The sequence below is a fragment of the Gossypium arboreum genome, chromosome 3 (assembly GCF_025698485.1).
Source record: "Gossypium arboreum isolate Shixiya-1 chromosome 3, ASM2569848v2, whole genome shotgun sequence".
NCBI lineage: Eukaryota > Viridiplantae > Streptophyta > Magnoliopsida > Malvales > Malvaceae > Gossypium > Gossypium arboreum.
In genome coordinates, this window is record NC_069072.1 from 16,129,967 (window position 1) to 16,202,055 (window position 72,089).

Genomic DNA, 72,089 nt, shown 5'->3' on the forward strand with positions numbered 1-72,089 from the left:
AAGAAAATGAAAGTATAGGCATGCATTAGTTGCCAAAAGATTGTGGATAAGGATCCGCCAATAGCATCCGCTAGAGGGTGCTCAGAAAAACCCTCTAGGCTAGGGGTTTATCATGAGAATGCAAGTTAGTCTATAAAGAAATGAGGGGTTAAAGATAACCCACCAATAAAGAAGGATACACTAAATGACAGAAATGTATGTCAGGTTTTTTTCTCTTTAAAGGAAAAGAAAAACAAAACCATTGAGAAATATCAGCCTAACGGTTAGTTAGGTGGGGATGTCGAATGAAAGAGAAACCATGAACCTAGAAGGTCATTTAGTGATAATTGGCTGATCACTGAAGGCTAAAATGGTCCACAACAGACTTATATACCACACTTATGAGTATAGTACCTCGAACAAGGTGGATAACAAAGAGGAAATCCAATTGTTATTTGTTTCAAGTAGGACTTAGTCTACCAAATTGGTAAGAAACCTTTTAGGTATCCCAAAGGATGGGATGATAGCAACCCCATTAAGGCTAAGGTAATAGTAAGAGTCTGCCAAAGACTATTCAATTTTGGAATGACTGTAAAAAAGGTAAAATATCTAAGGGTTGTTAGAAGGGTAGACCATAAGATTACCTAATAGGGACATAGTGGGAAGAAGATTTCCACACTAGGAACAATTGGAAGAAGCAACGTAAGGTAAAGAAAGGGATAGAGTCTGTAGAGATAGGGAGACAATAGGAGGAACTATCAAGATTGATTGAAGGCTGATAGAATGGTCAGAAAGTAATCACTCAACTATCTACCCGCTAATAGATAAGACCAGGAATAAGATAAAGACCATTATGAAAGATTTAACAGAAATATTCTAGAATGATCAGGGAGTGTATTGTATTTAGTTCTATTTATTTAAACCCCTGTAAGACAGGGATTGATTACGTGTAAATTAGAAACTCAATAAGTTCATCCAAACTTACCAAAGTGTGGCCTGTGTTTTGCATGATCTGCGAAACAAGAAACTCAAGAAGGGACCAAGCCAGACAATGGTAGAATGAGGGGCAATCATTAATTTAGTGTTATGCACATAGGTGGGAGTACCTTTATTAACTTCACTAAGAGGGAGAATATATTGTAATTATGTAGTTCCCTTATAGAAGAGTAAAGAGAATGAACTTTAAATTAATTTTTTTCATTTGTTGTAAGATGTTTCAATTAGTTAGTATAGTCTTATTCAAAATTGATATTATTTAGATGTGTACAGGAACCCGATCTGACTATGACGCTCTGTACTTGGATTCAGCAAACGAGTCAGGTAGGGCTATTACATATATGCATTGAATAATCTTAAGGTTTGGCTTGGCATGAAATAGGTACCAAATGGACAAATTTCATAAAAAAAATGGGTCCTCGTCTTGACATGAAATACCCCTCGTCGCAATGTAAACAGTTTGTGATTTCTCGACATCAAGTGATCTGAAATCATGACTTGACTCAATATTTTGGAGACATCACGACGTGGAACCTAACTTTCAAAACAATGCAATTTGATCCTAATTCATTTAGGCCTACAAAAGAGCCTTCGTAAGCTTAAGTAAGGCTTGGACTGAATTGTGTATTATAATATTGGCATAATGCCAAAAATAGTCCCTAAAGTTTGGTTGTTTGGTCACTTTCGCCCTTTATGTTTTTTTTGGTACTTTAACACCTAACTTTTTTTTTGCCAAATTGGTTTATTTTTAACAGACATGCTGACATGGCTATTAGTTGACTAACGATCAACATAAACTGCTGGCATAGAGGTCCAAATGTATTTAAATGTTGACATGGCACTATTTTGTCTTATATGCCACATCAGCATATGATTTTAAAATTATTAATTTTTTAATTATTTTAAAATCATCATCATCTTTACCGTTTCATCTTCTCCATTGTTTTCCCAAAGAAACTCTTTGAAAACCTCAAAATCCATTCTTGAGCCTCGATCTTCCTTGTCTCTGAGTTTTTTCCATTCGTTAAACGACCTTCATTTTTTAGTATGTATTTCCTCTCGCTGAGCTATTACTTCTCACTGATCTTCTTTTCCATTTATCATTGCCCGTTGTTTATATATTTCCTGAAATCTCTCATTTTTTCCATTTTTAGTATGTATTTCCTCTAGATAGCCCTATTATTTATCCTTGTATGTCGTTTATATACTTCCCCAAATCTCTCCTTGTTTCCATGGTTCTTTTTCAAATTAATTTTTAATCAATTTTCTAAAACTTTAGGGTTTCATATCTCCCTTTTTCTGTCTCGTTCTAACAAATTCTTAAAGCTACAATGGGCCTACCGATGAAGCTATATAAGCTAGGGAAAATCAGAGGAATCCACAATGCCATCGAACAATTTGTGGGTCAAAAATCTGTCGAGCGAGACGGTTGATTTGGATATGATGGATTTCAAGAAATTCAGCATACTAGATAGTGTCACCCATACTTTGTGAGAAGCTACGCTTTTGTCTACTTTAAGCACATAGGGGATGCGAAGGCGATGAATGACGCTCTCCAAGGAGCCACCTTGCATAGTAACCAAATCAAGATTGAGTTCGCTTGACCAATTGTTTCGTTCTTCTTTTCTTTTCCATCTTATTAGGTTTTTCATCATTTTCACAATTTTTTTATAATTGTTCATGTTTATATTTTGAAGGAAATAGAAGAAAAATTGATGTTTTTCGTATTCCAAATTCGTATATTACTTTTTTGCACAATTCACAAACTATTCGTCCATTTCTCATAAAAACTCGAAATATATTTTGGAACTTAAATGTAACAAAAAAAACATGAAACTAATGCGAGCTCAATCTATTGTAATTTCTTTATCAATTAAAAATGAAACAATAGTTAATTTGGTTATAAATAATGGAAGCCAAATTAGGTCCAGAGATCGTGAAATTTTGATGATGATGATGATGATGATTTTTTTTAAAATAATTAAAAATTGAGAAGAAGAAATGGTGAGGAAGATGATGATTTTTAAATAATTTTTAAAAAATAATAATTATAAAATTATTTGCTGATGTAACACCCCTAACCCATATCCATCGTCGGAATAGGGTTACAGAGCATTACCAAACTTAAAAATTAAACAATCATACATTTCTCATATCCAAGCAAACATCATTCAAACACTATCATGTAGTCCCTAAAACGAGCCCTCGGGGATAAAAACAAGCATTAGAAGTGGTTCGAGACTAAACTAAAAACTCAGGAAATTTTTGGAAAAACATAGAAACTTTTCAAAATACAGGGGACATACGCCTGTGTGACCTGGTCATGTGGACATTCGAAATGGGATAAGATGGCTGTGTCCCAGCCCGTGTCTTACCTCGTGTAACTACCTGACTTGGGTCACATGGCCAACCACACGCCCGTGTGACTAGCTCGTGTACCCTTCAAAGTATGTCAAACTGTGTGCTAGGTCGTGCCAAAACTGTAGGGTATGCTGACTTATGCCACACGGCCAAGTCACACGCCTGTGTGCTGGGCCGTGTGGAGCATACTGACTTGGTTTCTAATAAACATCAGGGAACACATGGCCGTGTCACCTGACCATGTGTCACACACGGTTGAGACACACGCCTGTGTCTCTGCCCGTGCGGACAAAAATAAGCTATTTTCCAAGCCATCTTTCTCACTCAAATGTGCATCAACCTAAACAAGTCAAATGGCATATAACATAGCATCAATAGGCATTCAACCAATCTCAACCAAGCGTAAATTGTAACATCCTGAATTTGGGGCCTAGAAGAGTTGGGTTTTGAGTCTGGGATTCGAATAGAAGAAAACCCGAATAATTAGGAAGTTTTAAATATTATCGTTTGAGAAAAAAAATTTATTTTATTAAATTACCACTAGAAAATTTTTATGTATTTATTATTACGGATATTTTAAATTTTTATGAAATTTTAATTAGTATTATTATTATTAGAAAAATATTCTTGTATGTATGTTTGAAAATTTTATGAAAATTATTAATATTTACTGTATTATTGATATTTGAAATTTTTATTATTAGATATATTTATAAAATTATTATTATTATCGGAAAGGAAAAATATATATATATTAGTTGTAATGCCTTGATTTTGGATTTTTTTGGGTTTTGTGATTTTAGTAAATCTTGAAATTTTCATGTTCTAAATATTGGAATTATGTTTAAATGTGTTAGTAGACCTTTAGAAGGCCCAAGACTAAGCTAAACAAGGTAAAATATCAAGGTGGGATTTTTAAGTGAATAGGAGATTTGGTTAAGTGGGCTTTTAAGAAGAACTGCGTAAGTTATGACACAAATAAGGCCTTGGTAAAGTGGCAAGGTGACGCCACTAAGTTCCTAAAAAGTGGCGCTGGGAAGGATTTGGAGGTCCAGGTTCAAGTTGTAAGGTAGGCATATTGTTTTTCTTTTAATTTTAGGCATGTACTAGGCATGTGATCACACAAGTAAATTTCGACAAGGGCCTTAGAGATGGGCGATTGCTCTAATTTAATATTAGGGTTAGGTTCTTTTCTTTTCTATCTTGGAGAATTAGGGTTAGCCACTGAAAGCTTTCTTTCATCTTTTCGAATTCTCACAAAAGCCAAAACACAAGTCTATTTCTCATTGTGCGAATTTTCTTCTTCTCTTTTCCTCCATGTTTTCTCTTCCTTTATGCTTCTCCTTCTAGTGAAACCTTCGACCATCTTATTCACCTTCTTTGTCGATCCCATCTTCCATTAAACCTTCATCACCAATCGCCATTAAGAGGTCAAATCACGAAAACTCACTACTTGTGCCGATTTCTCCAAAGCCAAATCCTTCATATTTTTGTTCCTTGTGATCAACATTCATCTTCTCTAAACCCTTAATATCTGCTTTCGAACGCGTTACTCCAAGGTTATAGCCTCAAACCATCATCTTCTTCATCACCTAAAAAGCCGAAATACCATAGATTTAGGGACTTATAGCCGAAACTTCAGATCTTCTAGATTCGAGTTCTACCATCATTTAGAGGATAAATCTGCATCAAATCTGCGTAGAAATCAAAGAGGAACAAGTGGTAAGTGCTCATCACTTCAGATCTAGTCTTATTTTACAACTTCGAAAAAGCCGAAGTCCCTAAAATCTAGGGAGGCTGTAGATTTGGGCATATGGCCTTAAGGGATTGTAACTGATGTTTTCTTTCAATGATTAGTGTCTTCTTAAGTGTTGGATTGAAGGCTTGGGAGTTGGAGGAATCGGATTCGGAGATAGCTATCGACTTTGGTAAAAAGGTAAGGTTTCAAAGGCTTTTTTAGGGATATGGTTCGATCATGGATAAGTAAGTTTTGGGGGTTTAGTGATTATGGTTTGTAAATAAGAACTGTGCTAATAAATTGTAGGACATCGAAGGGATCTCAAAAGTAGTCGTCAAAATCGGTGTGTACCAACACCCTTCTTTAGTTCAATTAAAAAGCCGAAATGCCAAATTTCGGCATTTCATGGTCATGGGTATCTGAATGCTCTCAAGTCATAGAGTAATTGTTAGATCTGCACCGCAAGGTGGTAAGCACGTTCAGCGTGACGTTTTAGCGTATTTCGGAAAAAGGGCTCGATGGGCCAAAAGCGGGCCCAATGGGCTTACGGACCAATATGGGTAAGAGATGGGCAAATTAGCCTATTAGGTAGATGGTGGAATCAAATTGCATAAAAGCGATAAAAATTTCGAATTAGCTTGTGCGATGGCGTAGATCACGAAATTACCCCTAAAGAGCAAAATTACCAAACTACCCTAAAGAGCAAAATTACCGATATACCCCTAGGGTTTTAAATTGGTGAACCGCTTGATTGATTACTACTGTATTTTGCATGATATGCATTTATTAATATATGTTGCATGGGATTGGGGTATTAATGGAGGAAGTCTTGAATGTGGTTCATCCACGTCTTGGAGGCTTTGCCTCAATCGACCGAATTTGAGTGCGTTGTTTAACTGTGTGTGTGTAAATTTGGGTGGGTTGAGATATTCCCCACATGGTGTGTAGGGCTGGTGCGGGGTAGTGTAGCGGTTGGTGGGTTGAGTAGTCTCCCGGATGGGCTTGCATTCATTATTTCATTGATACTCATGTTCTTGAACCGGGCTTATGGGCCACACTTTGTTATGTAAAAGGGCTAAGGCCTTGCTCTTGTGATTCGAAAAGGGCTTGACCTCTGTACTATTATCTGAATAGGGCTTAGGCCCAATGGGCTCGAGTGAATTGGGCTTTGGATGGGTTTCTGTATACACTGAGTTTTCCCAAACTTACCCCATTCCTCTTCCATCCTTGCAGGTGAGCCCTAGTTGGTGGACTTGGAGCTGGGCGGGATTCAGAGTGGCCATGAAGATGGATTGCCAATTTTAAATAAGTTTAGCATTTAATTTGGATTATTTTATTTTTATTATGTTTAAAGTTGTAATAAGGCCGCTCTTTTTAATTATTTTTATTTTGGGGATTATTAAACTGGTTAGCACTAGGGTTCGTTTTATAAAAACTACTTGATTTTTTAAAAGATCACGATGACGCATAAAGTTTCCATAAAGTAAATGTTTTCCAAGGAAATAAATATTTTAAACAAACGTTTTCAACTTAAACATTTTCTTAAGACGAACATAATCAAACGATTTTCTCAAAATTATACGAGATGTTAGAGTGTGGCAATGGTGGTGTGCATGTCTAGGATTGGATCCGGAAGAGCTTGGTACTTAAGCGGTCAAGCGGACTCACCTCCTCTTTTTCGGTTTCCTACCGGTGCATGACTTCTATTCACTTTAACCTACCTTTAAAAGTGTCTTTTACAACACCAACTCAGCTTTTCCAAACTAAGTAATACGGAATGTTTTGAACGCATCAATGTGGCGCATCAGATCCGGTCATAACGTCCAGGCCGGGTTTGGGGTGTTACATTTAGTGGTATCAGAGCCTAGGTTGCAACAACTCGGCTGTGGATCGAGTCCGAAAATATTTTCAAAAAAAAAAATTAGGCCTAAGAAGGGTATTTTTGGAAAGGGCAGATTTTTCGAAGATGTTCAAGTTTTTCTATTTGTTAAACGGGGTTAAATCAATAGTTTTAAAATAAAAGTGTTTTCAAATCAAATCTTTTTTTCGATAAACAAAAACATGGGTTTTTATGGACTGATCAGGAAGTGGCACACTGAATCCCCGGCACCAAGTCTGTAAGTATTTACATTCCTCATATTACATTTGTATTAAGATATTATTGTAGATAGAACGAGACCATATCATGACATTATAACTAGGGCAACCCTAAAAACTCTAGAATCTGAGATCGTAGCTAGGCTATGATTACGTGAAAATAGAAACTTGAAAATACTATCTCTGCATAAGACATGTGAATAAATAGTAAAATTTTGAGATCTTTGTAGCTAATTGATATGTGTCTTGGTAATGTAGAGTATTGATATGGATTTTGAGGGTAAGAAAAGTCCGCCAACTTTGGGTAGCGGTAACTCGAGCTTGGTCTTGAGGCACTTGGTGAGTTAGTAAGGAAAGTGGTAGAGGAAGTATTGGATACAAAATTAAGGAAATTAGGGAAGCGCTTCAAGCGGGGTGCTTGGAGTGTAAGAAAGGAAGGATTCTAGTTCTCGAAAACCAAGCCTCGCTCGTGAAACATGTTAAGGCACGACCAAACTATCCAATCTGCAAAGACTGCAACGGACGTCATTCGGGTGAATGCCATAGGAAGACAGGAGCATGTCGCAGATATGGGTCCAAGGAGCATCGAGCTCGGGATTGCCAAGTTTATTTTATTTAAATATATGTTACGAGTTGTATGCGTGCCTGATAAACGTTTCTTTATTTCAGTAATTGGATGTTCTGGGTCGTATTAAAATTATTTAGATCGAGTCTTGAGTGAAAGCATAGTGGTTTGACTTGAGTAATACTGGTTAGTTGATAGTTTGAAATTTCGAGGACGAAATTTTTTAAGGAGGGTAGAGTTGTAACATCCTGAATTTGGGGCCTAGAAGAGTTGGGTTTTGAGTCCAGGATTGAATAGAAGAAAACCCGAATAATTAGGAAGTTTTAAATATTATCGTTTCGAAAAAAAAATTTATTTTATTAAATTACCACTAGAAAATTTTTTGTATTTATTATTACGGATATTTTAAATTTTTATGAAATTTTAATTAGTATTATTATTATTAGAAAAATATTATCTGTATGTATGTTTGAAAATTTTATGAAAATTATTAATATTTCTTGTATTATTGATATTTGAAATTTTATTATTAGATATATTTATAAAATTATTATTGTTATCGGAAAGGAAAAAATATATATATATTAGTTGTAATGCCTTGATTTTCGGATTTTTTGGGTTTTTGTGATTTTTAGTAAATCTTGAAATTTTCATGTTCTAAATATTGGAATTATGTTTAAATGTGTTAGTAGACCTTTAGAAGGCCCAAGACTAAGCTAAACAAGGTAAAATATCAAGGTGGGATTTTTAAGTGAATAGGAGATTTGGTTAAGTGGGCTTTTAAGAAGAACTGCGTAAGTTATGACACAAATAAGGCCTTGGTAAAGTGGCAAGGTGACGCCACTAAGTTCCTAAAAAGTGGCGCTGGGAAGGATTTGGAGGTCCAGGTTCAAGTTGTAAGGTAGGCATATTGTTTTTCTTTTAATTTTTAGGCATGTACTAGGCATGTGATCACACAAGTAAATTTCGACAAGGGCCTTAGAGATGGGCGATTGCTCTAATTTAATATTAGGGTTAGGTTCTTTTCTTTTCTATCTTGGAGAATTAGGGTTAGCCACTGAAAGCTTTCTTTCATCTTTTCTCAATTCTCACAAAGCCGAAAACACAAGTCTATTTCTCATTGTGCGAATTTTCTTCTTCTCTTTTCCTCCATGTTTTCTCTTCCTTTATGCTTCTCCTTCTAGTGAAACCTTCGACCATCTTATTCACCTTCTTTGTCGATCCCATCTTCCATTAAACCTTCATCACCAATCGCCATTAAAAGGCCGAAATCCTGAAAACTCACTACTTGTGCCGATTTCTCCAAAGCCAAATCCTTCAGTATTTTTGTTCCTTGTGATCAACATTCATCTTCTCTAAACCCTTAATATCTCGTAAACAACGTTACTCCAAGGTTATAGCCTCAAACCATCATCTTCTTCATCACCTAAAAAGCGAAATACCATAGATTTAGGGACTTATAGCGAAACTTCAGATCTTCTAGATTCGAGTTCTACCATCATTTAGAGGATAAATCTGCATCAAATCTGCGTAGAAATCAAAGAGGAACAAGTGGTAAGTGCTCATCACTTCAGATCTAGTCTTATTTTACAACTTCGAAAAAGCCGAAGTCCCTAAAATCTAGGGAGGCTGTAGATTTGGGCATATGGCCTTAAGGGATTGTAACTGATGTTTTCTTTCAATGATTAGTGTCTTCTTAAGTGTTGGATTGAAGGCGTGGGAGTTGGAGGAATCAGATTCGGAGATAGCTATCGACTTTGGTAAAAAGGTAAGGTTTCAAAGGCTTTTTTAGGGATATGGTTCGATCATGGATAAGTAAGTTTTGGGGGTTTAGTGATTATGTTTTGTAAATAAGAACTGTGCTAATAAATTGTAGGACATCGAAAGGGATCTCAAAAGCAGTCGTCGCAAATCAGGTGTGTACTGAACACCCTTCTTTAGTTCAATTCGGCAAAAGCCGAAATGCCGAAATTCCGGCATTTCATGGTCATGTGGGTATGCGAATGCTCTCAAGTCATAGAGTAATTGTTAGATCTGGCACCGCAAGGTGGTAAGTACGTTTGCGTGACGTTTTAGCGTATTTCGGAAAAAGGGCTCGATGGGCCAAAACGGGCCCAATGGGCTTACGGACCAATATGGGTAAGAGATGGGCAAATTAGTGCATTAGGTAGATGGTGGAATCAAATTGCATAAAACGATAAAAATTTCTGAATTAGCTTGTGCGATGGCGTGAGATCACGAAATTACCCTAAAGAGCAAAATTACCAAACTACCCTAAAGAGCAAAATTACCGATATACCCCTAGGGTTTTAAATTGGTGAATCGCTTGATTGATTACTCTGTATTTTGCATGATATGCATTTATTAATATCTGTTGCATGGGATTGGGGTATTAATGGAGGAAGTCTTGAAAGTGGTTCATCCACGTCTTGGAGGCTTTACCTCAATCGATCGAATTTGAGAGCGTTCTTTGCAAGCTGTGAATGTGTGTGGTGGGTGGGTTGAGATATTCCCACATGGTGTGTAGGGCTGGTGCAGGCGGTGTAGTGGTTGGTGGGTTGAGTAGTCTCCCAGGATGGGCTTGCATTCATTATTTCATTGATACTCATGTTCTTGAATCGGGCCTATGGGCCACACTGTTATGTAAAAGGGCTAAGGCCTTGCTCTCAGATTCGAAAAGGGCTTGACCTCTCGTGTCTTGTTATCTGAATAGGGCTTAGGCCCAATGGGCTCGAGTGAATTGGGCTTTGGATGGGTTTCTCATACACCGAGTTTTCCCAAACTCACCCCATTCCTCTTCCATCCTTGCGGTGAGCCCTAGTTGGTGGACTTGGGTCAAGGGATTCAGAGTGGCCATGAAGATGGATTGCCAATTTTAAATAAGTTTAGCATTTAATTTGGATTATTTTATTTTATTATGTTTAAAGTTGTAATAAGGCCGCTCTTTTTAATTATTTTTATTTTGGGGATTATTAAACTGGTTAGCACTAGGGTTCGTTTTATAAAAACTACTTGATTTTTAAAAGATCACGATGACGCATAAAGTTTCCATAAAGTAAATGTTTTTCCAAGGAAATAAATATTTTAAACAAACGTTTTCAACTTAAACATTTTCTTAAGACGGACATAATCAAACGATTTTCTCAAAATTATACGAGATGTTAGAGTGTGGCAATGGTGGTGTGCATGTCTAGGATTGGATCCGGAAGAGCTTGGTACTTAGCGGTCAAGCGGACTCACCTCCTCTTTTTACGGTTTCCTACCGGTGCATGCTTCTATTCACTTTAACCTACCTTTAAAAGTGTCTTTACAACACCAACTCAGCTTTTCCAAACTAAGTAATACGGAATGTTTTGAACGCATCAATGTGGCGCATCGATCCGGTCATAACGTCCGGCCGGGTTTGGGGTGTTACATAAATCATGCTAAATTAATATCAACAATCACAAGGTTCATAAGTATCACTATTAACCAATCAAAAACATACCATTACCATTATCAAAAGTTACCTAAATGGTCAAATGTATATATACACTTTTTGTGCCTAACACATAATCAATATACCATTTCATTACATACCATTCCACCTTCAAGCATTCACCTAAATGGTCATTTTCAAATATACATTATTTGCCTAATACTTAGTATGCTAATTCACTCTCAAATTCAATCATTTGCTACATTCATTATCAATTCTCCATTAGGCATTCACAAAGAAAATATAAACCACATATCAAAGACCATTTTCACATATATATACACAACCAAGTATGCCAAAACAAGCCAAATCACATGGCTATACACATAACCAAAACATTCACCATTTACAAGCCAAATCAATTGGCTAAATACATTACCAACATATAGGCTATATTAACCACAACTCTTATACATGCCATATAACCTATATATCCAAAGTTCAAAAGTACCAAAGTAATAGCTAGATAGTGTGATGAGATCTCCGACGACTCCCAATCTAAGCAAGCTTCGAAATCACTATAAAATATGGAAAAGTAAACAGAGTAAGCTATAAAGATTAGTAAGCTCGTATAGTTAATAAGTATCACTTACCAATCATTTACCATTTAAGTAATATAAATATAATATACTAGAAATCCATTTAATCACATGGCTTACATATATTCATTCACATAGTTAATCGTGAAGCTCACAAATTTCATGGATTCAATGCTTATATGATTTACGTACATACCTGTACTAATACATATCTATCTCTTACTTTTCATATTCTCGATATACCCATTGATCCATTTAGAATAATATGGATACTCGAGAATCTCGCACCCTAAGTGCCAATACATGGTCGAAACCATCTCAATCTCATATCTCATATGTAAATGCTCATCTCGAGCTATCACCGAGTCTACTCACACAAGCTGATGGTCAAGACGTAGCTACACAGTGCTGCTCACACAAGCTAATGATAATCTGCAACACATGCCAAAAAACTCAGCCACCTCTAGAACGTACGGACCAGCACCCAAACACAATAACCCCTAATGACATGTCATTTGTATTCTATCTATTCCTAAGGTTCAACTGGGATTTCACATTGCCGAATCTTCGTCGAACATTTCCATAAGATCATATTCATCAACAATACAATTATAAAGCATTTAAAACACAATTATGTTAATGCTTATTAACATACGAACTTACCTCGGATTTATACGAAGAGAATCGAGCTATCAATCCACTATTTTATTTTTCCCCCGATCTAATTCAGAACTTCACTTTTCTTGATCTATATATAATCAAATTTAAATTATTTAATTATCATTCTATTCAATTTAATCCAAATTTCGTATCATGGCAATTTTACACTTTTGCCCCTAAACTTTAGACTCTTTATAATTTTGTCCTTAGCTCATAAAAATGCAAATTCATGCAATTGAGTCCACATCCATGCTAGTCGAATTTCACCTATGCTCATAGCAACTCATATTTTTCATTATTTCACACATTTACCACACAATTTATCACATTTCTCAATTTAATCCCTAATTGACAATTTTATCAAAAATCACTTAACAAACGTTTTTTACCTAACAACAAACATTCATTTTCTATCATCAAACATCAAAATACATACATATTCATCAATGGTAGAACCTTATACTTTTAATAGTTTCACAAATTAGTCCCTGGGCTAGCTAGATTAAACTACGACGACTCCAAAAACTTAGAAATCATTAAAAACGGATTAAAAATCACTTAGCTATGAAAAATTAGGGTTGTTCGAAACAAGCTTCTTCCATGGCCGTTTTAATCTTCCAATTTCGGTTGAAGAAAGAAATAAGGAAGAAAGCTTTTAATTTGGTTTTATTTATTTTATGTTTATTAACTAATTTACTTAATTAACCTTTCAAAATAGTCCACTAACACACCAATGGTGTAATTACCACTTAAGGACCTCCACTTTAAAGTTCCTTAGCTATTAGACCCCTTTAGCTATTAGAACCTAACTTTTACATTTTACGCGATTTAGTCCTTTTTATCGAATTGAGCATCAAAACGATAAAATTTCTTAACGAAATTTTTACATAATCATACTATCATTCTATAGAAATTAAAATAATAATAAAATAATTATTTTTACTTTGGATTTATGGTCCCAAAACCACTGTTCCTATTTGACTAAAAATGGGCTGTTATAGCTGACGTTGCATATAAGACAAAATAGTGTCATGTCAGCATTTAAATACATGTTGACTGCCACATCAGTGGTTTATGTTAACCATTAGTCAGCTAATGGTCACGCCATCATGTTTGTTAAAAACAGACCAATTTGACTAGAAAAATGTTAGGTGTTGAAGTGCTCCAAAAAAAAACATAAAAGGCCAAAGTGACCAAACAACCAAATGTTAGGGGCTGTTTTTGGTATTATGCCTATAATATTTTAATGATTCATTTATAGTGTACTTGACCTGAAATTTTAAAAATGTTACAAAAGTTCCCTATTTGATATTAGGTTGACTTTAAAGCATTTGTATGCTCATATAAGACTCAAAAAGAACGTTCATGTTATTCCATGTTGTATTATTTATTGATTGCATGATTTATGAAGTCAAAATATGTTTTACTATGAATTTGTCAGTAGTTGCTCTGGCAACGAATATGGCACTCTATTCCTCGAACCTAACAATTGGGTTGGGTAAGGGTTGTGTGTTATAGTGTGGGACCAAAAAATGATTGTGTAACATATTATGTACATGAATGTTATTTATTTACATATTTGAATGATTAAATATTGCATAATGGTTTGAATTTACTCAGTCGGTTGTTGTAGTATCTCTAACTCAAACCAGACGACCAGGTTGAGTATGAGGTGTAACACTAGCGTCAAATCTAGTTATTTTTTATTTCTTCATAATTTTTATAATTTTCTTATTCTTTTTTCTTTCTTTCGTTTTCATTTTTTCCTTTCCATTCTCACTCATCTCATTTTTTTTTCCTTATTTTCTTCCTTAAACCCATCTCATCCTACATCTAAGTCATGAGCAATGGCAATTATCACAAATGGAATTCTAAAACACCGAGTGGGATTAGCATGTAACAACTTGTTTTTCAATGGTGTCAAAAAAGTGATTACGAGACCACAAATTTAATGAGCAAGTCCATAAATATTATTATTTAATATTTACAATTCAATTACAATGTGCTAGTGAATCTTGATCCGGAAAATTTTACTAATAGAATGATTAATTGTAGTAAAAGTGGTTTTTACCGAAAGTTAGTGATTTTGGAAAATGAGATATAGAGACATCATTTCAATAAACCAAGCGCGTAAAAATTCTACTGAATTTTTACGAAGCTAATATATAGGTTAATTGAAGTTTGGTCTAAAAGTTTTAGTGAATTGATAGTTAATTGGGGAAAAGGACTAAATCCTAAAAACTGTAAAACTTAATTGCTATTGAATTTTAGTTGATCAAAGGCTTAATTAAGATTTATTAAGGAATGTAAATGGTAATTTAGCCATATTCTTATCTATTGGACGGTTGGATAAGTTGTTTTAGTTAAACATATGTTAAAATTAATTAAACTTTATACTATAATATTTTAAAATATTAAACCACTATTTTCATCTTCATCATTTGCTTGTTTCCACCATTTGAAGTAAGAAAGAATATTAAGAAGCCATAGCCGAACCTTACCAAGCTTCTCTTGCTTGCTTGTAAGCTATTTTTAAACCTATTTTTAGTAAATTTGATGTTTTAGAGATCGTTATAGCTTAACCTAGCTAACCTAGAGACTATTTCATAAAAATCTTAAGGTTTTTAAAAGTTACCATTAGTGAATTATTGAATTTCTTGATGTTTAATGGTAGATTTGTAAGCTTGGTTGTCCAAAATAAGAATATGTCAATTTTAACATGAAATTTCTATAATTTTAAATGCTTGAGAACTATTTAAGAATGTTTACGTATGTGAGTTTAAATTTGAGGGTTTAATTGTTAAATTTATAAGGGTTTCGATTTAAGGACTAAATTGAATAAAATGTAAAAGTTAAGGAAAATTGTGTAAAATGAAATTCAAAGGCCATACGCATGTATTTGAGTGTTATAATGCATTTGGAATTGATAAGATGAATTTTAACTAATATATAGATCAAGTTGTTGATAATCGGGGAAAAGGAAAAACTACAGAATAATCCCTACGTTTCAGTTCGTTAGCTGATTATTTTAGATAAGTTCATAGAACTTATAACCATTTTAAATTTTGATTAATTTCTTCATAATACTTGTATATATTTAATGAATCTTGAATGAAATGACATTGATACAAAAGTTGAGTTTGGACTCAATTGAAAGGTAATTAGATGTATATGTGAGAATTAAACCATGAGTAGAGTATTGCACGACATTGAGGTGAATCTGATACATGTTTTAGTTGTTGGAAGTGTCATGATAAGATGAATGTCCTGAATCCTGAATACGTGCTCCTTATAGTACTTTCATACTCCTATTAGAACTACAGTGCTCTTAATATCATGTCATGCTCCTTTTAGCACTACGGTGCTCCTGATAGCATATTCATGCTCATGTTTGCATTCTGATGCCTTGACGTCACATATGTACCCTGTTATGCACTCTAGTGCCCTGATAAGCACTTCGATGCTCCTGTATGCATTTTCGTGCCCTGTTTAACACCTCAGTGTTTCTCGATATTGAAATCTGTGTAACCAGACTCTTTTACTATTGTTCATTGGGTTGTCTTGATTAAATAAAAGAAGTGAATGACTTAATGACTTGAATATGTATTGAATATTGGAATTAAGTTGATTGAAATGTATTATTGATTGTCCTGTTACATGAGTATATGACGACTCACTTGTTTCTTGTTAAATGAAATATCAGGATTGAAAATGCCATGAATACATATTTATATAATTGTATTTTTTATTGATAAAATAAGTTGATGTACCTGTTTTATATGAACTTACTAAGCTTTTGTAAAACTTACTTGTCTTGTTTCATGTTTCTTGTAGTTGATATTTTGCGGAACATGACCATCGAACCTCCTCAAAGCTCACACTATCCAGCATCAGACTCAATAGTTCTTTTGAAAGATCTTTTATGGTTATGTGGCATGTACATAGGTTAAGTGTGCATGTGTTATTTTGGAAAGGAATGATTTGAACTCTTGTTTTATTTCTATGGTTTGTAAATATATATGTGTGCATGTGTGTGTGATTTGAGATGTGTATAAAGGTTTTGAATAAAAAAACTCTTGTTGACCACTTGTGTTAGGTGTGTTTTTGAAATTTGATAAGTTTCATAAGGTTTAGATGAATGTTTTGAAATGTATGCATATTGGTTAGAAGGCTAGGAATGTATATGTATATATGGTATGTTTTGAATTGAGTTAGAAAGTATAAAATGAAGCTAGTGAATTGTTGAATAGATGTGGATTGTTTAAGTTGTTAAACTTAGAAATAGGTAAAATCTTACATGATTTGGATAATTAGTTATATGAATGGTCTGTTGATGATTTAGTACGAATAATAATTGATTCTTCCGTAAGCTATTTAGCCATTTAGGTATTATTTGAAGCATAGGCTTGTTTGGTTCTTGACAAATTGTAAAATGGCACATAATTGTCCCATACAGCCTAGCACTCAGGCGTGTGTCATACATGGGCTAGCCACACGCCCATTTGGATATTGTAGGTTTAGTAATGTTTAGATCACACAATCACAGTTAGTTACATAGCTTGGACACACAGCCGTGTGATATATGCACACATGGGCATAGCGTTTCACATGGACGTGTGACCCCATTTCATGTTTGTCTTATTTTATTGCAAAAGTTTTAATTTGGTCCTCATTTAATCCTAAACTTTTTTTAGAGATTTCGTAAGCTTGATTGAGAATCGTACTAGGTTTTTAATCATGTTTTGCATAGATTATGAAATGATACATTGATTTTTAAATGGAAATTGCATGTGTTGTTCTCTGTTTTTCCGTGGTAGCATCTTATAGCTCGAGTCTGGTGACCGGACTAGGTGTAGGGTGTTACAAAGCAACCATAAATATTAAAAGTGGCAATAGAAGCAATTCTAACAGTGGAAATAAATGAAACCCATACCGACAATAAACTGTGTTACGCGATCTGCAAAGATCAATTCAAGTTGGGGGCCAAAGTTCATAAAATTCCTTGATATCATTTGTACCATTCCAACTGTATACTCCAATGGCTTCAATTATGCAATTTGTACCTTGTTTTCCATCGCGAATTACCTACCACCATTGATGGCGATAAAGGAGCCAAAACTAGACATGTATTCAAATTTGGATAAGATTTCAATTGTGCTGACTATTTGGAGGTTACCCAATGCAGGGTTAGTAATCGGCAGGTTTCCAAGAGGAATTAGAGGAGGTGGAGAGAATATATATTTTTCAATGGTTAACACAAAGATGGAATGAGCAACCACCAACGTCAAAAGTGGCAATGGAAGCAATGCCAACGGTGGAAATACATGAAACCCATACATACAACAAATTGTGCTAGCGATTTTCAAGGATCAATTCAAGTTGAGAGGGCAAAGTTCATAACATTCCTTTCAGTCATCTATACCATTCCAATTGCATACTCTCATGGCTTCAATTATGAAATTTGTGCCTTGTTTTCCACCACGAATTGCCCACTGCCATTAATGGTGATGAAGGAGCCTAAATCGGATGTGTGTTTTCAAACTTGGATAAGATTTTGATTCGACTAATTGTTTGGAGGTTACATGATGGAGGGCTCACAATTAATAAGTTTCCAAGAGAAATTAAAGGTGGCGGAGAGAATAGAGATTTTCCAATGGTTTACACGAATGTGGGTGTAATAACCCAAATCTGCCCAGGCCTTAAAAAGTAATAATAATAAATGAATGTTTATTTTATAAAACAGTCCATTTACAACAGCCCGCAGGCCCAAAATTAACTTGTTTAAACCTTATACCCAATACTATAGCCCACTAACCCATTAACCCTTAGCCCAGCAAAACTATCCAAAACCCGTTTACACCCAAACCCAATAAGCAGTAGCCCAACAAAGGCCAAACTTGAAGAATCAGGAGACTTAGGGTTTCCTGGGAAACCCTCGCATCGCAGCATCGCAATCAGCCCAAGAGTCACGCCACTTCAGTTCCCATCGTTCCAGCAACCTTCCATCAGTGTCGAAAGTCAGGCGCAGTCAGTACCTGGTTCGTCACCACCATCGTCGAGCCTCCATCACCGCTGGATTTTTCGGCGTTACCTGCAAAAGAAGGAAAGAAGCAGCAGCAAAAGAACGAAATAGATATGGAAAGAAAAAATTTCTTTCCCAAAATGTAATAGAAACAGTGGCTATAAAAGCCCAAATCAAAACAATGTAAAGGGACCGGATTTTGACAGAATAGAAAACACACTTACATATATTCATTAAGAAATTCAAACAGTTTCTAAAAAGGTGATTTAATCGTGTATCTTGTTCTTTATTTTTGAACGCATGTATATGAATTGTTTTAGCAAAAACTGTTGATGTTCAAAAGAAAAAAGAGTTACCTGTGGAAGGACGAAGGTTTTAGACCCTCAGACCATCGTGTACGAAGGCGTGTGGGCGCGTGTAGGACTGATGACCGGAGCGTGGTCTACGGAGGCCAAAGCCTGGAGGACCTCTCCTCTCCCCTCTTTCAGAGGGTTTTTAAACTTTTTTTTTAAAAAACTCGGGTTTCAAATGAAGTTTGGGCTGAAATTTGACTTATATAGCCTCTTTAATGCGACGTCGTTTCGGTTTAATTCAATAAGCATTTAAACGACGTCGTTTCAACAGAGGATCCGCACGTTGACCCGATAACCCGGGGAGGATCCGCGTGTTTTTGATAAATGGGCAAATTGCCCAATTGATCCTTCTTTTTTTTTTAATATTTACAATTTCATTTTATGTTTATTCAAATTGGCCCTAACTTTTTCTGTTTAATTCAATTTAATCCCAATGGCCAGTAGAATTTATTTTGGGAAACGACGTCGTTTTTTAGGATTAGGGCTAATTGCCAGTGAGTCCTTTGTCGTTTTTTAATTCTTGCAAATCAGGCCCAGAATTTTTATTCTTTTGCAAATTAGCTTTATAATTTTATTTAAATTTAATTTTAGCCCTTTCTTTATTATTTTAAATTTTGTTATTTTTTTATATATATAATTTATTTATTTTAAAAAACTATATATATGTCATTATTAAAAATACTATTTATATATTTATATAAAAAATTATCACATATATTTATATTATATTTTATTATATTTTTATTATATATTACCTATTATTTTTTATATTATATGTTATATCATATATTATCTATTATATTATTTATGTTTTATATTATCCATTATATTATTTATAAATTTAAAATTTGTAAATTATTATTATTAAATTACATTTGTAACTCATATTATATACATGTTTTACATATTAACTATTTATTTATTATGTGTTATTTCATTTTAAATTAATATTTTATATATTATATAATTATTTTATAAATTCTTTTACATACTTTTTATTTTATAGATTATTTTTTTCAAACCAATAGATTTTTATTTTATATATAATTATTATTCTTTTGTGAATTTTTTTGTTATTACATATTATATATTGTATATTAAATACTATTTTAAAATTATTATTAAATATCATATTTGTATTATAAGTATATTTCGTTAACAATTACTCACTTTATTTTATATATTTTATATATACTAATTCTTTTATATATTTTGTATATCATTTATGTATTAAATGTTAATTTATAATTGTTATTTGATGTTATATTTTATGAACATGTACGTTGATATTATATTACTATTTTTTCTTTTATATATTTTGTATATCATACATCATTTGTGTTTAAATATATGTTGAATTATGTGTTTAGGAATTTTTACATATTCTTTTTAAATATGTATTATGTTTTATGTTGAATTATATGTTATCTCGTATGTTATGTTAATATGCTCCTTTATGCATCGGTTTTAAAAAAGAGACTTCAAAGTTTTCAAAAAATAAAAAGGCAATGCTTGGTATTTGGAAGCATCGAGAAAAATAGTGCCCTAACTTATTGGGTTGCAACTTTTCTCGTTGAGTTCGAATAGTCAGGTACCCTTCTAAGTTTTTAAAGATTTTCAAAATACGAGCAATTGTCTTGGAAATTTCAAAGCATTGTGTCCTAACTTACAGGATATTGCATTTTGTTGTTTTCGAGATAGGGATTTCCAAAATGCTAACTTAGTGTCAATATTTTGATACAAGTGAACCCCAACTTTCAAAATCAAAATGTTTTAAAGAGGATTGTATCTTAAAGTTCTTAAATATCTGACCTTAAAGACATTTGATAATTAATTAGGTACCAATTTTTGGCGTTACGAGGGTGCTAATCCTTCCTCGTACGTAACCGACTCCCGAACCCGCTCTTTTATTTCGTAGACCAAAACTAATGATTTTAAAACAAAATGTTTTAATGGTGATCCAATCACACCTAAAAAGATTGGTGGCGACTCCCGTTTTCATTTTTTAAAGTCGATTTCTATTTTCCAAAACTCGATTTTAAAAATGGTTTCGGCAGTGGGCAATGGTTTTAGTAGTAGAAGGTTGCCATAGAAGGTTTCATGAGTTAGCCAAGGTAATAGATTGAGGCAAAGAGGAGGGTTTTTGAGAACTTTTTTGGGAACTTTTTTTGGGTGTTTCAATGGTTCAAGTTCTTCTAACTCTAGGTTGCTTTCAATGTAATTTTCAACCCTAAAATAGAACAATATTGAGGGAAAATACAAATGAGGTTCTCCAACTTCACCATATTTTTTCAAGGATAGAAAATTTTCAAGAATTGAGGCATTCCAATACAACAAATATGTTTCCTAATACAAAAGAAAAATAGAGAGAATAGAAAGAAAGATGAATGAAAAATAAGAAAATGAAGAAAAAGAGAAAAGAAAAAGAAATAAAAAGGAAAATTAGAGCATTATGTTAAATTTAATGATGGAGTGATCAATTTAATTAATGACAATGACTAAATTAACAAAAAAAATGGTGTGATGAAAATAGGAACAAAGTAATAACGAAAACTACCCAATAATTTTATAATATTATTTGGATTATTATTTGATACATTATGATGGAATTTTAATTCCACAATCAAAGTTAAGAAAAATGTTACGTTACTTTAGAAGTTTTTTTCCACAAATAATAGAAAGTGGCTTGATAATTGATGTGTAAGTTTTCTTTATTGTGTAGGTAAAAAAAAAGGTTTTATTTAATTTCAAAAATAGAGTTCATTTTTATTTTGGAAAACATTAAAGAAATGAATTTAGTTGAAATTTTAGAAAAATGGTTTCTAGAAAATGAAAATGTAATTATGTGAAAAATAAAAACAATAAAAGTTCGATTTCATTATTTTAGTAAAAATTATTTTCAAAATTGGAAAAGTTGAAAATAAAGATTTTTTAAACTTTAAATGAATTGATAGGATACCTTGACATGTTAACGTGGGAATATGACTAAAATGTCTAAGTTTGAGTATGTGATTGTGCTTTGTGATCCATGAATGCAAAAATGCTATAAAGATGATTTGGCATAGTTTGATAAGATGTTATGCATAGGTAAAATTGGTTAATTGATGTTTGTTTGAAATTGTTAAGTGTATATGATTGCATATATGTGTTTGATAGGGCAAAACCGAAGAAGTATTTGAGCTTATAGTGGACTTTTGGCAAAGTCGTGAGACCATCCTGTGGATGTTGCAACATTAGCCTCAATATTGCGACATTGAAATCCTTGATGTCACTACACCAGATGATAGAAAGGATGGACTATAGTATACTGTCTCTAAGGTTGCAACACCACTCTGTGGATGTCGCGACGCCAACATTTGAAGTTGCGATATTGAACCCCAAAATTGCGACGTCCAATCGATATAATTTTGAAAAGCTTTGCAATTTACTCGTCGAGTAGTGAAGCTTATCCATTGTCTTGGAGATTGCAACTTTGAAACCTTGATGTCGTGACATCAACTTAAAATATTTTGAAACTGTTTCATTCTAATCATTCAACGGTTCCGAGTAATAAAAAGTTTTCGTAAACTTTGTATAAACGCTGATTTGGAATATATTATGATATAGTGGTTTGAAAATTATGTTATTGGAATTAATTTTTTGTATTAATGAAAAAAGATATTTTGTTAAAATAAAGTTACTCTAACAACAAATATAACATCTGTAGTTCAAACTCAACTATCAGGACGGATAAGAGGTATTACCGCTCATGATGTTTCTTTCTAAATGGAATTTTATTAATCTTTAAAAAAACCACTGGAGTCGCCATTTCGACGACCACGAATCTTTTGACCGGAATGTTTTAAAACCTTGTGCCTTTAGTAAAGACAAAATAAATATTAGTTGTCTAAGTATTTAAAGTTGTTTCGTAGCTTAAGACTACATAATTAAATTTTGTGGCATGTAATGTGTTGTATTCTCTTATTTTACTTATATGATATTTCTTTCTAAATAAAATTTTATCTATCTTAAAAAATCAACGAAAATTATCAATACTTTTTTTATTCTAATTCACGAATATTTGATATACATATTTAATGCACATTAATAACAATAGTTATTGAAAAATATTAAAATAAATTAATGTTATCTTAATTATAAGAAGAATGTTTTATAATTTTTGAGAAATTTTAATTAATATTTTCTTACTTATACTAAACATTGTAAAATATTTTTTTCAACAATCAATTCACCATCATCAATTTTAAAAATCAAATTCTATAAACCTTTTAATAACTTTTAATTACTTTTCATATATTTAAACCATCATGACCATACCTATATTTAAATATATCTTAAAATTTGAGTATTTTAAAATTTTTTAAAAATAGAGTAATATAAGAGTATTAATCAAAAATCATCGGTTGAGTTTTAATTTAATTAATATTGTATTATTATAATAATTAGAAGTACAAGAATTTAAATATATTTAAATTAATTTTTCTTTAATTTAAGAATTAGAAAGGGTTGTAGAATGAAAACTTGTAGGTAAGATTTTACAATGGAGTACTAAAGACATACAAGTAGAAAGTTTTTTTTTTTTTTCATTAGAGACACAAATCATAAAACCTAATTACACAATTGTCTCCCAAACTGCCCATATGCTTAACTGAAACCAAATGTCTATCCCAACAATTTTTCTTTTCTTTTTTAAAGAAAATCTTAATGGAACATAAAATGAAGAACAAGTTACAATTATGTTTTTCATTTGCAGTTGAATATAAAATTGCTGAGAAATGAGTAAAATGGTAGTTTGTTTAGTTTTCATCTTCCATTGAAAACCCCACTGAAAACTTGGCTACTTCCTCCCAGTGACGCCTCCCACTCCACCGACGACATCACGATTCTAGAAAGCGTTAAACCAACGTCTCTCATTTCTGGTCTGTTTACTGCCTCATCACTCAAGCACCACTCTGCTAGTTCTGCCATCTGCAATGCATCATCCAATATATATATATATATATATATATATATTTATATATGAAATGCAATATTAACCAAAATTTTTAAAGAAAAAATGCATGTTATGATTGTTGTAGGAAGTTAGGGTTATATTTATATACCTTGTATACATCCTCTATAGGATAGCTTCCTCTAAGACTTCCATCTATCACTTCTTCTAAAGCTGATTCTGGGTTTTCTTCTTCGAAAATGTTGTTCACCTTACCACAATGAAAGGAAGCAAACACGTTCAGCTTAACAGTTGTCAATCTTCATTCATCTGTTATATCGACTTATCAATTTACTTACGACTGTTATCAGTGATCTCATTTTATTCGGCTCCTTGTTATCACGGACCAGTGCTCGTTGGCCGGTTATCAGCTCCGCCAGCACCACCCCGAATGCAAACACATCGGTTTTCGGTGTCACTTGCAACTCCATCACCGATCTTTCCAATATAACCATATAAATCAACCCCAAAAAAATTGTCAATCTGGGGAAAGATTTTTGTAAGAAACAAAACAATATTTCATTAATGATTTTGTAGCAAGTTAAAAACTTACTCAGGGGGCAAGTAACCTGGAGTTCCAACCAATCGTGTAGCTATTAGATCTTCTTCATTTGTTCTCTCGACAAGCTTTGCTAATCCGAAATCGGCAACCTAATGGAATTGTATTCCATTCATAGTCTTAAGAAGATTAGCCTATATATATGTCTACTAGTTTATATAATGTAGCGGAGTCCATTTTAGTACCTTTGCTCGTAGACCCTTGTCAAGCAGTATGTTACTTGTCTTGATATCCCTATGCACATACCGTGCTTTTGTGTGGTCGTGAATGTATTCGATGCCTTTGGCAGCATCAAGTGCGATTTGCGCTCTCGCAGTCCAAGAGAGCGGCTGGTGACCTTTCAATAACGGCTCATGGAGATGGTCATTGAGTGATCCATTCTGGACATACTCATAAACCAAGTAGAGATGGTCATCTCCACTAGCAAGTCCCAAGAGCTCAACCTGCAAGTAACCAAAAATGTATTTTCCCTTCTATTAGCAAACATGACGCTTCCTGTTTTGACACCAAACAAAGAGTTAATGGTTGGTAAAACTTACAACATTTATGTGATGGACCTTGCATAAGACCTTGAGTTCAGCAAAGAACTCTTTGGATTTGCTGGATTTCATCTTCTTTATCGCAACCTCCTGAAAATGCAAAAAGATTTAAGTCGTTTCCATGAAGCATTTTTTTGGTTAAAAGTATTATCAAGACAAGTAGAAAAATTAGCAAAGAAAACTGGTACCTTTGCTCCTAGTATTCCATGGTACACATAACCATATCCACCAGTTCCGATTTTCTTAGTTTCATCAAAATTATCTGTAGCTTCTTCAATCTCCTCCAGGCTATATATCATTGGTCTATCTGATTCAAAAGCTGTTACATCTGAACATGCAAATGCAGTATAGATGAGTTAATTACTTTCCTCCTCCGGAAAGGGATTACTCTAGTTGTCTTTTAGTCATGCTGACCTTCTATGTTGTCCTTGTAGAGAAACGAGTTTTGCAATGAAAATGCTCTGGCACTTATGCTTTTGGATACTGGTTTAGGATCTTCCTCACTCATCTGTTGTACTTTTCTCCTTACAAGAATGATCAGCAATGCAATCATTGAAAATAATGTCACTGCCGATAATATGACAATAATAATTGTCCATTTAATTCCCCCCTCTGGTAATCGACGGCAAAAAAAAGCAAAAAATTAAAAGAAAAACTTCAGTACAAAACAATTAACATTTGGATTTGCTAAAAGAAAAAGCAGTCTGAAATGAAAAAGAGGAATGATCTTGAATTGAAACATCACTCACTTCTTTTTGGCACTGCTGGAATTCTATCTTTAGCCATAGGCACATATAGAACCCAACCACTATTTATAACGTCGGGGTTACTCGTCAGGTTTCTGTTCAAGCTTTGTATATCATTTATGCTGGTTGATAGCTGGGTAGCCATACTTGACAAAGTATCGCCCTGCTGAACTGTATAAGTAACTACGGTTGTGGACTGACTTTCTAAGCATCCGCATATCAGATGCATTGTTACCTTGCTTCCAGTAGGAAAATTATTTTCTTCTCCTCCTACTTCAAGAGCTTGTCCATTGTAAGAATGAGCTGAAACATCCCTAAATGTGTCCCCTTTTTTCACAGTATAGTATACGTCATAGAAGTACGCTTGGGTGCCGTTATCGGTGTCTCCGCAAGAACAGGGGACTGGTATAAGGTAATCCTTGTTATTACCATGGGAAATGGGGCGGAAAGTGGAAGGATCAACAGAGTAGTAGGAAGCGATTTCGACTTCATCTAGACCAGTATTGGTGTGGTATAACAAGGCATCACATGTCTGGATTTCCTGTGAGCAAGGAAAAGGGTACATATCATCGGCTTTACAAATTCTAACAAGTAGAGTTACCAATAAAGGGAGGGTAAGGCAAGCAAGGAGATGATACGAAAGTGAAACCATGGTTATGAGCATGGGAGATTCCTTTTTTTGTTTTTGCAATGAAAGAGATAAGAGTAGATGAAACCATGAAAATGGAAGAGCTAGAATTACGGTCTTTGTTTTTGTTTCTGTCTGCACATGTTTGCTGGCTCATTGGGTATTGTTCGAAAGTTTCCAAGTGGAATGCCCTCTAATTTTCTTATTAAAAAACATGAAGCTTAAGGTTCTTTTGAAACGACAAATTTGCTATTTGTGAACCCACAGTATTGTCATGGATTTATCATTTAGCGGGTTCTCGTCGATACTTGCAATATACACTTCTGGGCAACGGTTCATCTAAGCAAGTTAGACTTGGTAATTTTATGTATAGTATTTATGTTTTTTAAAGGTAAACTATACTATTAGTCGATAAATTTTTCTTTTGATAATTTAACTAAAAAGTTACAATTTAATCATTAATATTTTGAAATTATTTTTTTTCACCGACAGTTAATGACTAATGGTAGCACTTTTTAGTTGGCATAATAATAATAATTTTAATCATTAAATTTTATATTTTTTGTCAATTTGACATTGATTAAAATTATTATTATACTAACTAAAAAGTATCTCCGTTAGTCACTCAACACTCGAGTGACTAAATAAAGAATTTAGAATACATTAGTGATCAAATAATAATTTTTTAGTTAAATTATCAAAACGAAAATTTACCCATATTTAAATGACTAATAATATAGTTTACAATTATTTTATATTATATTTCTATTTTTTATACTTTTATATTGTATTTCTATCATATTAAGTTATTTAATGGTATCGTGTTCAACAATGTTATCTAAACTCTAAAGCAAGCAAATGCAATGGAGAAGATAATGCTTGCTCTTGGCTTAAATACATGGCATGCTGTAATACGTGGTGCTTTTGTTTGGATTCAATGATGTGTTTTTCCATAAAGTTTTTAATTGAGTTTATTTCAATTTATAAATCATTATTTTTACAAAATAAGATTATTTTGAGAGTTTTATTTTAATTTTGTAAATTAATAAAATGTATTTATGATAATATTTGAATTAAGGATATTATGACTATTAAAGATTTAAAATTATCATTTTAACTAAAACATTATTTTTTTCGCATGATTTTTTAATAAATATAAGTCTTGCATAATATTTTGGAATGTAACATAATCTAATTTTTATGGAATGTAAAACCACCGCATATAATAAGCTGAGGTTTATATTTATATTAGCATCACTATTATTTTATTGGACGTGACTTTTTTAACCTAAGCTAAGAGAAACCGAGTTGGAGTACATTGGTTAAGTCGCCTTCCATAGACATGTCTGTTTCCTGGTTAGCAACAGAATATTTTATTCTAGTGATTGAGTGTTCCCAGTTGTTCAATTTTATAGTTTGAAATGAGGTCAAATACTGTACTTAAGGAATTAGCAGCTATGGAACATTGATGACATACATTCCAACAACAAGGGTATGAACCTTGTAGCTTTTTTAAATAAAAGTACATTCATATCTGATATATACTTGTGTATGACACTGATTCTAATTCTAACTAAAATCCAAGCTAGTAAGGAGAAATTTTTAGGTCTTACATTAATTACTATGGTTTTAAAATTTTCCTAGCAGTTCTATTTCCAAACTTCCATGCTCTAACAGCCTTGGAAAACCCTCTATTAGAATTTACTTGCAGTCTTATCTTGCTAGCTATAGCAAGCACAAGGAAAACAAAAGCACCATCAAATCGGAGTACTGAGCATGTAACAACTACTTGATATAATTAAGCCATCAGCCATGTATGTACATGCGGACTTGCATATTTACTAGCCGGCTTAAGCATAGAGTTTGAAACTCAGAAGAGGCTTTTATTAATCACCCAAAATTACTAGTGGCCTTCTATTGTTACCTATATAAAAAAGGAAAATGCGACAATTGGTAAAATAAGAATTACTTAATAACTTCACGTTCATGGCATATTCCGTCGTGTATGTATTTAGGTGCTATCTATTCATGGCATATTCTATTCACGCTGCCAGCGAAAAATGGCATAAATTTATTTCTCAAACAGTCAGACCTTCCGATAAGTGGCAAGATTTGGACTCGGTTAAGGTGCTATCTACGTCATAAGTTATTTTACTGAAGAATTGCCGTTTCAGTGGGGCTTTTCCTTAGCAATAGCCTAAACAGAGTCCATGTGGCATTTCAATTTGACTTTTGGGTTTGAGAGAGCGTAGAACTTGTAAATCAGCAGCCCGGTTGCGCTAACTTAGAAGGCTGTTCTAAAGTTATGCTAATTTATAAACTAATTTTCCCATTTACAACAGAAAATAGAAGGGATTGAGAAATAGTAGCATCATCACTTAATAAAAGGAAAAACAGACAAGCATTCAATGTTATGAGTTCCTCTACATGTTGGAAAGCTCAAGCAGATAAGGTAACTTACAGCAGCACGTCAGCTCCAACTTCACTGATAATTTTCTCTACTTTAGTCAACATATCTGTAAAAATTATCTCTAGAAAATTAGCAAATGGAACAGTAAGGCGTATCAAACAATTTTTTCCTAGCGAAATGTTTATATGGTCTAATGGAGACAGAGCCCCCATTCAAACATAGATTGCAGGCTTGGAAAAATTCAAGTGAAATAGAAATAAAAGGTACCTTGGAAGGAAGAATCTTCCATGTATCTCTGTGAAAAAACAGAACTACCAATGAGAGAACAGTCTCGTAGAGAAAAAAAAGTTGCAGTTTCAGAAATGATACGTGCCAAGCAATGCAGTAATAAAGTACTCCTTTGCCTTCTAAATACTGAAAGTAATAACTAAAATATAGATAAATAGTTTGAAATCATTACCACAATTTGGGATTTGAGATCAATTTCCTGAGACACTGTTGGTTGATTAGCAGCTATATCATTCAAGGACATGTGTTATGCACTCAGTTACTGGATATCGCTACCTATATTTAGGTCAAGAAATCTACCTTTTTCAGCGGTAGGACAGCAATTGGTCAGTAATGATGAGAAACTGGGGGGCAAGGGTGGAAGAATGCCTTCCGCATTGTTAGTAAGTATCTCATCTTGATCAAATGACTGCTGTCTAATTTCATAGCTCAAGCCGGGAGACATTTGTGGAGTGTACGAACCATCAGGATTCAAATCACTCGACTCCTGATTGGCTCTGCAGACATTGAGTTAAGTCATTAGTTCTTTGATATTGTCCAGTGGTTTATCTTCTGAAAGAAACAAACTGTTAAAGAGTATCATTTCAGTTTTCATATCTACCTAGAAGGAAGTCCATTACTAGATATGAAATCTGATTGTGGTGAAGAGTCAGATCCAAAATCTGGGTTTAAAGGTTCAGTTTCAGCGTCACCCTGGAACTCCTCCTGAGAAAAGAGACAAACTGATAGTTCCAAGTTTTATATATATATATATAAGAGATTCCCAGCAGCAGACCAAAGCTATTGGATAGTTATTACAAGAAATAAACAGTTTCTATGGTCGTATCTCCACCTTCACAGCATTCATGAATGATTCTGATTCATGATGTGTAGAAAATTGCAAAGCAAACTTCTGGATCTGCAAAAATATGGGTAGAAACCCATGAGTTTGCTGCATGGAAGAAATACACTGAAGTTTGTTTAGGCAGTCTTTAAAGGAAAAGTAACAATTGATATTGCTTAGATATCATAGACATTCATGATAAAGTTGTTTTTTTCCTTAAGCTAAAATATCTTTATCATGTGTAGACTCCATAATGGCAGATCTGATCTTCAATAAGTGGCTCTAGAATGAAAAACAATAGGAAAGTCCGTACACATTTTTGTTTTGGATAACCTTTTTCTCCTACACCATTGTGTGATGAAGTTTCCATATTCTGCAAGTTCACTTTACAAATAGGTAAAGATCTTTACTATTTTGCTCCTACGAATTCAAACACTTTCAACAGTAGCCATCAAATCTCTTAAGCAAGAGCAAAGGAAATATACTCGAGGATACTTGCCAGTTTCGGCTTCAGTTAGACCATGAAATGCAAAAATCTGCTCATCCTTGTAATTGGCTTACCTGGTCAGCACAGTCTTTGTAGCTTACAAATACAGCTCTGCTGCCCCTAGCAGGAATTTCAGGGATGCATTGGATCTGAGGCCAAGAGAAGTGCAACTTGGAAATGTAGTGCTCTTCCTGCTCCAAATAACAGAATACAATTTCCTTATAACAGTAGAACACAATTTTAGACGCAAATCCAAATGAAATACGATCATGAATTAATGAGCTAAGCAAACCGCCAATCTGTTAACAAAAAGAAAAGAAAAAAACATGCAACTTGAGCTGGTAATTTGAGATCAAATCAAGTCAAATACAACCAGAAAGTAGACTTGGATATGCTTTCATCTACATATTTTATGCATTCGTTATACATCGTAAATGAGAACTTTGGAAATGAAAAGAATCAACAAGTGAATATGCATGACACAATATCCTTGAAACTCCACAAAATTGATCCAAGAAAAAACGAGGATATAAATTCAAACTTGAGCTCTAAAAATAGAAGGATCGAGATTCGAGAGCAATTATGATTCTGGCTATGAGAAATTAACAATCAACACGCTTCCGAACCTGGATTCGTTCTCCTTTGCTTAACACTCGATTTGTTACTGGTAAAATGAAAGTTCCCTTTCCTCATTGTTTTAATGATCAATCAAACGGAATTAATAAACTGCTTAAGAGATTGATCAAATAAGGCAAACCGCTAGCGAGATTCTAATTTGCTAAACACTCATTTATTGCCGATAAAATGAAAAACCGTTTTGTTTACTATTTTAACGATCAATGAAACGAAATTGAAAATCAGCTTAAAAGATTGATCAAATAAATCAATTTATAGCTTGCGAGATTCCAAAACAGTCGAAACTATGATCTAGAAGAATCAGTAACGAACAGCTCACAAGGATCTTCCCGCCCAGACAAATGGAGAGGACGGTTTCGGAGCTGGAAAGGTCAATGATGATCTGCACAGAAGCGGCTGGAGAAGAAGTGGCGATCCAGTTGCCACTAGACGCGCGACCGCGTCGGCTCTTAGGTACGAGGGAGGGACAGGTGGAAGGTAAAGATGGATAGACTATGAAACGAGCGAAATGAGCTTGCCATTGGCCTTTAATGGCGTACACTGGCTTCTCGTTCTCAGGGCGATCAGTTCCCGCCATTTTTCTCACTTCTTAAACTTCTTTTTGTGTGTGTGTGTGTGTTTTAGTGGAATTTTGAAAATGGTAAAGACCATGTATAAATGTTTTGCTTTATATACAATAAAATCTCAACCTAACACTTCATTTTCAAAATTTGAGAAGATTTAAAAGAAAAATTGAATTTAAAAAAGAATTTTGACAAAAATATTAAGCTCATCTAAATTATGGGTTAATTTCAAAATATTTAAGACTCGAGTTTGGTTTTATCTGTTTTTATAAGTTTGTAATAATTTACATTTTTTTTATACATTATGTAATTTATAACACATAACTACAATAATATAAATATTAAAAATGTTAAGATTATAATATATAAAATTTTAATAAATAAAAATAGTAAATATTAAATATTAAATTTAAAATAATATAATATAATTTAAAAATAATATAAACGTGGTTGGATAAAATTTTAAACTCATATTTTGAATTGAGTCGGACTTAGGCAAGTATAAAGTGTGTTAATATATTGCTTAGACTCAGCCCAGCTTAGCCCATGAACATCTCTACTTTCAAAATAAATCAGTTTGTTTTTTAAATGAAAATGTTAGATTGAAACATTAATTTTCTATGAGTGAGACAATCTATATATACTTCATGCTAATATTGTTTTATTTGTATTACATGTCACGTCAATAAATAATTTAAAAATTATAAAAATTTAAAACAAAAATATTTAATAGTTTATAAAAATTAAAAATTTAGTATATGGTACAAATGTTACTATGCAAACTATCATGTTTAAAATTTTAATTTTTAAGTTGGTATTTTTGTTAGAAAAACATTAACTCTTTTTGCGATGTTAATGGTCAAAATCAACTCCTTTTAAAAGGTTGACAGTCACATTTATCTAAATAAAAATAAAAATTATATTAACAAAAATGCAAACATTAAAGACTAAATTTATTATTGTCTCTTTATTTAAATATTTAATTTTTAAAGTATATAAAGGTTTTATTGCAATTAAAAAAAGCATATCAACAATCAGTGGCGAATTTGGGGGGCTAGCAGTGGCCCCGGCCCCCCCTAAAATTATAAAAAAATATTTATTATTTAGTCCTTTTAGATTTTAAAACTTTGCCCCCCCCTTAAATTGTTGTTTGGCCCCCTTTCCAACTTTGAACATTAAAAAAAAAACCTTTATTTTTTTTATTTTATCCATATAATATATTTTACTTTTTAACTTTAAATATTTACATAATATATTATTGTAATCAACATTAATATACATTAAATATAATATTGATATATTTCCAACTTTCTTTTTTAGATAATAGTTTTAATATAATATTAAATGTGAACTTAGGTTAAAATTCAATTTGTTAACTAGTGAAAAAGAAGTCTCTTTTCCTACTGCTATTAACAATTATTGTCATCAACGTTTGTCCTTCAAACGCGGCTTCGAGTTCATCTTCTAAGGTTTTTCTTTTCATCTTTTTTGTAATTTTACAATTGTTTTTATTGTGTTTTAAAGTTTAGATTGTAATTTTATTTTATAGTTATTAATTTTGTTTTTATTGTGTTTTAAAGTTTATAGTTTAATTTTATTTTATAGTTATTAATTTTTTTTAAGATATTGTAGTTATGAAGTCGAAAACAATTGATTCTTTTTTTAAAAAGAAAAGTACAGAGACTACACAATCACCTTCAGAAGCATCTCAAATTGAGGTACCACCTTCATCGTTTGCTCCTTTAAACTCTGATGCTCGTCCTTCTAAAATTCCTAGAGTTGAAGATGAGGCACTTGATTTGTCTAACTTAGAACGTGAACTTGGGTTATGTAAGCAAATATATGAGTATCCAGTTAATATGCGTGATGAAATTCGAAGAGCTTATATTAAGGCTGGACCTTATCAACCTATTCTTTCAGAATATCCTACTTCCAATTCAAAAAAGCATCCTCGTTATTTTCAACCATCATGGTTTAAACAATTTTCCTGGTTAGAATGTTCACCTTCTAAAGATGTAGTATTTTGTTTGCCTTGTTTTCTTTTTAATAGCAATCCAACTAGTCGTTTTGGATCAACTGCATTTACTCATAATGGCTTTAGTAATTGGAAAAAGGTACACAATGGATGCAATTGTGCTTTTTTGACACATACGGGAAAAGATCCGAATTCACTGCATAACAATGCACAACGAGCTTATGTAGATTTAATGAATCAAGCTCAACATATTGAAGTATCACTTGATAGACAAACTACACAACAAATTTCAGCTAATTGTCTACGTCTGAAAACTAGTATAGATGTTGTTCGATGGTTGTCATTTCAAGGGTGTGCTTTTAGAGGTCATGATGAAAGCTCGGGATCAAAAAATCATGGGAACTTTCTTGAACTATTATCACTATTAGCATCGTATGATGAGAAAGTTAAAGATGTTTTGAAAAGTGCTCCACAAAATGCTAGTTATACTTCTTCAACAATACAAAAAGAGATATTACAAATTTATGCCAATAGAGTTCGTAATGTAATTCATGAAGAAATTGGTGACAGAAAGTTCAGCATTATTGTGGATGAAGCGAGAGACGAGTCGAAAAAAGAGCAAATGGCAATTATTTTGAGATTTGTTGATAAACAAGGACAGGTAAAAGAACGATTTTTTGATATAGTCCATGTTAAAGATACTGCATCATTGACTTTGAAGAATGTAATTTTTAATGTTCTCTTGCAACATAGTTTTGACATACAAAATATCCGAGGTCAAAGCTATGATGGGGCAAGTAATATGCGTGGGGAATTTAACGGCTTGCAAGCTTTGATTTTGAAGGATTGTCGATATGCTTATTATGTTCACTGTTTTACTCATCGTCTTCAGTTAGCTTTGGTTGCATCAGCTAGAGAAGTGGTTGAAGTGCATCAATTTTTTAAAAACTTGTCTGATATTGTTAATATTGTTTCGGCTTCTTCCAAACGACACGATGAATTACAAAAAGCCCAAGCAGCTGAAATATCTCGCTTGGTATCCATCAATGAGTTAGCAACTGGAACAAGAATGAATCAGATGGGCACTTTACAACTTCCTGGTGAGACTCGATGGAGTTCCCATTTAAATTCAGTTACTAGTTTACTGAAGATGTACAATGCTACTAGCACAATTCTTGAAAATCTAAAAAATACCACTTCTAACTATTCTCAACGAGGAGATGCTCATAACGCATATAATAGTTTGAGATCTTTTGAGTTTATTTTTATTTTGCATGTGATGAAAGAAGTTTTAGGGATTACTGATAAACTTTGTCAAGCTCTGCAACGTCGTTCTCAAGATATATTAAATGCCATGAGTTTAGTTTTGACAACGAAAGATTTAATTCAAAAGTTGAGAGATGATGGATGGAATGAATTGTTGAAAAATGTGATATCTTTTTGTGAATCTTCGGAGTTGGATTTTCCAGATATGAATGCTCAATACATTGTAGGTCGTAGTCACAACAAGAAGGAAGATGTTACAGTGGAGCATCATTATCGAGTGGATATATTTTTTGCTACAATAGATACTCATTTGCAAGAATTGAAGAGTAGGTTTAACGAAAATGTTGTCGAGCTTCTCACTCTTACTATAGCTTTAGATCCCAAGGAGTTTTTTAAGTTATTTGATATTGATAAAATTTGCATTCTTGTGAACAAGTTCTATCCAGAATATTTTTCTCAACAAGAGAAAGAACGTCTCCCATATGAGTTGAAGCATTATGAACTTGATGTATGTAAGCATCCTGATTTGAGAAAAATATCAACACTCTGAACTTTGCAGAAGCTTAGTTAAAAGTGGAAAGTCAGTCATGTACCCACTCATTGACAGATTGATTTGTCTTATATTGACTCTTCCAGTTTCAACAGCATCCTTAGAACGTGCTTTTTCTGCTATGAAGATTGTGAAGACTCGACTTCGTAGCAAGATGAAAGATGATTTTTTAAGAAGTTCTTTGGTTATGTACATTGAGAAAGAAATTGCAAAAAAGTTTGATATAAACGAAATAATTGATGATTTTAGTAAGGTCAATGATCGAGGAGTGCAATTCAAATAAATTTTAAGTTTGCTTTCTAGTTTATTTTTACTTATTAAATTATTTTTCTTTAATTAATTTTTATTTTTAAATTTATTATTTTTCATTATCTCGACCCCCCCACTTGAAATTTCCTGGCTTCGCCCCTGTCAACAATAAAGTATTGCAGGACATGAGAAAAAAAATCTCGATAAAACGAAATAAAGGCAGAGTGAAATGAAAAAATACTATCCAAATATGATGGCAATATTCCTGGATATGAGCTTTCCAACAACTACGTGAATAATTACACAAACATATTGTTGGACTTTCTAATTCATATTGCTAACCAAAATTGGGGTACTTATTAATAGGAAATCTTGACAAACTCAAGCCATTTGTCTCTACATAATTAAATTGGGCATATATCTTTACTGAGTATTTTTAATTGAGCAATGTGCATCAATCATTATTTTGGCATTATTATCATCATTCAAATCAATTTTAGTATATTTGATTGAGTTTAATGATGTCAAAAATCTATATTACAAGCTAGATAATTTCCTTTTGCTTTAACCTCAGACTTTCCTACTAATTTTTTATACAAGTTTATCCAATTTAGCACTCTTTATGAAAGCTAAGCTTATAGATTGAGTGAATTCAAAAATACCCCTATTTTACTGTCATAAATTTTCTGATAAATAATTGTGAAAAATATGTTAATCATTTTTTTATGCTAAAACCTGTATAACATTTCAAATTCAACTAAGTAATACAAGTGTAATACCCTATACCCAAATCGGTCGTCAGGTCTGAGCTGCAGGATGTCACATCCATTACCGGAACAACTACAATCAATTATACACAATGCAACCATTTATACATGCAAATAAGTATATGACAAATTCATAATATGTTACAGAATCATTTTTGATTCTTATACGAGCTTACGAAAGCTCTTTTGCTAACTCGTGGTTGAATTAGGATCACATTATAAAGTTTTCAATTTACCAGGTTGACATCACGACTTCGGGGATTCCTCGTCGTGGCACAACTCAGTAACTTGATCTCGTCACTACATGACCGTCTGTTTTCTAAATGGTCCAAAGGTTCCTAATCAAAATATTCATCTAATTCAATATGCATACCAAACCAACCAATTCAACATTCTAACCATTTTCATATGCTAAATTACATCTTGTTACATCAATATCACCTATACATAACACATTCAACATATGACATTTTCATCATTCCATAATTCTAACCATTTCAATACTATTCATATGTTTCATTCTTATTCACTACCATTCATATATACATAATTCAAGTAACATAGCTATTAACCTTCAGGGGTTTTTCCATTTATAACACAAAACTTACTCAATCTAGGTACATACCAAACATTAAAATGAAAAGGGACTATACAAACATTACTAAATCGAGGACTGTTGGCTAGATGCTGAATCACGTCTCGAGACTTCGAGATCCACCTAAGCCTGCATAGGAATAAAAAAATTGTACGTTGAGCAATAAAGCTCAGTGGTACTTTCATGATTCAAGTCACAGATAAGCATACTTAATATAGAAATTCAATCAATATATGTCACAATTCAACCAAATAAATTTGCATATTCAATACTCAAATATCTACTTTTACACCATTTCAATTGATGATTAAACTAGCAGTGGTGCGTTTATGATTCAAGTCACAAGTGAGCATACTTAATATAGAAATTCAATCAATATATGCCACAATTCAACTAGATCAATTTGCATATTCAATACTCAAATATCATACTTTTACACCATTTCAATTGATGATCAAAATAGCATTTTATATCATGCATTCTAATGACAAAGATGCAATCATTTCCATTTTCATTTCCATTTCATATATTCATGTATGCATTAATATGACATTTAATCTCATTTTCATCAAAAGTTATTTATTCATTCATTTTACAATTCAATTCTCTTTCATATGTCTACTGACTTATTCAAATTCGATTCGGCCTCTAAGGCTTGTTCTAACTTGTTCGTATTGTCTTTTACATGTTGCCATTTTCCACATATCACATTTATGCAATCACACTATTTCAATCATTTCCATCTTGTTTACCATATTACCAATTCATATTTTTATAACCCTATTAACTAGACACGAACTTAAAATGAATACAAGTATCTAATACTCTACCACCCTTGGTTGCTCGACAATGAGAGTTTCTAATCATTGTTTTGACCTTATGGCATGCCAACTATATTTGACCATGTCCAAACAACTAATAGGATAATCAATGTTCCAATTACATTATATAACCAATTTGCATATCATCATTATAAATTCATTTCATTATCAAATCACATATATAAAACCAATACCATATAGCATAGTTCAAACCATTTTCATATCACATATCATGGATAAATTAAATCATGCTACTTTCTATTTTATTCAATTCAGCCCATCATATTGATATTCAATATCAATTACAACGAATCAATTCATACGACCATTATAGACTCATATTGATACTCAATCATGCATTTAGTATGTATATGCATATAAATATAATGATCTCGAGTCATAAAAGTATAAACTGAAATCTCATGTTACTCGTCGACGACTCTCGCTTTTCCTTTCCCTCACGACGACTTGGCGTCATCTTTAGCTACGTACATTAATACGAAATATAAGCAATATCTGCAATGACCTGAAATTCACGGGCACCGGAAAAGTGAGTTATAGGGCCTCCGTCTTAGTGAAATAAGTTCAAAAATAATTATTAAAAATATTTATGAGCCTAGTGGTGTGTCTAATTAGGATCTAATTAAGTGAATTTAGCTTAATTTAGAGTAAGTAATAAAAAGGATTAAATTGAATAAAGGGTAAAAGTTTAATTATAAAGCAATAGAAAATAAAAGGATTAAAATGGCAATTAAGCCATTGACTACAAATGAGGTGGCATATTGGTGAAATAAAATCAAAGATTTTTTTAGGTTTTATATATTATAATGATTATTATTATGGTTTTATATTAAATTGTTATGATTATTTAATTGATAATATATTATAAATAAATTAAATAGAAGACAATTGTATGGTAATAAAATATACATGTGTAAGAATTGTATGGGTACATTTGTAATTTAAATATTTAATTACTTATAATTTAAGTATAAAAATATTTTATAATTATTAATTGTATTAATTAAATCATGAGATTTTTATTTAATAAGCAAATTTGATAATGAGATTTGTAATAATATAAATATGTACACTTGTTATATAATTATTAATTTACTTAATATTAAAGTAAAAGATATTTTAATATATTATATTAATATTATATTATGTTAATAAAATAATAAAGTATAAAAGAATTAAAGAAATAAAGAAACAAAAGGAAATAGAAACAGAGTTGAAAACGGGAAGCAGGGGAGAAAAAGAGAAAGAAAAAGGGAAAGAAAAATAAAAGAGAAAACTAAGGATTTGAAGCTTGGAGTTAATTTGGTAAGTCAATTAAGTCCTTTTAGTTAATTTTGATGTTTTAGGAGCTTTGAAACAAGATTTTGATGAAATTAAGTTGATAGTTCAAGAGTTCATATGTTTCCAAGTAGGGTTCATGTTGGAAAAATTATGGAATTAGGGATTTAATTGAATGAATTCTAAGTTAGAATTGATTAAGGGATTAAATTGTAAACTAGGCTATAAGTTTTATGTTGTAGGGACTAAATTGAAGAAATTTCGAAATTAGGGAAACATGCTGGAAATTTTATAGTTAAATATAAGTTTAGACAAAATTTGAATAGAAAAAGAGAGTGAATTGGATTAAGAAAATAATTAAGTTTAGTTAGGATTAAATTGGGAATAAGGTAGGAGTTGTTTAGAAATTTAATTATTTATTATAATTAATGCTGTAAATAATAATGTAAATTACTATTATTTTCGTAGCCAACAAAGAACCGGAAGCATCAGCATCAAAAGGAAAGGAGAAAGTCATCGAGGACTAAAACGGGAGAATTACGGTGTGTATTACTATAATTCAAATTTTAATTATTATTGATTGCTGAAATTTTAATTGTTATGTATGGTAAATAAGACTTGAGGTAAGTATGTGAAATCGATATGAATATTGAGTGAAAATGAAAGTGATATAAATTGAATCAAATTGAATTGAATAAGTGAATTATGGAATATGTGATTATTTGAAAAGTGTATTGGTTGAAAATAAATAAATTGTGACAAATGTATGGTGTTGATGGTATACACTTGTGTGAAAATTAATTTGTATATGAATTAAGATAATAGATATTTGAATTGAATGAGTATTGAAATTTTTTGTGTGAATGAAATTAAAATTAGAAAAAAAATAAAATAATACCCTATTAACTTGTCGGACTAGATTCGATACAAATGGCATGCCATTGGATTTGTAATGTGATGAAGAGATTGTAGTTCGGCCGAGAAGATGTTTCTGTTATTATATACTTCGGTTTATCCGAATAGGCATTTAATGCCTTATTGGTGTGTTTGGGAGGATATATTATACCGGTGTGTTATGGAGGATTTACAATATTCCGGGTGTGTTTGGGTTGGACATTCTGGTGTGTTTGGATGGAATCCGTGTATCTGTCATAGTCCGAGCTTTGTTAATAGGGTAAATAATTGAAATGAAATTTTGAAAATGAGATTATTTGTTTTAGCACTATTGAAAAGTACGAGAAAGAATGTATGAACTAAATTATGAATTGAGTTAGTATGAGAAAATAAATTATGAATTTAAGATTTATGAAGTAAAATAATTTTATATAAAAGTAGTTTAAATAATTATAAAATTTATGGTTGATGTTTGTAATTTATTAATGTTAAATAGTCTTGGTTTATAGTAATACCACTGAGTATATCCATACTCAAATCACGGTTGTTTCCATGCGAGTTAGTAGAAGTCAAGTGTCCCTACCAAAGATCCGAACAATCCCGACTCCAACACAAAGTTGGTGATGTATATTTTCTTTTGGGTAAAGGTGGCATGTACATAGGTGTTATTTAGTCACTTGAATATGAATATTACTTTGGGTAGTGAAGGATGAATTATAAAATTTAGATGGTTAAATGAAATGGTAAGGAAAGTACATGATATTTTGATACATGAACATTAAGTTGTTAAATGAATGAAGTTTTTAATCAATTTTGAATGATGCTATGATAGTTATTAAATTAAAATTTTGTTAATAATATAAATATTAGTATATGAATGTGAAATATTGGTGTTGGTTGTTTTGGTTTGAATTTACAGGAGGTTTAGGTAAAAATAAGCAGAAATGCTGTCGAAATTTTTATAAAAAAATAAAAAAATAAAAAAAATTGGAATACTCGAACAAGTCCCGTTCTACTTTTAATACGTGTTTGAACTTCGAGAGTTCAAGATAGGGACTTAATTATTATATTATACTATGAAAGTTATATTAATTGTAAATTATTCGTAAGTTGTCTGATATGTCCGGTAATGCCTCATAACCTTGTTCCGGTAACGGTTTGGGGTTAGGGGGTATTACAATTGTTGGTATCAGAGCTATCAGGTTTAGCCGATTCTCGGGCTAAATTGGGCTCGGAAGTGAGTTTAGAAGTACATGCCACTGTCGAGTCGAAATTGAGTCGGGATTTTTAGATGCTAATGTATTTATTTGATTTTGTTTTATAGATAAAATGTCGATGAAAGAATGGATAATGTTGAGCAGAAATGTATCTTTGGAAGTCGAGAATTAGAAGAAATCGAATCATTACACCTGGTGTGAATCCGTTAAATAATCAATCTCCTAACGTAGGGAGAGAAAAAAATACCTCACAAGTGTTAAGAGATATAGCTGATGCATTACAGCATATAGTGAGAGCTATACCTGCTACTACATCTGTACCTACTGTCAGACAGGCCCCAATTAAAGAGCTACGAAAATATGGTGCCACGGAATTTCAGGGATTAAAAGGAGCTGATCCATCCGTTGCTAAAAATTGGATAGAAACAACAAAAAGAGTTTTGCAACAATTAGACTGCACCCCCCGAGAGAGTCTGATATGTGCTGTATCACTGGTACAAGGAGAAGCGTATCTCTGGTGAGAATCTGTGGTTAGACATTTTCCGGATGATCAGGTAACTTGGGACTTGTTTCAAAAAGAATTTCAGAAGAAGTATATTGGGGAATTGTACATCGAAGAGAAAAAGCAAGAGTTTTTAGTGTTGAAACAGGGGAATATGTCAGTACTGGATTATGAGCGAGAGTTCTCTAGATTGAGCAGGTATGCTTTAGAATATGTTCCAACCGAGGCTGATAGTTGTAAACGATTTCTACGGGGACTGCGAGATGAAATCAAGATTCAATTGGTAAGTCTCAGAATTACTGAACTTGTTGATCTGGTTGAGCGAGCAAAAATGATAGAACAAGTACTGGGTCTGGATAAAAAATCAGAAATTGGTAAATCAGCTGGGAAACGTATGGGAACTACTAGTTCTAATCCATTACCGAAGAGATTCAGAGAATCAAGAAGTGACTAGAGATCCAGTTTTAGTTCAGATAGAGGTGGTAGAAGCAGAGGTAAACAGATGACAATATCTACTAGTAGTGTGAGAGGTCCATCCCGAAGTATAGAAATTCCAGACTATGAGCATTGCGGAAAGAAACATTTAGGTGAATGTTGGAGGATAACTCGACGATGTTTTCGATGTGGGGCCACAGATCATTTCATTCGAGACTGTCCGAAAGGTGAAAATGGCACACCTACAACATCTCAAAGATCAGTACCTACTGTTCGTGGCAGAGGATCTAGTAGGGATGGTTCGGGTTCTGTGTCTAGAGGTGGAGGTGTCAGAAGAAACAGCGATATAGTTACACAATAGTCAGAGGCTATGTAACACCCCAAACCCAGCCCAGAAGTTATGCCGGATCCGGCATGCCACATCAAAAACGTTAAAAAAAATTTCCATTCTAAGTCCAGAAAAACGTACTTGATGTTCAAAGATTAATTCATTAAGGGTTAAAGTGAATTGAAGCTGTGCACTAGGTAGGAAACCAGAAAAGAGGTGGTGAGTCCATCGGACTGCTTAAGTACCAAGCTCCCTTCGGATCCAATCCTAGACATGCATACCGCCATTGCCACACCTTAACGTCATGGATATTTCTAGAAAACCGGTTCGATTAAGTCATTTTTAGGAAAAGTGATTAATTTTGGAAAATACTTTCATTGCGGAAGCTTTGCTTGTTGTCGTGTTATTTTGAAATCAACTGTTGTTTTTGAAAACGCTACCTAAAGCTATCCAATTTCAACAGTTAAAATAAGTATTACCTATCTTAGTAATACATATTAAAAACCACCAAAAATAAATAAGCGGCCTTATTACATTTAAAAGCCCAAAACCACAAACGTAATTAAAAGGATGTCCAGTTCACCAGAAGAAAATCAAACTTTCAGAACGGGTGGCCACTCCGAATTCCCTCACAGCTCCAAGCCCACTATGGTTGGGGATTTTTTGCGTGGATGAAAATAAAAGGGGTGAGTTTGGGGAAACTCAGTGTGTAAGGAAAACCCATTCAAAGCCCAAGTCAGCTCAAGCCTATTGGGCCTAAGCCTATTCAGGTAACAGTGGTACTGGGCCAGAGCCCTTTTCAGATTACAATAAACTGGGCCTTAGCCCCTTATTCAGATAACAGTATGGCTCATAGGCCCATTTCAAAATACATGCAACATCAGTAAACATATGCAAGCCCATTTGGGGAGACTACTCAACCCACCAACCACTACACTCCACCGTACAGCCATACACTCCATGTGAGGAATAGCTCAACCCACCCAAATTTAACACTCCACAGTTGCAACATTGCTTGCTTTCGATTAACGATAAATTGAGGCAAAGCCTCCAAGACGTGGACAAGCCACTTTCAGTACTTCCTCCGTCAATATCCCATCCATGCATCAAATAATAACAACATGGCATGCGATAAATAACAACGATCAAACATGCATTTAGGTCAATTTAACCCTAGGGGTATTTCGTAATTTATTTCCTAGGGTAAAACTATAAATTTTCCACTTTTAAAGGTATTTCAGTAATTTATCTATTTTAGGGTTTTTCATGTATATTCCTACCTTTCACGTACTACGTAATCACGTCTCGAGGGTTCTTCCGTAGGGCAGTTGGCCCATCATTCCAATTTTGGCCCATTAAGCCCAAAAATATCGAGAACGTAAATCATGCACTTTGCGGTCCAAACATTGCAGCTTACCAAAAACATTAATCGATTTACCTCACGAGCATTCGACACTTCATAAATCTACAAAATACGGTTTTCGGCATTTTGGCTTTTGCCGATCTAGACTAAGAAAGAGGGTGTTAGTTACACACATTTTGCGACGATATCTTGTGAGATCCACACACTAACGCCTACAATTGGATTACTAACACGTTAATCTAACTATTCAAATACGAACTACGTATTAACCCCTTACAATATTCGGCCAACCACACCTACAGATCATAGTAAGCTTATAAGAAATTATTAAGCAACTCATTAACAAATTTTTGTCAATGTTTACCACATAATCATAATTTCACTGCAAGCTGTCTTCCTGAGCAACAGTCACTAAATCATTTATAACTGGAGCTACGAAACTCCAAATCAAGTGCCGTTAATTTTCCCTGAAAATAGACTCATATATCTTCTATCTTTAAAATTTTCAGAATTTTTTGTTTAGCCAATCAATACCAGATTTTTCTCAAAGTTTCCCATGTTTCACTGTTTGACTAATCTGACCACTCTTCATTACAAATCAAATTTCTCATTGTACAGAATTCAAAATATGTTCTTGTTTATTTCATTAGAAACTAGACTCAATAAACTTTAATTACATAATTTATTCAGCTTCTAATTCTTCTCCCACAATTTATGGTGATTTTCCAAAGTCACGTTACTGCTGCTGTCCCAAGCAGATTTATTACCAAATCACTCTTTCACACATACCTTGCATGCATGTTATTTAAACATGTATATCACCAATCAATCATCACATATCTATGATTTTACTTAAGTATAATCTCCATTTCATCATTTTAAAGCACAACATGTTAGCCGATTTTTCCCTTTAGCATCTAAGGCACATGCATGCTCATTTGTTTGGCTCAACTTCACCTATCTTCCATTTTTCATCAAAAGAACATGAAACAACAACCATTTCCTTCATTTTAATTCATGACTAAATTCTCACAACACAACTAAAAATCAAAATATACTTCAAGAGTTAAGGTAGAATCAAGAAGAACTCATGAACCTCAAAATAGAAGCAAGGTACCAAGAACTTACCTTCAATTTTTCTCCTCCTAATGACCGAATACTCAAGAGCTTTCTCCTCTCCTTTCTCTTCTCTAACTTTCAGCTATGATGAACAAAGATGGACAAAACTTTGTTCTTTTCACCCCTTTTTCTTTTAATAAAGCTTCATATTTCATCCATTTAATTCTTTAATACAAAAGACATGAAATTCTTATCATGAAACATTTACCTAACCCATTATCATGAAACATTTACCTAACCCATCATGGAACATTTACCTAACCTATTATCATGAAACATTTACCTAACCTATTATCAATTTGTACCATAAATTATGGATATCAAGTGTACATTTTGTCTACAACAACATGATGGCTGGCCACTTCATGTAAAATGGGAGGTTTGTCATGCAAATCCTCCTATTTTGCACTCCTATTTATTTGGCCACTTCAATTTAGCCTATAGCATTTTCAAACATTTTCACATAGGTCCTATTTCATAATTTCACCCCCTTTTTCTTATGGAACAAAAATTAACTAAAATTGCCGGGTTCTATCTTAAGCTTGGGCTTTCTAGAGGGCCACTGACATAATTAAACCTATGCCAACATTCACAGAATTCCCGAAAATTGGGGCGTTACAGGCTAGAGCGCCGGCCAAAGCGTACGTAGTCCGGACCCGTGAGGAGGGCGATGCACATGATGTTGTTACAAGTATATTTCTATTGTATTCTGAGCCTATTTATGCTTTAATTGATCCGAGTTCGTCACACTCATTTAGAAATTCAAAACTAGTCGAATCGGGGAAATTAGAATCTAAAATGTCTAAAGTTTCTATAGAAGTGTCTAGCCCTTTGGGACAAACGGTGTTAGTAGATAGAGTATGTCGGAGGTGCCCGTTAATAATACATGATAAAATGTTTCTTGTGGACTTGTTGATCATGCTTTTTGGTGATTTTGATATCATTTTGGGTATGGACTGGCTATATGTAACATCTTAATTTTTCGGATTTATTCGTAGTTTGCAATATTTTATAAAGACTTTAAAATTTTGTATTTGGATGTGAAATTAATATTTTGAGTAAGTAAATGGGTTTGTGGAAGGCCCATGAGTTGGCCAAAACCCTGTTGAATTTTTGAAATTTTGGACTTTGGAGTTAGGGGTTCTGGCTAGGAGGCCTTAAGTAGAGTTGTGGGTAAATTGCATCACAAAAAGGGCCTTGGTAAAGTGGCAAGGGTGACACCACTAGGCTCCTAGAAAAGTGGCGTGTGGAACTTTTGGGAAGGCAAGGGATCGATTCCCTGTGTTGGCAAATGGATGCATTTATTTTTAAGTGCAAGAGGGGTAAGTGTTGGAGTTCAGGTGGATTCTACTAGAGGAGAGTTGGATCAGTTTAAATGCTTGGATTAAGGAGTGATAAGGGGAGAGATTTAAGGGATTGGGATGAGGCTAGGAGTTAGCCGAATTATGGGAATTGAAGAGGGAAAATCGGCAGGGGGTATTAGGTTGGTATTTCGGCACTTAGGGTATTGAGTGGTGCCGTTTTTCTTCTGCTTTAACACCTTAGGGTTGTTTTTTCTCTCTTCTTCCTCTCTAGCCGAAACTACCACCTCCCCTATTCTTCTTTTTCTATTTTCTTCTTCACAACCATTCATCATACCGCTATTCATCAATCATTGTTGCGAATCCATAAAAGCCGAAATCTTGTGATCACTTTGCTTGTGCCGATTTCTTCAAAGCCGTGTTTTCTATGTTCTTTTGTTTTTATTCATTTACAATTATCTTTTCTTAATCCTAGATACCTGACGACAATTCTACTTCAAGGTTATAGCCCCACATTATCATCTCCTTCACCACCCAAAAGCCGAAAGCACCACTAGTTTAGGGGCTTATTGCCGAAACTTCTTCAAACCCTTGGATTCGGGTTTTACCATTGTTCTAAAGATAAATCTGCACTGGATTGCATGAAAATCAAGTAGGAGTAAGGGGTAAGTACTTATCATCTCAGATCTGTTCTTATTTTGCAAAGTTAAGAAAAGTCGAAATCCCTAAAATATAGAGAGGCTGTCGAATTGGGCATGTGGCTCTAAAGGTTTTTAACTGACGTTTTCTGTCAATGATTAGTGTCTTCTTAAGTGTTGGATTAAAGGCGTGGGTTGTTGGAGCAATCAGATTTGGAGCTAGCTACCGTTTTTGGCAAAGAAGGTAAGGTTTCAAAGGCTTTTAGGGATATGGTTTGAGCATGGATGAGTAAGTTTTGGGGTTTAGTGATTATGGTTTGTAAATAATAACTGTGCTAATCAACTGTAGGATATCGGAAGGGATCTCGATGGCGGCCGTCGCAAATCAAGTGTGTACCAACACCTTTTCTTAGTTCAATTCGACAAAAGCGAAATGCGAAATTAGGCATTTCATAGGCTTGTGAGTATGCGAATGCTCTCAAGACATAGAGTAATTGTTAGATCTAGCACCGCATGATGGTAAGTAAGTTTGTGTGACGTTTCAACGTACTTCGAAAATAGGGCCTCGATGGGCCAAAAGCGGGCCCAATGGGCTTACTACCCAATATGGGCAAGAGGTGGGCAAAGTAGCTGTCGGTTAAATGGGAGAATCAAATTGCATATGATTGTTAAGAATTACGGAATAACGTGTGTAGTTGCGTAAGTACGAAATTACCCCTAAAGAGCATAATTACCGAAATACCCCTAGGGTTTAAATTGGTTAAACTGCATGATTGATTAATACTGTATTTTACATGATATGCATTTATTAATATCTGTTGCATGGGATTGGGGTATTGATGGAGGAAGTACTGAATGTGGTTCATCCACGTCTTGGAGGCTTTACCTCAATCGATCGATAATTGAGCGTTCTTTGCAACTATGGAGTGTAAATTTGGGTGGGTTGAGATATTCCCACATGGAGTGTAGGGTGGATGCAGGCGATGTAGCAGTTGGTGGGTTGAGTAGTCTCCCCAGTTGGGCTTGCATTCATTACTGATATTGTTACATATGTTACTGAACTGGGCCTATGGGCCATACTGTTATGTTAAAAAGGGCTAAGGCCTTGCTACTGTATTCTGAAAAGGGCTTTGTTCTACTGTGTACTGTTATCTGTATAGGGCTTAGGCCCAATGGGCTCGAGCTAATTTGGGCTTTGGATGGGTTTCTGTATACACTGAGTTTTCCCAAACTCACCCCTTCCTCTTCCATCCTTGCAGGTGAGCCCTAGTTGGTGGACTTGGAGCTGGGCGGGATTCAGAGTGGCCATGAAGCTTGATTGCCGATTTTAAATAAGTTTAGCATTTAATTTGGATTATTTTTATTGTGCTTGAAGTTGTAATAAGGCTGCTCTTTTTATTAATTTTATTTTGGGGATTATTAAACTGGTTAGCACTAGGGTTCGTTTTATAAAAACTACTTGTTTTTAAAAGATCACGATGACGCACAAAGTTTCCGCAAAGTAAATGTTTTCCAAGAGAATAAATATTTTAAGAAAACGTTTTCAACCTTAATCATTTTCTTAAGATGGGCATAATCACACGGTTTTAAAAATTATACGAGATGTTAGAGTGTGGCAATGGCGGTGTGCATGTCTAGGATTGGATCCGAAGGGAGCTTGGTATTAGCGGTCCGACGAACTCACCTCCTCTTCTTCCCGGTTTCCTACCCGGTGCACACTTAGCTCACTTTAACCTACTTTTAAAAGTACCTTTTACAACACCAACTAAGTTTTTTCCAAACTAAGTAATACTGAATGTTTTGAACGCTCGATGTATGTCGATCCGATCATATCGTCTAGGCCGGTTTGGGGTGTTACATTTAGTGGTATCAGAGCCTGGTTGCAACAACTCGGCTGTGGATCGGGTCCAAAAATCTTTTAAAAAAAATTTAAGTTTTTCAAAGATGTTCAAAGTTTTTCTATTGAATGAGGTTAAATCAATAGTTTTGAAATGAAAGTGTTCTCAAATAAAATCTTTTAATTTTCGGTAAACAAAAACATGGGTTTTTATGGACTGATAAAGAAGTGGCACACTGAATCCCCGGCACCAAGTCTGTAAGTGTTCTTTTTCTGCTTTACATATTTATATGGAACTGGACTGTAAATAATACTGTAGAGAGTACTGAGCCTTAGGGATAGCGCTATTGATGATGTAGTATTAGGACTACAAGACTGGAACCGTAGCTAAATTGTGATTGCGCGAAATAACTCTGAAACTCTATCTATTCATAAGACATTACAGTAATAAGCAAAGTGAAACCAAGACACTAATGTCATAAAATTCGTGTCGATAAATCGTTATGAGTACAAGGGCTACTCGGGAAGAGGCCGTGGTCGAGGCCGAGGTAGCACTCAAGTCGGATCTGCGTCATCGAACACATGCCACCGGCGAGGTACGCCCACCACCGGTTAATGAAAATGGGCCGTATGATCGGGCGCGGGGATAACGCTTTGTCTCGTGCCATGTTGAGATTTTGGAAAGGGTGGCGGAGCTAACGTCAGACCCATGAATAGGGGTCCATTTCGAACGACTTGAACAACTGAGTTGAGATTTTTAAGGCGTGATTGGAGTGGCCCCAAATGTGGTGATCTTGGTTGGAAGCCACAGAGCGGATCATGGATTTACTGGGACCGCCAAGAGAGCGAAGTTGAAAGGGCGGTGTCGTTCTTTGCGGGATGAAGCGTGTCGGTGGTGGATTCTTGTGAGAGAGGTACCCCGGTGAGAGGGTAACATGGGAGCTGTTCAAATGGACCTTTAAGGCAAAATATGTTGGAGCTAGCTATGTGGATGCACGCAGAAGGAGTTCTTGAATCGACTCGGGAAATAAGACCATTCTTTGAATATGAGGCGGAGTTTCTACGATTGAGTCGGTATGCTAATGGCATCGTTTCCACTGAATACGAGTGCAGCGTTCGTTTTGAGGATGGTCTCAGAGATGAGTTAAGGATGCTCATAGCTCCGCAGAGAGAGCGAGATTTTGCTGCACTGGTAGAGAAGGCTAAGATAGCCGAGGAGGTGAAACAAACCGAACGGAAGAATCGTGATAGGGATCGGAATCGGTTCAAGAAGGATGCTGGACCAACGGGTGCTGCAAATCAAAATGTTAAGAGAGCTAGGATGGAGGAACCGGTTTGAGTAGTGCCGGTGAACACAGGTAGATCGCAAGCATGTGGGGATTGCGGCAGAATGCATCAAGGAGAGTGCTGGAAGCGTTCGGGCTTGTCTTCGTTGTGGGTCTAAGGAGCATAGGATTAAGGATTGTCCTAGGAGGGCCACTCGGGCTCGTGTGGCGAACAAGGGGCTGTGCGACCGGCTCAACCTGTGAGGGATGGACCGCCGCTACCAAGAGGTCGTGGACAAGGTCGCGGGGGTAATGGCCTTAGACGTGGGGCACCCGACAGGGGTATTGGTAACGCGGATGCTCGTCAGCCAGCTTTGGTGTATGCTACTCGTCGCCGCGAGGAGGGTGACACACCTGATGTCATAACTGGTATGTTTTTTATCTATGGTGTACCTTATACTACTCTGATTGATGTGGGATCAACCCATTCATATGTGGCATATAACATTTCCGGGGCACTGGGCGTGCACTTCGAGGAGACTGTATGTGGGGTGTCTGTGATAAGTCCTTTAGGTCATTCGGTTAAGGTAGAGAAACTCTTCAAGGAGGTGCCTCTGGAGATTCAAGACAGGGTTTTCTGTGGGGATTTGATGGAGTTACCGCTTGAAGAATTCGATTTGATACTAGGGATGGATTGGTTGACCAAGCATAAGGCAACTTTGGATTGTGCAGCTAAGAGGATGGTGTTAAGGACTGTCAATGATGAAGAGGTAATGATTATTGGAGAACGAAGGGATTACTTATCCAATGTAGTATCGGCGTTGAGGGCTGAGAAACTGATGCGCAAGGGATGCGAGGCATATCTGGCTTTGGTAAGCCAAGTGGCCGAGGATCATTGTGGAGACCATCGAATCTGTTAGGGAATTCAGGATGTTTTTCCGGAGGAGCTTCCTGGATTACCTCCGAATCGGGAAGTTGAATTTGGAATCGATTTGTTGCCTAGAACAGCTCCGGTATCTATTGCACCCTATAGGATGGCACCGAAGGAGTTAGTGGAGCTGAAGGCTCAAATTCAAGAGTTGTTAGATAGAGGCTTCATTAGGCCTAGTGTGTCTCCTTGGGGAGCACCGGTCTTGTTTGTGAAGAAAAAGGACGGAACGATGCGCATGTGCATCGATTATCGCCAGTTGAACAAACTGACGATTAAGAATAAGAATCCACTACCAAGAATTGACGATCTGTTTGATCAGCTGAGGGGAGCTTCGGTATTCTCCAAAATCGATCTTCGTTCTGGATACCATCAGCTAAGGGTAAAAGAATGGGATATTCATAAAACAGCATTTCGAACTTGATACGGACATTATGAGTTTGTGGTCATGCCGTTTGGGCTGACGAACGCACCTGCAGCTTTCATGGATCTGATGAATCAAGTATTCCAACCTTATTTGGACCGATTCGTAGTCGTCTTTATCGACGATATCCTGGTATACTCTGAAACGGAGGTGAAGCATGATGAGCATCTCCGTATTGTGCTGCAAGTGTTAAGGGAAAAGGAGCTCTATGCGAAATTCAGCAAGTGCGAATTCTAGTTGAGGGAGGTAACTTTCCTAGGGCATGTGGTTTCTGCCGAAGGGATTAAGGTGGATCCTCGTAAAATTGAAGCGATTCTGGAATGGAAGCCACCTAGGTCAGTATCGGAAATTCGGAGTTTCCTAGGGTTGGCAGGTTACTACAGAAGGTTTGTGGAAGGTTTCTCGGTGATGGCGGCACCCTTGACAAAACTCATAAGGAAAGGAGTACCATTTGTCTGGACCGAGAAACAGCAAAAAGCTTTTGATCGGTTGAAAAAGGTATTGACCGAAGCGCCAGTGTTGATTTAACCGGTGTCTGGGAAGAACTTTACCGTATATAGCGATGCGTCACATGTGGGGTTAGGTTGCGTACTGATGCAAGAGGGCAAAGTGGTCGCTTATGCATCGCGACAGCTTAAGGCTTATGAGGTGAATTACCCTACGCATGATTTGGAGCTAGCAGCGGTGATTTTTGCGTTAAAAATTTGGAGACACTACTTATATGGGGAAAAGTGCATCATATACACAGATCGTAAGAGCTTAAAGTATTTGTTGACTCAGAAGGAGTTGAATCTTAGGCAACGAAGATGGGTGGAGTTGCTTAAAGACTACAACTGTTCGATAGAGTACCACCCAGGAAAGGCTAATGTGGTGGCGGATGCCTTGAGTCGAAGGGTAGTTCTTGATTTGAGAGCCTTGTTCGCACGATTAAGTCTATCTGACGATGGAAGCTTGTTGGCGAAGCGCAAGTAAGGCCTACTTGGGTGGCGAGTTAAGGAAAACAGTTGAAGGACGATTCATTAGCTCATCGGTTCCGACAAGTTAAGAATAGTGAGAACGAGGATTTTGGGTTGAACATTGAAGGAGTTACGTGCTTTCGTGGAAGGGTTTGTATTCCAAAGGACCACGAATTGAGGCGATTAATTACGAAAGAGGCTCATGATGGACTCGTGCCATGCATCTGGAGGGAATAAGTTATATCGAGACTTGCGAGAGATGTCTTGGTGGCTGGATTAAAACGAGAGGTGGCCGAATTTGTTGGGAAATGTCGGCGTGCCGCAAGTTAAGGCCGAGCACCAATTGCCTTCGGATTATTGCAACTCGTGAAAATTCCGTTATGGAAGTGGGAAAGAGTAACAATGGACTTTGTGAGTGGGTTACCTTTGACACCCACCAAGAAAGATTCGGTGTGGGTAGTTGTGGATAGGTTAACAAAATCGCTCATTTCATACCTGTTAAATACCGACTACTCACTTTGCAAAAGTTAGCCGATTATATGTGGCGGAGGTAGTCTGTTGCATGGGGTGCCGTGTCGATAATATCGATCGAGACCCTAGGTTTACGTCTCGATTTTGGCGGAAGTTGCGAGAAGCGTTGGGTACGATTGGATTTTAGCACCGCTTTTACCCACGCATGATGGACAATGAAAAGGGTTATTCAGGTTCTGGAGGATATGTTGAGGGGTTGTATCATTGATTTTTGTGGAAGTTGGGAGGACTACTTACTATTGGCGGAGTTTGATTACAATAACAGCTATCAAGCAAGTATTCAGATGGCACCATATGAAGCGCTTTATGGGCGAAGGTGTCGTACGCCGACGTGTTGGACAGAGTTAGTTGAACGACGAGTGCTTGGACCGGAATTGGTGGCAGACACTGAAAGTAAGGTTAGGCTGATAAGGGAGCGGTTAAAGCGACATCGGATGACGAAGTCGTATCACGGATCTGAAGCGCAAAAAGATTGAGTTCGCTGTTGGGGATATGGTTTTCTTGAAGGTTTCCCCTTGAAAGAAAATTTTGAGATTTGGAAAGAAGGGTAAGTTGGGCCCACGGTTTATTGGGCCTTACCGAATTGTTAAGCGGGTTGGACCAGTGGCTTATCAGCTAGAGTTACCACCGAATCGCATCGTATCCACGACGTTTTCATGTATCCATCTTTGAGTGGTATCGATCTGACCCAACTCATATCATACCACTTGCAGAAATCGAGGTACAGTCAGATTTAACTTTTGACGAGGAACCTGTGCAAATACTTGATCGTGATGTCAAGATGTTGAGAAGGAAATCAGTTACACTAGTGAAAGTACTTTGGAGAAACCATGGCAAAGAAGAAGCTACTTGGGAGACTGAGGAGGCTATGCGTCAACAGTACCCTCAACTGTTCTAATAAGGTAAAATTTCGAGGACGAAATTTCTTTAAGGAGGGTAGAGTTGTAATATCCTAATTTTTCAGATTTATTCGTGGTTTGCAATATTTTATAAAGACTTTAAAATTTTGTATTTGGATGTGAAATTAATATTTTGAGTAAGTAAATGGGTTTGTGGAAGGCTCATGAGTTGGCCAAAACCCTGTTGAATTTTTGAAATTTTGGACTTTGGAGTTAGAGGTTCTGGCTAGGAGGCCTTAAGTAGAGTTGTGGGTAAATTGCATCACAAAAAGGGCCTTGGTAAAGTGGCAAGGGTGACGCCACTAGGCTCCTAGAAAAGTGGCGTGTGGAGCTTTGGGGAAGGCAAGGGATCGATTCCTGTGTTGGCAAATGGATGCATTTATTTTAAGTGCGGGAGGGGTAAGTGTTGGAGTTCGTGGATTACGCTAGAGGAGAGTTGGATCAGTTTAAATGCTTGGATTAAAGAGTGATAAGGGGAGAGATTTAAGGGATTGGGATGAGGCTAGGAGTTAGCGAATTATGGGAATTGAAGAGGGAAAATCGGCGGGGTATTAGGTTGGTATTTCGACACTTAGGGTATTGAGTGGTGCCGCTTTTCTTACCTTTAACACCTTAGGGTTGTTTTTCTCTCTTCTTCCTCTCTAGCCAAAACTACCACCTCCCTATTCTTCTTTTCTATTTTTCTTCTTCACAACCATTCATCATACCTGCTATTCATCAATCATTGCCAAATCCATAAAAGCGAAATCTTGTGATCCTTTGCTTGTGCGATTTCTTCAAAGCCGTGTTTTTCTATGTTCTTTTGTTTTATTAATTTACAATTATCTTTTCTTAATCCTAGATACCGACGGCAATTCTACTTCAAGGTTATAGCCCCACATTATCATCTCCTTCACCACCCAAAAGCCGAAAGTACCATTTGGTTTAGGGCTTATTGTCAAACTTCTTCAAACCCTTGGATTCGGTTTTACCATTGTTCTAAGGATAAATCTGACCGGATTACGTGGAAATCAAGTAGGAGTAAGGGTAAGTACTTATCATCTCAGATCTGTTCTTATTTTGCAAAGTTAAGAAAAGCCGAAATCCCTAAAATATAGAGAGGCTGTCGAATTGGGCATGTGGCTCTAAAGGTTTTTAACTGACGTTTTCTATCAATGATTAGTGTCTTCTTAAGTGTTGGATTAAAGGTGTGGGTTGTTGGAGCAATCGGATTCGGAGCTAGCTACCGTTTTTGGAAAAGAAGATAAGGTTTCAAAGGCTTTTAGGGATATAGTTTGAGCATGGATAAGTAAGTTTTGGGGTTTAGTGATTATGGTTTGTAAATAAGAACTGTGCTAATCAATTGTAGGATATCGGAAGAGATCTCAGTAGCAGTCATCGCAAATCAGGTGTGTACCGAACACCTTTTCTTAGTTCAATTCGGCAAAAAGTTTGTGTGACGTTTCAACGTACTTCGGAAATAGGGCCTCGATGGGCCAAAACTGGGCCCAATGGGCTTATGGCCCAATATGGGCAAGAGGTGGGCAAAGTAGCCTATCAGTTAAATGGGAGAATCAAATTGCATATGATTGTTAAGAATTACTGGAATAACGTGTGTAGTTGCGTAAGTACGAAATTACCCCTAAAGAGCATAATTACCGAAATACCCCTAGGGTTTAAATTGGTTAAACTGCATGATTGATTAATACTGTATTTTACATGATATGCATTTATTAATATCTGTTGCATGGGATTGGGGTATTGATGGAGGAAGTACTGAATGTGGTTCATCCACGTCTTTGGAGGCTTTGCCTTAATTGGTGATAATTGAGTAGCGTTCTTTGCAAGCTGTGGAGTGTAGGGTGGGTGGGTTGAGATATTCCCACATGGAGTGTAGGGTGATGCAGGCGATGTAGCGGTTGGTGGGTTGAGTAGTCTCCCAGTTGGGCTTGCATTCATTCTTGATATTGTTACATATATTCTTGAACTAGGCCTATGGGTCATCTTGTTTTGTTAAAAAGGGCTAAGGCCTTGCTCTTGTGATTCGAAAAGGGCTTTGTTCTCTTGTGTCTTTATTATCTCAGATAGGGCTTAGGCCCAATGGGCTCGAGCTTATTTGGGCTTTGGATGGGTTTCAGATATACTGAGTTTTCCTAAACTCACCCTTCCTCTTCCATCCTTGCGGTGAGCCCTAGTTGGTGGACTTGGAGTGGGTGGGATTGGAGGCCATGAAGCTTGATTGCCGATTTTAAATAAGTTTAGCATTTAATTTGGATTATTTTTATTGTGCTTGAAGTTGTAATAAAGCTGCTCTTTTTATTAATTTTATTTTGGGGATTATTAAACTGGTTAGCACAAGGGTTCGTTTTATAAAACTACTTGTTTTTAAAAGATCACGATGACGCACAAAGTTTCCATAAAGTAAATGTTTTCCAAGAGAATAAATATTTTAAGCAAACGTTTTTCAACCTTAATCATTTTCTTAAGATGGGCATAATCACACGGTTTTCCCAAAAATTATACGAGATGTTAGAGTATGGCAATGGTGGTGTGCATGTCTAGGATTGGATCCGAAGGAGCTTGGTACTTAGCGATCCGACGGACTCACCTCCTCTTCTTCCCGGTTTCCTACCGGTGCACAGACTTCGTTCACTTTAACCTACTTTTAAAAGTACCTTTTACAACACCAACTAAGTTTTTTCCAAACTAAGTAATACGGAATGTTTTGAGCGCTTGATGTGGCGCATCAGATCCGATCATATCGTCTAGGCCGGGTTTGGGGTGTTACATTATATGAACATGGGGTAGTTTTGGATTGCTATAAAAGAGGTTTAGTATTCGACGAAAATGGGAATAGAATTGAAGTGAATGGCATCTGTATGCAAATGGTTCGACACGCATTATTTCAATGATGAAGGCTAATAAATTCTTCGCAGCGGGGTTGTCCAAGATACTTGGCATATGTTATTAATTCGATTCGGTTGGGAGTCGGTCTTGATCAGATTAGGATCATGCGTGAGTTTCAGATGTATTCCCAAAAGAATTACCGGGCTTACCACTGACGAGAGGTTGAATTTGCTATTGAGGTGTATCCGGTACAACACCAATTTCTATACCTCCGTGTCGAATGTCGCCTTGAGTTGAAAGAGTTGAAGGTGCGATTACAAGATTTACTAGATCGTGGATTTATTAGACCAAGCATTTCACCCTAGGGAGCTCCAGTATTGTTTGTTAAAAAGAAAGATGGCTCTATGCGACTTTGTATTGATTACCGACAGTTGAACAAGGTAACAATTAAAAATAAGTACCCGTTGCCTCGCATTGATGATTTATTTGATCAGTTGAGAGGAGCTTCTGTGTTTTCGAAGATTGACTTAAGGTCGGGTTACTATCAGTTGAAGGTAAAAGAAAGTGATGTACCGAAAACAGCTTTTCGTACGAGGTATGGCCACTATGAGTTCTTGGTAATGCCATTTGGGTTAACAAATGCCCCAGCTGCTTTTATGGATCTCATGAATCGTATCTTTCAGCCGTATTTAGATCAGTTTGTGGTGGTTTTCATTGATGATATATTGGTATATTCGAAGATAGAGGCAGAACATGATCAGCATCTTCGAATAGTTCTACAAATTTTACGAGAGAAACAGTTATATGGAAAGCTTAGTAAATGCGAGTTCTGGTTATCAGAAGTGGTATTTCTGGGACATGTAATATCTGCAGATGGAATTCGAGTTGATCCGAAAAAGATCGAAGCAATTGTTCAGTGGAAGGCGCCAAATAATGTATCGGAGGTACGCAGTTTTCTCGGTTTAGCTGGGTATTACAGGAGGTTTGTAAATGGATTCTCGAAGATAGCACTACCAATGACTAAACTATTGCAGAAGAATGTTCCTTTTATTTGGGATGATCAATGTCAGAAAAGTTTTGAAACATTAAAGCGAATGTTAACCGAAGCACCAGTTTTGACATTGCCAGAATCGGGTAAAGAATTTGTAGTGTATAGTGATGCTTCTTTGAGTGGTTTGGGTTGTGTATTGATGCATGATGGGAAGGTAATAGCCTATGCATCTCGTCAATTGAAATCACATGAAAGGAATTATCCCACTCATGATCTTGAGTTAGCAGCTGTGATTTTTGCATTGAAGATTTGGAGACATTATCTTTATGGTGAAAAATGCTACATCTATACTGATCATAAGAGTTTGAAGTATCTTCTTTCTCAGAAGGAATTGAATTTGAGACAAAGGCGTTGGATCGAGCTTCTAAAAGATTATGATTGTGTTATAGACTATCATCCGGGAAGAGCTAATGTTGTAGGTGATGCATTAAGCGTAAAAGTCAGAATTGAATTAAGAGCAATGTTTATGCGGCTTAGTATCACGATGATGGGAGTCTTTTGGCTGAATTAAGAGTAAAACCGGAATGTTTGATCAGATTAGATCATTTCGGTTGGAAGATGACAAATTATTGAAGAAAAGAGAGATGGTGCAGAATGGCACAATGAAAAATTTTAGTATTGATGATTGTGGATGCTTGAGGTTTGAAATCGGTTTGTATTCCAAATACTTGAGCTCAAAGAGTTAATTCTACGTGAAGCTCATGATAGTTCGTTTGCTATGCACCCGGAGGCACGAAAATGTATCGAGATTTAAGAGAATTATCTTGGTGGCGAGGATGAAAAGAGACATAGTAGAATTTGTAAGTAAATGTCTGACTTGCCAATGGGTAAAGGCAGAACATCAGGTTCCTACTGGATTGCTTCAGCCTATTAATATTCTGAATGGAAATGGGATCGCATCACGATGGATTTTATTACGGGATTACCGTTGTCGACAAGCAAAAGAATGCTATTTGGGTGATAGTTGATAGACTTACCAAGTCAAGACATTTATAGCGATCGGGATGATTGGTCATTGCGAAGCTTGCGACGTGTATATTCGAGAAATTGTTAGACTACATGGCATTCCGATATCAATAATTTCAGATCGAGATCCTCGGTTGACATCGAGATTTTGGAGACAGTTACATGAGTCGTTGGGTACTAGACTTAGTTTCATCTGACTTTTCATCCCCAAACTGACGGACAGTCCGAACGGGTAATTCAGGTACTAGAAGATATGCTTCGAACTTGTATTATTGAGTTTGAAGCAGGTTGGGAGCGATATTTGCCACTAGCTGAGTTTGTCTATAATAATAGTTTCCAATCTAGTTGTGACAGCCCAAAATTGACCCTAGTCGGAAGGTGGTCTCGGGACCACAAAACCGAGGCATAAAAATAATTTAAAATTTATTTCGATGCCTATAATATGTGTGTATCCATGTATGACATTTTTTGATGATTGATTTAGTGTTATAAAGGTGAATTTCACTAGAAAGGACCTAGTAGTGAACTTTGAAAGTATGATGGGGAAATGTGTGATGACTAGTTGCTCATGCATGCAAAAATAAAGGATTTGCATGTCAAATTTCCCCAAAAGAAGCTAGTGGCCGCCATGACATGGTTTATGGGCAAAAAAACATGTTGAAACATGTTTTGTTAATGCATGATGAATTAAATGATAAAATAATTAATGATGTTGGAGGAGAAACAAAAAATCAAGAAAATAGCTCATCCTCCCCCCATTGCCGTGCAAGTGAAAGAAAAACAAGAAAAAATTGTTCATCCTTGTTCTTTCCTTTTGGCGAAAATACTAAGGGAGGAGATAGGAGTTTTGCTTCATGCTTGGTTTGGAAGAGAACAAGAAGGAGATTTGGCTAAATTTGCATCAAGATTAAGGTATGTATGAGGTTGTGTTGGGAGTTTCATGCATGTTTTGGTTGCTAACTTGATGTGCATGTTAGCCATGGCTCAAATCTTTGTTATGCCATGGAAATGGTGTTTGGCCAAAGTTGTTATGGTGATAAAGCCATTGCATGCTAAGTGTGAAGCTTGATGATGATGCATGCAATGATGGATTGTCTACTCTTGAGTAAGATTTTGAGTTTTCTTGTTGTTTTATCATGATTGAAGTTGAAAAGGAGCATGATTGCCATATTCGCCATGATGCATTCATGAGCATGGTTCATGCTTCTTGCATGTTAGTTAAAATTTGTGTTTTGGATGGCTATGGACACCTTGAAATTCGCCATGCTCATATATGTATATATATGTTTGCACATGATGTTTTGGTTATGAAGGAAGTGATGAATAAGTTTGTTTAAAGAAGAAGATGTTGAAGAATAATTGTGAAATTGCAAGCACAATTCGACCTAGCACACATATAAGTGCTTGATGCTATATTATAAGTTTTGAGCCACAATATGCAAAGCATTAACTAGTAAAAAGGCATGCTGTTTTTGTGAGGTATTAAGTGCATAATTGGACTCAACATGTACATGAATATTCGGCCTTGGGTAGCCTATTGAAGGCCTTAGCATTTCCTTGATGCTCAAATAAATTGTATTGAATTGCTTAATGTAGTATAAAATGTGCATGACCATTGTGTATTCAAGCTAAAGAGTGGCCATATGACCATTTAAATTCCTTGTCATATTCGGCCATAAGCTAGCACAATGAGGTTTTAATAAATTGAATTTGTTTAAATTAGCTCAAGAGCTAAGAGGGCCACAATTGGACAAGGGGAAGGAAAAAGTGATCGAATAGCCGTAAAAGCCGTTCGACAACATCCGAGGTAAGTCCTCAAGAAGTGACCTTACTTGAATTATGTGAGATGAAATATGGATGTGTATGATTATTGATTATGTGTGTATGAGTATTTGAATTCCACCGGGCTAAGTCCGGCGAATATGCTAATGATTATAATTGTGTTTGAGCCTTAGTAACGAAAATGAAATATGTATGTCCAATGATTATTGATGTATGTGTGCATGAGAAATTGAATGATATCCGGGCTAAGCCCCGAAGACAATTATGCTGAAAATTACATCCGGGTTAAGACCCGAAGGCAATTGTGCTAGTAGCTATATCCGGGCCAAGACCCGAAGGCATTCGTGCAAGTTGTTAAATCCGGGCTAAGACCCGAAGGCATTTGTGCAAATCGTGATATCCGGGTTAAGTCCCGTAGGCCTTGGTGCGGGTTACCATAACCGGGCTATGTCCCGAAGGCGATTGAACGAGTAGCGACGTCCGGTTAAACTCGAAGGTATGTGATTTGAAAATTATAAGCTTGCTGGAAAATTTCAGCTAATGCACTTGTGAAATTTCCCAATGACAAGGTAAGTGCGGTGTGTGCTTATGCGCTAGGAGTAAGAGCGTATGAATATCCGCTCCTATGGTGGAAGCGAGTTATCGGCCTTAATGAAGCCGTTATTTGTGTATGAACATAAGTGTTGGGATGGTGAAGTAAATGCGATTATGTGAATGTGCATTAATGAAATGATGCATTTGGTTATGTGAATGTATTGCTTTAATTAAAGCTGATTAAATTCCTTGAGACTTACTAAGCATAAAATGCTTATCCGTTGCTTTGGCTCTCTGTTTTATAGATTTAGCTCGATAGCAAACGGATTCGGGATCAATAAAGTCGAAGTCATCCACACTATCCACGCCTCTATTTTGGTATAAATTTTGGTTGAACTTTGAAATGGCATGTATAGGACTACCCTTGTTGGTTTAAAAATGTGGCGATGTATATGTATACTGCCATGCGAAAATGGCTCGTAAAAGGAAGCATGAACTTAGACTATTTATGGTTTGAATGTATATATATGGTGTCATGATGTGATTATGGATCGGAAATGGGAGTGTTGGTCACATGATCAGCCATTGGTATGGTTAAAATGATCATATGTGAACCTATGTATGGCAAGACTAGTTGGTTGATGGAGACTACAAAATAGATAAGACCTACCTTAAAACAGATGCTGCCAGCTGCAGTGACGTGAATGTGAAAAATCACCAAAAATTTTAGGAATGGTATTAAATAGTGAATAAGCTATGTAAATGAACCTTGATGAGTCTATTTTCATATGGAAGAAGCGAAATGATCATAGGAGTTACATGTTAAGAGATATTGAAGCTATTGTGAAACAGGGCCAGAATGGTTTCTGGGTCCCCTGTCGCAACTTTAAAATTAACTATAAATTATCCAGAAAGAATTAGGAGACATACCTTATATTTACAGATTCCATTTTGAGTCTAGTTTCATTAGAAACAAACGGCACCAACATTAAAGCCCTGTACAGAGAGATATTCAAGTTATACCGCGAGAAGGTTAGAGCAGTCGATCCCTGTAACATGGGTGACTTTAACTAATAAACTGTACCAATTGGCCCGACCAAAATTCTAGAAATAAATCCATGGATGGATATATGAGTCTAAATTCAGGAAAATTTACGAAACCAGTTTCGAGTTTTGAAACTCGAGATATGATTTTAAGGCGATGGTGACGCAGTCTTCCAGCCTGACTGGAAATGCCAAATTGGTGGGCAAAACATGTGAACTTGGCTTGTTAACCCTCGTGTCCGACAATCGGCGATGGTCTCGGGTTCGGGTGTTACAATTTTATTGGTATCGAGCCACGGTTTAGTCGATTCTAGGACTACCGTGATGTGTTTGGGGTCTAGCTATACATGCCATTAAATGATGAATCGATAGTGTGGTGATTTCGACAATTTGACTTTGTGTTTGTTATTAGCAATGGATCCCGATCCCAACCGAAGCGATAGCTGATGGTGTGGAGAGTGTGGCGCTGCTCAGCGCAAGGGACAGCGCGGCGGACTCTCAACCTATGGCCAGCAATCCGAATGATGAGGCTAGGCAAGCCTTTTATAGTGTGATGAGCGAATGGTTTAATCAATACATTCGAACTAACACGGCTGTTCCACAACCTCCATTCCCGACAAATGCAACCCCCGCACCCACAATACCTCCGGTGACTGACCAAATAAGGTCAAGTAAGCCCCCAGTCGATAGGATTCGAAAACATGGGGCCACTGAATTTAAGGCTACGGATGATGATGATGCCGAGCGAGCTGAATTTTGGTTGGATAACACTATCCGGTGCTCGATGAGCTATCCTGTACACCGATGAGTGCTTAAAGTGTACCATCTCCTTGCTACGTGAGTCCGCCTACTATTGGTGGAGTACTCTGACTTCTGTGGTGCCTAGAGAGCAAGTGACTTGGGAATTCTTTCAAACCGAGTTCCGAAAAAAGTATATTAGTCAGAGATTCATCGACCAAAAGCGAAGGAATTTCTTGATCTTAAGCAAGGTTCTATGTCCGTTACCGACTCTGAGCGAAAGTTTGTGAGGCTTAGCCGTGCTGCGAGAATGCATTTCGTCCAAGCTATTATGTAAACGCTTCGAGGATGGGCTGAATGATGATATAAGGATGTTCGTTGGCATTCTCGAGATCGAGAGTTCGTAGTACTTGTTGAGCGAGCTTGTAAAGTCGAAGAGCTTAGAAAGGAGAAACAAAAAGTTGATGTGGGAACTGGAGAATTCGAAGAGGTCCTCGGAAAGTCTCTTCAACAAGCATCGAAGAGATTTCGAGATGATGTGAGCCGGTCTAGAGCGTTTGGGCTTTTCTAGACGAGGACGCGATCGACCCTGTGACCACACTAGTCACTTGATCGCCATGGTGGAAATGATCGCGAGAGAGGCGGAGTGTCCACATTGTGGCAAATGGCATTCGGGAGCTGTTGGTTTCGTGATCGCTCTGTTATAAGTGTGGAGCGGCCGACCACTTTATGAAGGATTGCCCGAGGATGCTTGAGCAGAATGTGAGTCGAGTGGAAACCCGGGTGCTACTGCTGCTCGAGGTAGGCCACCTAGATATATGGGCAATGTCAGTGGCGGTCAGAGAGGATCTAGAGATGCTACCATCGGATCTGAGGCTCGTGCTCCTGCGAGGACTTATGCCATCTGCGCACGCCGAGGATCTTGCCTCTCTAGATGTTATTACCGGTACTTTCACTCTTTTCAATACAAATGTGATTGCTTTGATTGACCTGGTTCTACTCATTCATATATATGTGAAACCTTAGCATCGATGAAGACTTGCCTATTGAGTCTCTTGAGTTTGTAATTCGGTATCAAACCCTTGGGTCATTACGTGCTTGTCAACAAAGTGTGCAAGAAAAGTCCCCTAGTGTTCCGAGGTTCTTGTTTTCCGGCGGACTTGATGCTTTTGCCGTTCGATGAGTTCGACGTTATTCTTGGTCAGGTTGGTTGACCATGCACGATGCGGTTGTAAATTGCAAGAGCAAGACTATCGATTTGAGGAGCGCGAATAACAAGATAATCTGGGTTGAGTCTACGGACTTAAAGGAGTTGCCACCGTAATATCGGCGATGTTGGCCCGAAATATGTAAGAAAAGGGTGCGAAGCGTACCTTGCGTCGTGCTTTCGATGACAAGGAATCGAAAAAGAAACCGAATCTGTGCCCGTGGTTTGTGAATACCGGATGTTTTCCCAAGAATTGCCGACTTACCACTGTTCGGAAGTAGAATTTGGCATCGAATTGGTACTGGTACCACTCAATTTCGATAGCTCCGTATCGTATGGCATTAACGAGTTAAAGGCTGAAGGTCAATTGCAAGAATTGACGGATAGAGGTTTAGCTCGACCGAGTTTTTCTCCATGGGGCGCACCAAGATTTTTGTGAAAAAGAAGGGCGGAAGCATGAGGTTTTGCATCGACTATCGTCAACTCAATAAAGTGACGATAAAGAATAAATATCTGTTGCCACGAATTGACGATTTGTTTGATCAATTAAAGGGAGCCTCGGTGTTTTCAAAGATAGATTTAAGGTTGGGGTACTATCGGTTGAGGGTCCGAGAATCGGACATACCCAAAACCGCTTTTAGAGCGAGGTACGGTCACTCTGAATTCTTGGTGATGCCGTTTGGGCTCACTAATGCCCTACGGTGTTTATGGATTTAATGAATAGAATTTTCAGGCCATACTTGGATCGGTTCGTAGTTGTATTTATCGATGACATTTAGGTCAATTCGAGAGATGAAACCGAACATCTTTGAACACTGAGGCTAGTGTTGCAAATCTTACGAGATAAGCGATTATACATAAAGTTCGGTAAATGTGAATTTTGGTGAAAGAGGTTAGTTTTTTGGGGCACGTGGTGTCCGCATCGGTGTCGAGGTGGACCCGAACAAAATTTGACCATAGTCAATTGGAAACCTCCAAGGAATGTTACCGAAGTTAGGAGCTTTTGGGGCTTGCCGGATACTATCGACGATTTGTGAAAGGTTTTTCAATGATAGTGCTGCGCCGATGACGAAACTACTCCAAAAAGGATGTTGAGTTCGAGTGGTCGAACATTTGTCAAGAAAGTTTTGATCGACTAAAACTTGTTTAACCGAGGCCCCAGTGCTAGTACAGTAGAGTCCGGTAAAGAGTTTGTCATATCTGATGGCGCATCCTTGCTTGGGTTAGGTTGTGTGTTGATGCAAGAAGGTCGAGTTGTGGCTTACGCGTCGAGACAACTAAAGCCGCATGAGAGAAACTATCCGACCCATGACCTTGAACTAGCAGATCATAGTGTTCGCCTTGAAGATATGGCGGCATTACTTGTTTGAAGAAAGGTGTCATATTTATCCGGACCACAAGAGTCTAAAATATTTGATGACTCGGAAAGATTTAAACTGCGACAAAGGCGTTGGCTTGAGTTGTTGAAAGACTATGAACTCATCATTGATTATCACCCGGGAAAGGCCAACGTGGTGGCCGATGCTTTAAGTCGCAAGGCACTGTCTGCTTTGAGAGCGATGGATGCTCATTTATCCGTTTCACCCGAGGAGGTGCTAGTAGTCGAATTAGAGGCCAAACCGTTATTGATTCATCAAATACTTGAATCTCAGAAGGTCGACGCTGAATTGGTCGCTAAGCGAGCCGAATGTGTTTCGGATGAAGAATCGGAATTTCAGATTGACGACAATGACTGCTTGACGTTCAAGGGTCGATTATGTATTCCAAGGAATTCGGAACTTGTTTCGATGATTTTGAGCGAGGCTCACAGTAGTCGAATGTCAATCCACCCGGTAGTACTAAAATGTACAATGACACAAACGCCAATTTTGGTGGCGGTATGAAATGAGACATTTCAATTTGTTTCAAGGTGTCGATATGTCAACAAGTGAAAGCGGAACATCAAGTGCCATCGGGATTACTTGACCAATCATGATACGAATAGAAATGGGATCGAGTGACAATGGATTTTATATCCGGATTACGGTGTCGGTAAGTAAGAAAGATGCGATTTGGGTCATTGTTGATAGATGACCAAGTCTTCTCATTTTATCCTGTCCGCACGGATTTTTCGCTCGATAAATTGGCGAATTATCGTCTTCCAAATTATTCGATTGCATGGGGTGCCTATTTCTATCGTGTCGGATAGAGACCCAAGATTACATCGCGATTTTGGAAGAAATTGCAAGAGGCTTTGGGTACCAAGTTGCATTTCAAACCGCCTTTCACCCCCAAACCGATGGTCAATCCGGCGGATAATTCGGATACTTGAGGATATGTTATGATGTTGCGTCCTCGAGTTTAGTGGTTCATGGGAGCGGTATTTGCCGTTGATTGAATTCGCCACAACAACAACTTTCAATCAAGTATTAAGATGGCACCCTACGAGGCCTTATGCGATCGTAAATACCGTACACCATTGTTTTAGATGAGCTTGGTGAAAGCAAGATTTTCGGGTGGATTTGATTAGAGATACTGAACAGAAAGTGAAAGTCTGAAGATAGCCTCCGATCGTCAGAAGTCGTACGCGGGCCTGAAGCGTAAGGATATCGAGTATCGGTGGGTGATAAAGTGTTTCTCAAGGTATCGCCTTGGAAAAAGATACTCGATTCGGTAGTAAGGGCAAGTTGAGCCCGAGGTTCATTGGGCCATCTGAGATATCCGAAGCGAGTCGGTCCAAGGGCATATCGTTTGATTTTGCCCCGAACTCGAAAAGGTTCATGATGTCTTTCGCGTTTGATGCTTCGACGCTATAGATCCGATCCATCGCACGTGATTAGTCCATCAGAAATTGAAATTCAAGCTAATATGAGTTATGAGGAAGAACCGATTCGTATCCTATCACGAGAAGTGAAAGAGTTGCGAAACAAGCGGGTTCCGCTAGTAAAAGTGTTATGGCTCAAGCACGGGATAGAAGAAGCTACTTGGGAGACCGAGAACTCTATGAAAGAGCGATATCCAAACCTATTTACGGTAAGATTTTCGGGGCGAAAATTTCTTAAGTGGGGAGAGTTGTGACAGCCCAAAATTGACCCTAGTCGGAAGGTGGTCTCGGGACCACAAAACCGAGGCATAAAAATAATTTAAAATTTATTTCGATGCCTATAATATGTGTGTATCCATGTATGACATTTTTGATGATTGATTTAGTGTTATAAAGGTGAATTTCACTAGAAAGGACCTAGTAGTGAACTTTGAAAGTATGATGGGGAAATGTGTGATGACTAGTTGCTCATGCATGCAAAAATAAAGGATTTGCATGTCAAATTTCCCCAAAAGAAGCTAGTAGCCGCCATGACATGGTTTATGGGCAAAGAAAACATGTTGAAACATGTTTTGTTAATGCATGATGAATTAAATGATAAAATAATTAATGATGTTGGAGGAGAAACAAAAAATCAAGAAAATAGCTCATCCTCCCCCCATTGCCGTGCAAGTGAAAGAAAAACAAGAAAAAATTGTTCATCCTTGTTCTTTCCTTTTGGCCGAAAATACTAAGGGAGGAGATAGGAGTTTTGCTTCATGCTTGGTTTGGAAGAGAACAAGAAGGAGATTTGGCTAAATTTGCATCAAGATTAAGGTATGTATGAGGTTGTGTTGGGAGTTTCATGCATGTTTTGGTTGCTAACTTGATGTGCATGTTAGCCATGGCTCAAATCTTTGTTATGCCATGGAAATGGTGTTTGGCCAAAGTTGTTATGGTGATAAAGCCATTGCATGCTAAGTGTGAAGCTTGATGATGATGCATGCAATGATGGATTGTCTACTCTTGAGTAAGATTTTGAGTTTTCTTGTTGTTTTATCATGATTGAAGTTGAAAAGGAGCATGATTGCCATATTCGGCCATGATGCATTCATGAGCATGGTTCATGCTTCTTGCATGTTAGTTAAAATTTGTGTTTTGGATGGCTATGGACACCTTGAAATTCGGCCATGCTCATATATGTATATATATGTTTGCACATGATGTTTTGGTTATGAAGGAAGTGATGAATAAGTTTGTTTAAAGAAGAAGATGTTGAAGAATAATTGTGAAATTGCAAGCACAATTCGGCCTAGCACACATATAAGTGCTTGATGCTATATTATAAGTTTTGAGCCACAATATGCAAAGCATTAACTAGTAAAAAGGCATGCTGTTTTTGTGAGGTATTAAGTGCATAATTGGACTCAACATGTACATGAATATTCGGCCTTGGGTAGCCTATTGAAGGCCTTAGCATTTCCTTGATGCTCAAATAAATTGTATTGAATTGCTTGATGTAGTATAAAATGTGCATGACCATTGTGTATTCAAGCTAAAGAGTGGCCATATGACCATTTAAATTCCTTGTCATATTCGGCCATAAGCTAGCACAATGAGGTTTTAATAAATTGAATTTGTTTGAATTAGCTCAAGAGCTAAGAGGGCCACAATTGGACAAGGGGAAGGAAAAAGTGATCGAATAGCCGTAAAAGCCGTTCGACAACATCCGAGGTAAGTCCTCAAGAAGTGACCTTACTTGAATTATGTGAGATGAAATATGGATGTGTATGATTATTGATTATGTGTGTATGAGTATTTGAATTCCACCCGGCTAAGTCCCGAGGCGAATATGCTAATGATTATAATTGTGTTTGAGCCTTAGTAACGAAAATGAAATATGTATGTCCAATGATTATTGATGTATGTGTGCATGAGAAATTGAATGATATCCGGGCTAAGCCGAAGACAATTATGCTGAAAATTACATCCGGTTAAGACCGAAGGCAATTGTGCTAGTAGCTATATCCGGGCCAAGACCGAAGGTATTCGTGCAAGTTGTTAAATCCGGGCTAAGACCAAGGCATTTGTGCAAATCGTGATATCCGGGTTAAGTCCGTAGGCCTTGGTGCGGGTTACCATAACCGGCTATGTCCCGGCGATTGAGCGAGTAGCGGCGTCCGGTTAAACTCGAAGGTATGTGATTTGAAAATTATAAGCTTGCTGGAAAATTTCAGCTAATGCACTTGTGAAATTTCCCAATGACAAGGTAAGTGCGGTGTGTGCTTGCGCTAGGAGTAAGAGCGTATGAATATCCGCTCCTATGGTGGAGCGAGTTATCGGCCTTAATGAAGCCGTTATTTGTGTATGAACATAAGTGTTGGGATGGTGAAGTAAATGCGATTATGTGAATGTGCATTAATGAAATGATGCATTTGGTTATGTGAATGTATTGCTTTAATTAAAGCTGATTAAATTCCTTGAGACTTACTAAGCATAAAATGCTTACCCGTTGCTTTGGCTCTGTTTTATAGATTTCGCTCGATAGCAAACGGATTCGGGATCAATAAAGTCGAAGTCATCCACACTATCCACGCCTCTATTTTGGTATAAATTTTGGTTGAACTTTGAAATGGCATGTATAGGACTACCCTTGTTGGTTTAAAAATGTGGCGATGTATATGTATACGGCCATGCGAAAATGGCTCGTAAAAGGAAGCATGAACTTAGACTATTTATGGTTTGAATGTATATATATGGTGTCATGATGTGATTATGGATCGGAAATGGGAGTGTTGGTCACATGATCAGCCATTGGTATGGTTAAAATGATCATATGTGAACCTATGTATGGCAAGACTAGTTGGTTGATGGAGACTACAAAAATAGATAAGACCTACCTTAAAACAGATGCTGCCAGCTGCAGTGACGTGAATGTGAAAAATCACCAAAAATTGTAGGAATGGTATTAAATAGTGAATAAGCTATGTAAATGAACCTTGATGAGTCTATTTTCATATGGAAGAAGCGAAATGATCATAGGAGTTACATGTTAAGAGATATTGAAGCTATTGTGAAACAGGGCCAGAATGGTTTCTGGGTCCCCTGTCGCAACTTTAAAAATTAACTATAAATTATCCAGAAAGAATTAGGAGACATACCTTATATGTACAGATTCCATTTTGAGTCTAGTTTCATTAGAAACAAACGTCACCAGCATTAAAGCCCTTTACAGAGAGATATTCAAGTTAAACCGCGAGAAGGTCAGAGCAGTCGATCCCTGTAACATGGGTGACTTTAACTAATAAACTGTACCAATTGGCCCGACCAAAAATTCTAGAAATAAATCCATGGATGGATATATGAGTCTAAATTCAGGGAAAATTTACGAAACCAGTTTCCGAGTTTTGAAACTCGAGATATGATTTTTAAGGCGACGGTGACGCAGTCTTCCAGCCTGACTGGAAATGCCAAATTGGTGGGCAAAACATGTGAACTTGGCTTGTTAACCCCTCGTGTCCGACACCGGCGATGGTCTCGGGTTCGGGGTGTTACACTAGTATTCAAATGGCTCCGTATGAAGCGTTATATGGTCGAAAATGTAGATCACCAGTATGTTGGACGGAATTGAATGAAAGAAAAGTAATTGGGCCGGAATTGATTCGTGAAACAGAAGAAACAGTCAAGAAGATTCAACAGAGATTAAAAGCAGCTTTTGACAGACAAAAATCTTATGCTGATCTGAAACGTCGGGACATTGAATATTCAGTTGGAGACAAAGTATTTCTTAAGGTTTCTCCTTGGAAAAAAGTTTTGTGATTTGGTCGGAAAGGTAAATTGACCCCACGTTTTATTGGGCCGTAAGAAATAGTGGAAAGAATTGGACCAGTTGCATATCGATTGGCTTTACCTTCTGAATTACAAAGGATTCATGATGTTTTTCATGTTTTGATGCTACGGAAATATAGATCAGATCCTTCTCATATAATTTCTACAGAAGATATTGAAGTTCGACCTGATCTATCATATGAAGAAGAGCCGGTTCAAATTTTAGCACGAGAAGTGAAAGAATTAAGAAATAAAAAGGTTCCTTTAGTGAAAGTCCTATGGAGAAATCATAATGTTGAAGAAGCGACTTGGGAACCAAAGGAAACTATGAGAGTACAATATCCTCATCTCTTCTCAGGTAAATTTCGAGGACGAAATTTATTAAGGGGGGAGAAATGTAATGACCTGAAATTCACGGGCACCAGAAAAGTGAGTTATAGGGCCTCCGTCTTAGTGAAATAAGTTCAAAAATAATTATTAAAAATATTTATGAGCCTAGTGGTGTGTCTAATTAGGATCTAATTAAGTGAATTTAGCTTAATTTAGAGTAAGTAATAAAAAGGATTAAATTGAATAAAGGGTAAAAGTTTAATTATAAAGCAATAGAAAATAAAAAGGATTAAAATGGCAATTAAGCCATTGACTACAAATGAGGTGGCATATTGGTGAAATAAAATCAAAGATTTTTTTAGGTTTTATATATTATAATAATTATTATTATAGTTTTATATTAAATTGTTATGATTATTTAATTGATAATATATTATAAATAAATTAAATAGAAGACAATTGTATGGTAATAAAATATACATGTGTAAGAATTGTATGGGTACATTTGTAATTTAAATATTTAATTACTTATAATTTAAGTATAAAATATTTTATAATTATTAATTGTATTAATTAAATCATGAGATTTTTATTTAATAAGCAAATTTGATAATGACATTTGTAATAATATAAATATGTACACTTGTTATATAATTATTAATTTACTTAATATTAAAGTAAAAGATATTTTAATATATTATATTAATATTATATTATGTTAATAAAATAATAAAGTATAAAAGAATTAAAGAAATAAAGAAACAAAAGGAAATAGAAACAGAGTTGAAAACGGGAAGCAGGGGAGAAAAAGAGAAAGAAAAAGGGAAAGAAAAATAAAAGAGAAAACTAAGGATTTGAAGCTTGGAGTTAATTTGGTAAGTCAATTAAGTCCTTTTTAATTAATTTTGATGTTTTAGGAGCTTTGAAACAAGATTTTGATGAAATTAAGTTGATAGTTCAAGAGTTCATATGTTTCCAAGTAGGGTTCATGTTGGAAAAATTATGGAATTAGGGATTTAATTGAATGAATTCTAAGTTAGAATTGATTAAGGGATTAAATTGTAAACTAGGCTATAAGTTTTATGTTGTAGGGACTAAATTGAAGAAATTTCGAAATTAGGGAAACATGCTGGAAATTTTATAGTTAAATATAAGTTTAGACAAAATTTGAATAGAAAAAGAGAGTGAATTGGATTAAGAAAATAATTAAGTTTAGTTAGGATTAAATTGGGAATAAGGTAGGAGTTGTTTAGAAATTTAATTATTTATTATAATTAATGCTGTAAATAATAATGTAAATTACTATTATTTTCGTAGCCAACAAAGAACCGGAAGCATCAGCATCGAAAGGAAAGGAGAAAGTCATCGAGGACTAAAGCGGAGAA

The 72,089-nt window shown here is 35.7% G+C and overlaps 2 protein-coding genes and 1 pseudogene across 2 annotated transcripts; 1 reads left to right on the plus strand and 2 right to left on the minus strand.

Moving 5' to 3' along the window:
- Positions 1–23,352: 23,352 nt before the first annotated feature.
- LOC108469361 (lysM domain receptor-like kinase 3) lies at positions 23,353–26,411 on the minus strand (annotated as a pseudogene).
- Positions 26,412–28,707: 2,296 nt separating this feature from the next.
- LOC108468388 (protein POOR HOMOLOGOUS SYNAPSIS 1) lies at positions 28,708–31,471 on the minus strand. The gene is made up of 8 exons (XM_017769275.1): positions 31,214–31,471; positions 30,333–30,449; positions 29,772–29,846; positions 29,550–29,653; positions 29,249–29,445; positions 29,121–29,173; positions 28,928–28,955; positions 28,708–28,766 (listed from the first exon to the last, which is right to left on the minus strand). The coding sequence occupies exons 1-8, from the start codon at positions 31,469–31,471 to the stop codon at positions 28,708–28,710; spliced, it is 891 nt and encodes a 296-aa protein (XP_017624764.1).
- Positions 31,472–33,091: 1,620 nt separating this feature from the next.
- Positions 33,092–35,531, plus strand: LOC108468389 (uncharacterized). The gene is made up of 2 exons (XM_017769276.2): positions 33,092–35,210; positions 35,335–35,531. The coding sequence occupies exons 1-2, from the start codon at positions 33,092–33,094 to the stop codon at positions 35,529–35,531; spliced, it is 2,316 nt and encodes a 771-aa protein (XP_017624765.2).
- The last annotated feature ends 36,558 nt before the right edge of the window (positions 35,532–72,089 follow it).

Bases quoted from the DNA above. Each gene is read 5' to 3' on its own strand.
- LOC108468389 (XM_017769276.2), top strand. From the start codon at position 33,092: ATGAAGTCGAAAACAATTGATTCTTTTTTTAAAAAGAAAAGTACAGAG. The intron at 35,211-35,334 runs GTAAGCATCCTG...TGACTCTTCCAG, and splicing joins GCATTATGAACTTGATGTAT to TTTCAACAGCATCCTTAGAA.
- LOC108468388 (XM_017769275.1), bottom strand. From the start codon at position 31,471: ATGGCGGGAACTGATCGCCCTGAGAACGAGAAGCCAGTGTACGCCATT. The intron at 30,450-31,213 runs GTGAGCTGTTCG...TATTTGGAGCAG, and splicing joins GTCTGGGCGGGAAGATCCTT to GAAGAGCACTACATTTCCAA. The intron at 28,956-29,120 runs GTAATGATTTCA...GTTTTTTCACAG, and splicing joins ATCTCAAATCCCAAATTGTG to AGATACATGGAAGATTCTTC.